This window comes from Wolffia australiana, chromosome 6, assembly GCF_029677425.1.
Source record: "Wolffia australiana isolate 7733 chromosome 6, ASM2967742v1".
NCBI classification, from domain to species: Eukaryota; Viridiplantae; Streptophyta; class Magnoliopsida; order Alismatales; family Araceae; genus Wolffia; species Wolffia australiana.
In genome coordinates this window covers 3,233,687-3,300,000 of record NC_135840.1, presented here as the reverse complement: position 1 = coordinate 3,300,000, position 66,314 = coordinate 3,233,687, and the positions used below count along the sequence as shown (strand labels likewise).

The following is a 66,314-nucleotide window of genomic DNA, read 5'->3' as shown; positions in this document are numbered from 1 at the left end:
TCATTCTCGCAATCTATCACTCAAGCATGTTCTACATGTTCCCACTATTACCCGTAATCTTCTGTCAGTTAGACAATTCACTGCGGATAACAACGTATTTTTTTGAGTTTCATCCCACACAATGTCTTGTTAAAGGGTCACATCAACGCCGGAATGTACCAACTCACTCCCATCCAGAAGCTGACAGCATTCATCGACGAATGCAGCTCCCCACATACCTGGCACCATCGTCTCGGACATCTGTCCTTCTGCATCCTGCAACAGACAATTCAACGGTTTGGATTACCCTCAACTCATCTTCCTAAACATTATGTGTGTACAACATGTGCCATTTCAAAGAGCCATAAACTCCCTTTTTGTCTTCTCAATCTCGCTCCCAAAAACCCCTACAACTTATCCATTCAGACCTATAAGCCCTTCTCCCATTCGCTCTCATTTAAAATTTTCTTATTATGTAATCTTTATCGATGATACAGTCATTACACCTGGTTTTTTCCACTAAAATCCAAAAGCGATGTATTTTTCAATCCTTGGTTGAACGTCAATTCGACTCAAAGATTGTCACATTTCGATCTGACTGGGGTGGCGAGTTTCAAGATCTCCACGCTCATCTCAAAAACTGTGGCATCCATCACCACAGTTCTGTCCACACACGCCTCAACAGAACGGTACGGCCGAGCGGAAACATCGCCACATCATTGAGACCGCTCTCACACTGCTCAACCATGCCTCCGTGCCCCACCAATACTGGGCAAAGCCACAGCAACTGCCACTTCTCTGATCAATCGTGTGCCCTCGCTGCTTCTCGCCAACAAATCTCCATTCGAGCTTCTTCATAAAGATAAGCTTAATCTCAATTTTCTTAAAACATTTGGGTTTATGCTTCCCTCACTTACAATCCTATGCAGCTCACAAACTCTCTCCCCGCTCCGAGTGTTGCATCGTTCTGGGTTACAGCGCACATCACCATGGCTATAGATGTCTCTCCCTCAGCTCAGGTAAACTCTTCATTTATCGCGATGTTTGGTTTGATGAGACCACTTATCCCATCATGGACACTACTACCCCACTGCCTGCACCCTGTCCATCCTCAGGCATCCTCGGCCCTACGCCACACACTATACCCCTTCCCATCCTCACTGACCCTACTCCGACACTATCTGACCAGGCCACCTCTTCCAACTCCCTCTCGGGCCCACCCACAACCACACATCTCCCTTGTCCCGAGGACCATCCTACATCTCCTACCCCCAACCCTCTCTCCCCACCCTCGGTCTCACCTACCTCGAGGCCCTCTATTGTCGCCTGACCTCTACATTCTCTCAGCGATATTTATGCTCGCACCCAACCTATTGTCAACCCTCCTTCCCTGTAGTGTTATCACCTTGCCCTCACTACCTTCGAACCTACCTCTTACGCCAAAGCTTCCGCTCATCCTCACTGGCGCCAAGCTATGCTCTCCGAATATCAGGCACTACTCCGCAACAATACATGGGTTCTTCTCCTCCCACCGTCATCCGCTCGGGTCCTCGGCTGAAAATGTATCTATCGACTTAGGCTCAACCCCAACGGCTCCATTCATCATCATAAGGCCCGCCTTGTAGCACAAGGATATCACCAGACTCTCAGGGTGGACTTCTCTGAGACCTTCAGCCCGTGGCCAAAGTCAACTCAAACCGTCTCGTCCTCGCCACAGCTGTAACCCAGGGATGGTGCATTCATCAGTTGGACGTGTCCAACGCATTTCTTCATGGCTATCTCCAAGAGACGGTATACATGCACCGACCTCCCGAATTTTCTCACCCCACATTTTCCTCTCATGTTTGTCTTCTTTGCAAATCTCTCTATGGTTTGAAACAAGCCCCATCGGGCTTGGTTTTTAAAACTTTCCACTTATCTTCTTTGTATCGGGTTTTCAAGTTCTCGAACCGACCCCTCTCTTTTCTTCAAAATTACTCCCTCGTCTCGTCTCTATCTTCTCATTAATGTCGACAATTTCTTGGTCCTCGGTTCAGATCGTGAGGGGGAAACCTCTCTTTTTGCTTCTCTCCTCAAAACTTTTGCCATCCATGACCTCAAACCGGCACACCACTTTCTGGTTGTTCAACTCATTCCTCATTCGCATGGTCTTGTGCTATCTCAGTCTCACTATCTTTCCACTATCCTTCACTGTGACAACATAAATAACTGCAACCCCACCGTTACTCTCGCCCCGGTGTCTCTGAGCAAGGCAAGCGATGGCAACTGCAACTCCACTCTCTATCGTCAAATAGTGGGTGTTCTTCAATATATAATTCTCACTCGTCTGGACATCTGCTACGCTGTCAGCAAAACTTGCCAGTATATGCACCAACCCCTTCCTGAACACAAGAAGGCCGTTCAAACACTTACTGCGATATCGCCAAGGAACCACTCATCTCGGTCTCATTTACTATAAACGTTCAAACCAATGTTTAAGTGTGTTTAGTGACGCAGACTGGGCAGGTGACTCCGAAGATTGGCGCTCCACTAGTGGATACTTGATTTGCCTTGGAGCAAATCTAGTATCTTGGAACTCCATGAAGCAAACCACCGTCTCGCACTCAAGCACCGAAGCAGAATACAAGTCGATGGCCAATGCCACCTCGGAGCTCATCTGGATTCAATCTCTTATGCAGGAATTGAAACTGCCCACAATCGGTACTCCCGTGTTGTGGTGCGATAACCTTGGAGCAACTTATCTCACCCAAAATCCAGTGTTTCATGCCCGCATGATGCATGTGGAAATCGATTTCCATTTCTTCTGTGAACGTGTCGCTGCCAAACAGCTCAGAATCATGTTCACTTCAAGTCACAACCAGCAGACTGACATCCTCACGAAAAGTCTGCCCAACTAGCCCTTTCTCCGAATGAGTTCCAAGCTCAACCCTGTACCTCTACTGAGCTTGTAGGGGCGTGTCAAGGAGCCCGACATATGGGTCATGTATAAAGACGGCAAACCTGCTGACTCATCAGAAGGTTCGCAAAGGATCTCACTAACGTCAGCATTAACTTCATCGAAGACCAACAGCTCTCTTCGGACTCTGTAAGTAGGAACCTTATGTGACCCTGAATCACTACTCCGGTAATCCACATTCTATCTATTCTAGTTATCCCTTTCTTTCTTTCCGCAATATCGTCTTCCTTCTCTCCCTCGCCAAGAGTTTGGAATATGGTCTTCTATCAGGAAGAACTATCGCGAGAAAGAGGGGCAGAGATAAAGTGAGAAAGAGCTAGCGCGAGAGAGATCGATAGAGCTAGAGCGAGAAAGAACTGGAGAGAAAGAGAGCGGAAGAGAGAAATAGAGAGAGGAAGAGAGACGTGAGCGGAAGAGATAGAGAACGAGAGAGAGTGGAAGAGCTAGACAAAGAAAGAGCTGGAGTGAGAGAGAGCAGAAGAGATAGAGAGAAAGCGGTGGAGCTAGACCGAGAGAGAGAGGAAGTGATAGAGAGAGAGAGAGAGCGGTAGAGCTAGACCGAGAAAGAACTAGATCAAGAAAGACCTAGAGCGAGAGAGAGTGGTAGAGCTAGATCGAGAAAGAACTAGACCAAGAAACAGCTAGAGCGAAAGATAGAGGAAGAGCTAGACTGAGAAAGAACTAGAGCGAGAGAGAGCGGAAGAGATAGAGAGAGGAAGAGCTAGACCGAGAAAGAACTAGAGCGAGAGAGAGCGGAAGAGATAGAGAGAGGGAGAAAGGTAGAGCTTGACCGAGAAAGAACTAGAGAGAGAGAGACGAGATGAGACGAGATAAAGAGAGAGAGGGAGAGAGAAAGAGCCTCAAAGAGAGAGAGAGACAGAGAGACAAAGAGAGAGGGGTAGAGAGAAAGAGAGAGAGAAAGAGCCTCAAAGAGAGAGAGAGACAGAGAGACAAACAGAGAGAAAGAGTTTCAAGAGAGAGAGACAGATAGAGAGGGGGGGAGAGAGAAAGAGTCCCAAAGAGAGAGAAACAGAGAGACAAAGAGAGGAGCCACAAATAAGGATCGGGGATTCGGACAGATCGTTCCAATGTTCGATTGGATCAGGTATTCGAATGATCAAATCCGAACACAGATTTGTCCAGTTCAGATCCGATGCGAACACGATCTGCTCGTCTGTTCAGATCGGATTGTTCAAAAAAGATGGCTGTTCAGATCGAATGTTCGAACACGATCCGATTTGAACACGTCGTTCGATTCAAATGTTTGAATCCAGTGGCGCCAGCGGCCCCCAGCTGTGCCCAACAGTCGCCTAGCGCCGGCCAGCATCCGCCCAGGGTCGCCAGCTGCGCCCAGTGTCGGCCAGCGGCCCAGAGCCGGCCAGTGGCGCCCAGCAGCCGCCCACTGCCGGCCAGCAGCCGCCCACCGCCAGCCAGTGCTGCCTAGTGCTGGCCAAGGGCCCCCAGCCCCTACCAACGGCCGCCAGCGCCGGCCAGCGACCGCCAGCAGCTGCCAAAGAGGAAGTCACTGGCGGCCGCTGGCGCCGCAGGCCATTTGTTCAAACTTGTTCGCACAAATGGACACAGAGAGAGACATAGAGAGAGGCGGGAGAGAAAGAGCCTCAAAGAGAGAGAGACAGAGAGCCAAAGAGAGAGAGACAGAGAGAGACAAAGAGAGGAGCCACAAAGAGGTAGACAGAGAGGGAGAGCAAAAGAGCCTCAAAGAGAGAGAGACAGAGAGAGATGGACAGAGAGAGAGAGAGACATAGACAGAGAGGAAGAGGCAGAGAGAGAGAGATGGACACGGAGAGACAGACATAGACTGGGAGGAAGAGGCAGAGGCGGAGAGAGACACATAGACAGAGAGGAAGAGGCAGAGAGAGAGAGATGGACACGGAGAGAGACAGACATAGACTGGGAGGAAGAGGCAGAGGCGGAGAGAGAGAGCAGAGGGCCCACGTGACGAAAACAGTCCCGTCCGGTGGTCCCAGGACGAATTTTCGTCCATAACTTCGTCCATATCCTTGGACAGGACATTTTTTCGTCCCACGACGAAAAAATCGTCCCCTCCACGTCCCTGAGCTAGAGCGAGAGAGAGGAAAAGAGCTAGAGCGAGAGAGAGCGGTAGAGATAGAGCGAGAGAGTGGTAGAGAAAGAGCGAGAGGAAAAGAGCTAGAGCGAGAGAGTGGTAGAGATAGAGCGAGATAGAGGAAGAGCTAGAGCGAGAGAGAGGAAAAGAGCTAGAGCGAGAGAGTGGTAGAGATAGAGCGAGATAGAGGAAGAGCTAGAGCGAGAGAGAGGAAAAGAGCTAGAGCGAGAGAGAGGAAAAGAGCTAGAGCGAGAGAGTGGTAGAGCTAGAGCGAAAGAGTGGTAGAGATAGAGCGAGATAGAGGAAGAGCTAGAGCGAGAGAGAGGAAAAGAGCTAGAGCGAGAGAGAGGAAAAGAGCTAGAGCCAGAGAGTGGTAGAGCTAGAGCGAGAGAGTGGTAGAGATAGAGCGAGATAGAGGAAGAGCTAGAGCGAGAGAGAGGAAAAGAGCTAGAGCGAGAGAGAGGAAAAGAGCTAGAGCCAGAGAGTGGTAGAGCTAGAGCGAGAGAGTGGTAGAGATAGAGCGAGATAGAGGAAGAGCTAGAGCGAGAGAGTGGTAGAGATAGAGCGAGAGAGAATAAGAGGTAGCGCGAGAGAGAGGAAAAGAGCTAGAGCGAGAGAGAATAAGAGCTAGAGCGAGAGAGAATAAGAGCTAGAGCGAGAGAGAGCGGCAGTGATAGAGCGAGATAGAGTGGAAGAGCTAGAGCGAGAAAGAACTAGAGCGAGAGAGAGCAGAAGGGGTAGAGAGAGAGAGAGAGAGGAAGCGCGACGTGCGTTGGCGAGGGCGGATCGGGCTATAAATTCTCCCCGCCGTTCAAAATTCGAATCAAAATTCAAAGCTCGGCTCGCCATCGCCGATCCCAGCCATGGCAGACGAAGAAGAAGAAGAAGAAGAAGAAGAGGAGGAAGAAGAAGATGAGGAAGAAGAAGCTCGCCATCGCCATAGCCGATCCCTCCTCCCCCGCCTCCTCCTCCTCCGCCGCTCGCCTCCTCCCGTTCCGCTGGCCTCCGATCGCCCCCCCCGCCCCGCCCTTCCTTCGCCGGAAGCCATGGCAGCCCCGCCGGATCCTCGATCCCGGCAGCGACCTCGTCCTCAAGTGGAATCGCGTCTTCCTCTTGGCCTGCCTCGCCGCCCTCTTCCTCGATCCGCTCTACTTCTACTTGCAGTCCGTCGCCGGCCCTGCCTGCGTTCGCCTCGATCTTAACCTCGCCATCGTCGTCACCTTCTTCCGCACCATCGCCGATCTGTTCTACCTCGCGCACATGCTCTTGAAGTTCCGGACCGCGTTTGTGGCCCCCAGTTCTCGGGTTTTCGGCAAGGGCGAGCTCGTCCGGGACACCAACCAGATCGCTCTTCGGTACCTCAAGTCGGATTTTGCGATTGATCTGGTTGCGCTGCTGCCCATCCCTCAGGCAAGTTTTTTTTTTTTTTTTTTTGGTGGGATCTTGGGAGATGGTGTGTTTTTGATCGATCCCCTGTAGAGAAGAGGTCATCTGTGGCCTTGATTTATCTAGAGATTCTCGAATTTTGAAGTAGGAGAGGATGATTTTGATCTTTGGGTGAACCATTTTGATCGGAAAATGTTGATATAACCCTGAAAAATGGCATCATTTTATGATCGCTATTGGTGGCTTCTTGAGAAACTTGAAATTTTGAAGTGAATCGATAAAAAAAAAATTTGTAGAAATGGAACTCATCTGGGTCCTATCGGTTTCTGCAGATCATTGTCTGGTTCATCATACCTGCCGTGAGCAGCTCCAAGACTCACACGAACAACACACTTGCTCTGATTGTGCTCATCCAATATATACCTAGATTGTTCCTAATTTTTCCTCTGAATGCAAGAATCGTAAAAGCAACCGGCGTTGTTGCAAACACGGCTTGGGCAGGAGCTGCCTATAACCTTCTTCTGTACATGTTAGCCAGCCATGTATTCTACCAACTAAATGCTTAGTACGATTTTGGAACTATTTTTTTGAAGGTTATTCAAATTTATCGTTCTTCAGGTTCTTGGGGCCTTGTGGTATCTCTTGTCCATGGAGAGGCAAACTTCCTGCTGGATAGCCCAGTGCAGGAAAGAAGATGGAATCTTGGGCAGGGCTTTTTGCAACCCTATTTTCCTCGATTGTAGTACTCTGGGACAATCAGATAGAAACAAGTGGCTAAACATCACCCAGGTGATTTCTAAATGTGATGCATCCGCTCAGACTACGGAGTTCAAGTTTGGAATGTTCGTCGATGCGTTTACTAATGATGTCGTCTCGTCTCCGTTCCTGGGAAAGTACCTTTACTGCCTCTGGTGGGGTTTGAAAAATTTGAGGTAAGACTATGCAAATTTTCCGATGATATGGTAATATGGCAAGGTTTCAGCTACGATGATTGCAGAATTGTTCTAATCTCGTCACTTCCTCCTTGGCAGTTCATACGGGCAGGGTATTGTGACCAGCACATATGCTGGAGAAACATCGTTTTGCATCCTTATATGTATTGTGGGTTTGGTTCTCTTCGCCCAGTTGATTGGGAATATGCAGGTATTTTATCTAATCTTTTTATATTGGAAGGTCCTTGGCAGTAATAGTCTTTGATTCTCATAAAGAAATACCATGCCAGAATTGAAAATTAAAAGACCTTTTGAATAAGCTGAAAAATACAAACATCTTAGTGCTTGCAAATTTGAAGTTTATGCCTCAGTTTCACGAAGAAATGAAAAAATTACTCTTAGCGTTAGAAGCTTAGCTGAGTGTAATATTTGATTCTAAAAAAAGATAAGCATGGCGGAAATAAAAAGTGCAAAACTCATTGAGTGAGATGTAAAATATGAACAGCTTAATGCTTTCAAATTTGAAGTATATTCTCCATTTTCTAATTGTAATCATTGAGGTAATGGGCAAAAACTCTTGGCGACAGTGGCTAAGCTGAGAGATATATTTGATTCTTAAACAAAACCATACCAGAATTCAAAATAGAAAATTCTTAGAGTAAGCTGAAAATTATAAACAGCTTAATTATTGACTCTTGTGGCGAGTTGATTGTATCTGGGAAGCATAAAATCTGATTACTTTTTGTGGTTTTGTGAAGACATACCTGCAATCTGTCACCATAAGGCTTGAAGAATGGCGGGTGAGAAGGAGGGACACGGAAGAGTGGATGAGGCACCGACAGCTCCCTCCCAATCTCCAGGAACGTGTGCGCCGGTTCGTACAGTACAAGTGGCTTGCAACCCGAGGTGTGGATGAGGAATCCATTCTCAAATCTCTCCCATTGGATCTCCGCCGGGACATTCAACGGCATCTTTGCTTGGACCTTGTTCGGCGGGTAAGAATCTTGAGCCACCAACTCTTTGGAAGTATCAAACCAAATCTGATGCTAGTAGGATCCTTAAAAAATGGGGAATCGGAAAAAAAATTGATAACAAGTATCTGATCATAACTTCTCCCAAGTGTGGTTCGGCACATCCCAACTCCATTGATGTGGATGGCAGTGGTTGATGACTAACTGTGTCAATTCGGGTCATTCCATTGGCTGGGAAAAAATGTTGACGTGACATCAGCAATGCTGTCAACCATCAACGTCAACTGTTCAGGACATCTCATCAAGGTCAATGGCATCGTCAACCCTCTGAACCATTAACATCATCGTCAGTGTCAATCATCAACAAAGATGGCATTGATATTAACGATGATTTTGACAGGTGCATTAGAAGTCAAGTGTTTGATCATGAGAACTCTCCAGTTAAAAAGCATGCATGCTCGGCCTGGAGTATTCAGTACCAAAATTCCCTCTCCATCAAAACAGATGATTGTCTATGAAACATTTGATATGCCTTGTGAAATGATCTTTGACAAGATTCTTTATATGATATAACATTAGAATTTTCATCTACTAACTGGATGTTTGACCTGATCATCATGATCTTGGGCAGGTACCATTCTTCTCACAGATGGACACGCAGCTGCTCGACGCAATCTGCGAGCGCCTGGTGTCGTCTCTGAGCACGGAGGGCACATACATTGTGCGGGAAGATGATCCAGTGGTGGAGATGCTCTTCGTGATCCGGGGCCGGCTCGAGAGCTCCACCACGAATGGCGGCCGGAGCGGGTTCTTCAACTCCATCATGCTCCGGCCCGGCGACTTCTGCGGTGAGGAGCTGCTGACCTGGGCCCTGATGCCAAACCCAGGGCTGAACCTCCCCTCCTCGACCCGCACGGTGCGAGCGGTCGAGGAGGTGGAGGCCTTCGCGCTCCACGCCGAGGACCTCAAGTTTGTGGCCAACCAGTTCAAGCGTCTCCACAGCAAGAAGCTCCAACATGCCTTCCGCTTCTACTCACATAATTGGAGGACTTGGGGGGCATGCCTGATCCAGGCCGCCTGGCGGAGGTTCAAGAAGAGGAGGATGGCCATGGAGTTGAGCAGGAGAGAGAAATACCTCTCTCATCATCTTCCTGCTCGGAAACAGGTTCGATCTTCCTTCTCGGACGAAAACCAAGTTTTTACGCAGGATCACGAGGAGGTTGCTCGTCTTCTGGGATCCATCGGGGCGGAGAGTCAGAAGATGGGCAGGGAAGATCTTGCTGCTTCAAGTTTGAAGATGCCCAAGCTCTTGAAGCCTGATGAACCCAACTTTTTGACCAGTCTCGGCCAGGACGACGGTACTGACAATGACGACGACCATTAACTTATTCTTTTTAGTTTATTCATCTAAGCTGATTCTTTTTTTTTTCTATCTGACAATTTAGTTCCAACTCTTTGCATTTGAGTATGTTGATTTTTGACGTAGAACAGAACCCCATCGAAAAGCTTGAAGGTAATCTATTTGGCTTGTGGAAAGGTGGAAACCTGGTGAGAATGAATTAGTGTTGAAATTTGATCAACTGTTTGCACCTGTTTGTGCAAACTTGGTTGTATTTTGTTGGGTGGGATACCCGGTCGGCTCGATCAAAAGTCAACCTCATCGTCTCAACCTACCCTCCTGGACGGGTCGGCTTAGTTGAACCATGAGATTGTTGGGCTGACCGAACAACTGCTTTCTAGACATGGTTGTTCTGTCCTGTTCGTTTTGAACGAACAAAAAATTCACACAAAAGAACCGTACAGGGCCTTGTTCTTTGTTATATTCTTTTGTTTTCCAAAAACAAACAAAATTCGCACATTCGCACAAAACTGGAACAAAATTCACACAAAGGGAACAAAAGAACCGCACACGGGTCTGTGCGATGTTCTGTTCGAATTTGTTTTTGTTCTGTTCGGAAAACCAAACAGAACGAGCAATGTGCACTAATTCGCACAAAAAGAACAGAACGAACATGTCTACTGCTTTCCTACCGTATACTAGGGCACGTGGTCGACTTAACCCTGGTCAGCGTCTAGGATGTTGACTAGAGATGACGGGTCTGCCAAACACCCCTCCCTTTTCACGCAACCGTGTCCAAGTGGGTTAGTTGACCAATTAGTCAATAGGGTTGACCACAACGGCGAGTTACCCTATTGGAAGGAGCAGTAGGTCAAGGCTAACCCTAGTCAGGATTGAGAAGCTAGCTGGGGTTGTAGGGTAGACCAGAACCCTCCCCCCTGACCTGCCCTTTTGAGCATAGTGTTTATGTATGACCAGAGTAGAGATCTGGCAGTTGGGCTGGGTCTGCTTGAAAAGTTGACCCAATGAATGACCCTGCCTTTTGGCTAGTATGGGTCAAGTTAATATCATTGGCTCAATGCCTTATACAATATTTTAAAGAACAAATGTCAGAAAGTGATCAACCAAAAAAGGGAAAATTTTTCAGAAAAAGACAACGTTAATATTGTAATTAGAGAGAAATATAATTGGATAAAAAAACACAACTTTCATATTATAGACATTATACATTTATACAATTCTAGAATAACTACATTAAATAGTTATCACTTATGACAACAAATCTTACAACTCAAGTAAATTTCCATGAAGTAATGTCATTTTTAATTTAAATTGTAGCCATTAAAATAAAGTTCTAATAACATTGCTCTCATATCAAATAAAGTTGTAATAAGTCTTCTCTTTTCTTATCCTTATTGATTTGTCAGACAAACTGATACTCGATATTTAGGAAAATTGAGATGGTGCCAAATGTTGGTATTGGATTTTTTTTGGATATTGGCATTATAGGGGATATCACAACTCTGTGATCTGTGATGCTGGAAATGAATCTATCAAATATCAGATTTTTTAAGCTGGATATCGAATATCTGATATCTGGATATCAAAATCTACGCTATTCGAAAGGAGTTTGTAATCAAATGCCCTTTCACAAAGGCTTAATCGTGATAGTGATGGCAATCTGGGAATGTGATCACAAGCACTTATTTAATTATTTCAAAATTTCTATTTCAAGAAAGGTAATTATCATTTGGTCCAAAAATATCAAGACAAAAACGGTACATCAGGGTCACTGAGATCAGAAACATGCAATCCAGATTGGTTTTTTGGAAGTAATTTAGGTGGCTAATCTTTTAAGGCCAAGTATGGAATTTGTTTCAAACCTTGTGGGCAACTATTTTTTCCTATTTTGGCAACATCATAAATCAAATTTCCTATTTATTATTCTAAGGTTATTCTTCAAGGTAAAAATACAAATATGTGGTGTTTAATACTCATCTACAACATCAATCATTCAATTGTTGATATGAATTCAGATACACTAGTCTCAGTCATCGGTACTCAATAGGCCCCCATTTTCTCTATCAAGAAAGAATTCCTGATCAGGGCATAGGTAAAAAACACGCTTTAGTGCCGCAAAAAATCCAAAAAGATCAGGAAAACTAGACAAAAAATGTAAAGTTTATTACTAAGTTTCATCTCAATTTCAGAAACAATATCTCCTTAATTTTATCATGTAGATTTTATTGTCGAAGCATATTTTGACCATGCAAAAATTTATTACTGATTTTAAAATTCCAAAAGAAAGAAAATTATAAAAAAATTTGTGTAAAGCTTCCCTCTCTTTTTACAATTCATATAAACTTTTGTAAAATTATCTGCCTTCTTTAATCTTTTCCTGGAATAGAGCATGGTAAACACATGTTGACCATACAAAAGCTATGCATTAGGGCATACATTCCAAAAAATACCTCTCCTTTTTTACTTTTCTGGGAATATATGATGGTCAACACATGTTGACCGTACACATGCAAATCCAAGAAGACACACAAATGATGTTTCTTAGAGTATGATACAGAAAATAAAACCTATTGATGGATGGGCCAATCATTTAAAGTCTTGGAATTTTATCTCATGCACTATTAATTACAAGTTTTTAATAATTGTCTTCATTGATTAACTCCTTGGACAGTATTTCTTACGACATACTCTCACATTCAAATTATTGACCAAGAAGAGTGATCGAAGAGGGATGGTGGTCTGATTATAATTTTACTCTAATAAGAAAAGAGTTCTAGTCACAATCAAATGGTAGTCAGATGAAATCGGGTAAGCATAAAATTCTAATCATAATTTCACTTTGATCAAAGCAGTATTTTGATCAGAGTCATTCTGATGAGGAAATCTGATCAGATTTACATCTAAATATGTTTAGAGAAATTGATAATAATTTTAGGCTTATTATAATCTAACTGGACTAGAATCTAATTTTGAGTCTAATCACATCTTGATCAGGTTTTGAGTATGATTAGAAACCCCACTCTGATAAAAAAATATCATAAATCAAAATTTGAACTTAATCACATTCAAACTCTTGTCAAAGTCAAATTCAATCAGGATATCTGATTAGATCAGCATCTCAATCTTTTGAGAGATCCTTATTGATATTTACTTTGATTAGAATTTTCATCTGATCAGAATTCATGTTTTCACTGAGTCAAATTCTGACAAGAGTTAGATTCAGATTAAAATAATATCAAAATTGGAAACTCTTTATATTAAAAATATTTTCAGACTTATCTTCTGATCCGAGTCATAGTTCAAATCACAAAAATTGATCATTCATTTATTTCAATCAGATATTTACCTCAGGCCAGCGTGATGACTGTGTTAAGAGCCTGCTTTGTCATCGATGAGGTTGTAACTCTGCTTATTGTCTTCCTCTAGCCAGCACTTCATGTCAATGAACACATATATGTTTTTAGACTATAGGTAGGATGTCTTGTATGCCACACAATGTTACTAGCATTATCTGAGCTCTCCTAGTGCAATTCGTATATTTCTCTTGCAATTTTTGTAAGTGAGAAGAACCATTTCGTGCTCGCGCCAGAAAGTTAAGACACTATGTTAATTTTTTCTTCATTATTGATGACCTCAACCAAATATGCATTGAACTTTTGGCTCAATGACATATCAGCAGTAGCAAGAAGAACAAACTTCCACACAGTGTTGTAAAGCCATTTACTAATAACTTCCTCACACTAATTCATTTACGAATAGCTCTTTATCACAAGTGTGTTGCCCTATAATGGTCATTAATGGTATGGAAGTATGAAAGAACCATTTAGCATTTGCTATTATTTCCTCATGTTTTTCCCAAATTACTGGAAGGGATACATTCGTGTCAAAGTTATGATAGCATCATTTGCCCACTAGAGCTTTGCATACTACTCCAGCCTCATTTGCATGGCGATGGAAGATTGGCCTCAAATCAGTTCTTTAAATTTGAAAAGAATTACCTTGCATACAGTCAAGTCTAATTGCATTTGGTTTCGCAACAGAGTCATCTCAAGATACACAAGTGTTCATCTAGACATATATGTGCAGTCCTTGGCATGTCAAATAACCTTGTCTTCTTCTTATTCAAGTTTTCTAGATATCCAAGAAAATGTTATCACCATTTGGGTCACATCCAGAGGGGAAGGAACTCAAGGAGAAGGAAGAATAAAAGGGAGGAGCCTGAGGAGAGACGCATATGGTTTTCTCTCACTTAATTTTTTTTCCTATTATACTTAATGGAATATTTCACAAAAACCATTACACTTTAAGTTTATCTTTAAACATTGAATAAGCCTTATGTGTGACCATCTAGGCCCATGAACATGTATTTAAAATCACAATAAGCGTTTATTAGATAAAATTTGTAATTAATTATATCAAACATATTTATTAACCTATCATGGATCAATTTAACCCAATTGATGGGTTGAGTCATGATAAACTGAATTTTGAGTGATTAAGATGCCTTAATTCAGATTATGTAATTCAATTTATAAATTTACCCCAATACTTATATGTATTAGTGTGAATATCAGGGATCGTCCAAGAGAGGCTTAGTAGGTAATGAGATGTTCAAACTGATTAGTGGATTTTGAGCTGAAGTTGGGAGAGGAATATATAGGAGATAATAGGAGATAATAGGATTTCTTGATCTTGTCAGGAAGATCAAGAACCTCAGGATGGGTAAAAAGAAATTAGGATTTTATTTATGAGAAATCTATTTAGGCTTCTTGATGTTGAAATCAAGATCAAGAAATCAGAAATAGAGTAGGGAATAAGATAATGTACGTGGGAATGATAATCTATATAGGAGCTGATTCAATTTTCTCAAGAGTTTTTAGGAGTTGTCTAATTTTTAAACTAGAAGGGAATGAAATCTATCTAATTTTTAGTTCATTTTTTTTAGGGCTCAATAGTCATCTCAAGCAAAATCAGATTCAATTCCTAGAAAGGGCCAGAACATTTTGCCCAAGCCAAGGCGATTTAGAAGAATACAATCTAGAAATCAAGACCAGAAAATGCAATGAAATAAACTCAGAACCTTGTTTGATCCAAGAACTTCCTCCTCTGTCTGCTCAGCTGTGGATGGAAGACTCCAGAATGGGCGGAGAGAAAAGGGTCTAAGTACCTTGGGTGAAAGGGTAAAGTCCTTTCCCGTTTGCCCTCGGTTGTCCCTTCATTACAAGAGTTCTAGAGATTTTCTGGAGATTTCCACCGTTGGATTGAAAGCATACAAAGTGAGAAACCCACAATCAAAATTTGAGCATGATCCAACGGTGGAGTTGCGAGATATGAGGGTTCAAATTGGGCTGTCCCCCCACTTTACCATTTTCTCTCTCCTCCGCCTCCTCGTGTTCTGTGCTCGTTTTGGCTCTTCTTCTCCAAATTTTTCCCTCCAAAATCGTCCAATCTCTGCTGAAATATATCATCTAAAATATTTGACTCAAATAAGCCTTTTGTCAAATGTATATATATATATTCTGATATCAAAATGTATTGGAAGAATACCCAAAGAAAATCAGAAAAATCATATACTCGCCAAATTAACTTCATTTTGATTTAGTGCTCAATAAGTGGTTCTAATGCAGATAAATGATAATTCCATATGAGAATATGCATTTAGACCACTTTAATACCCCCAGATAACATATATTTATATCATTTTACAACTGAATTTGTGTGTTATCAAGTCACCAACTCATGAAATGCCTAGCTACACCATGTTTTACAGAAAATTTAAGGCACTTAATAAAGCCTTTCATGGAACTCATTTGTCATCAATTACTTGCGTGTATATGAAATACTCTTATCATCAATGACTTAGGTCATGATAAGTTGTCAAACTCTAATCAGTCATCCTATCAGAATATCCATCAGAAAATTTTCAATTAAACTCATTTTCTAAAATTTCTACTACATAGTCCAAGGACTTATCCCATTGTCTTTCTTGAGTCTATCTCATCTTATTTCAAGGACTTGTTGGTGCATCTGATCTAGGATTTTTTGGAATCCTGTAACAATGGATTCATTATTCATAGTCAAAACACAACCATCTATCACAAGATGCCCATGTTGTGTCAGGGTTAGGGACTACTTAAAAAGTGTGATATAAATGAAGTTCATTTTTAGATAAGTATAAAACTATGTATGGATAATATGGGTCATGTTAATGAACTTTTTCCCTAAATAACACCCATTATCTTGTTTAAGTGTCTCCACAAATGGTTACGCGATAACCATCCACATCGTATGAGAAATAGTAGATTATGATTTTCAACATGGATTTATTGATGTCCTTATTTAATATCTGATAAGTGGGAACTTTTAGCACAATTGGTAAAAGATAAGTGATCATCATAATATTATCTCATTGTAATTCACTACACATATTGTTGGACTTCATTTTAAATATCGCACATTAATAGTAATGATCTGATTTTTATTAATGAGTTCATACAAGACATGTATGTGAGCTTTTTCTTGGAGGCTAGGAATACATCATTACTATCCTTGGAGGCTAGGTATTGTTGTTGTTAGGTGGAGATCTATATGGTGGGATCTTGTGTTTCCACCATCATAACATGGCCTATGCATAAAAAGTGATTTAAATTTTCATCATCATTGATTAAAAACTCTTCAATGATGCCTCTTCATTAATATCATAACACTCAACCATCCTAGTCATGTCTCTTTCATCGAGCTAGGTGCCACGGAAAAAGGAATGAAATAGGTATTGATTGCCACAAGGAAAATGTGGTTCAGGTTAGGAATGACACAAGACACATCCCTTGGCTCTAAATAGTAGGTCACACTCTGTAATTTGCTTGTGATGACTACTAACATCCTCTTTTACTAGAGATATAAGAAGTTGTCACATCATATACCCATATAAAAGAATCATTACACTAAATTCCTACATGAAAGAACATTTTCCAAGTGTGGGATGGCCTTCAAGCATAGAGAAAATTTAACTAAAATATGGAGTATGAGCATCATATGTTGTCACCATCATGCTTGCTGAAAAGCTACCGGATAGCAAAAGCTTGATTATTATAGTCCCGCTACGTGTCCACCCATTGAACAATGACTCCCAATATGGCAATACCCTTCTCCTGTCTATGTATGTGTGGTGAGTTACACTCATTGAACTTCAATCCTAATAAGCTCAGTTTAGGGAAGTTTAGATCATCATTGATAATTTATTTTTATAATATTTATAAGGACCTTAACTATGTAAAATAAATTTGAATAGTGATCAGCAAGGGTCGTCTCTGCAGGGAACAGAGATAATGAATTTAATTTCTCTTTAAATGCTGATTGGTGGATGAGAAGGATATTTTTAAAACAGAGATATCGAGAGAAGTAGAAAAATTGATGATAAAAGTGGTAACTAGAGAATATGAATACTTGAATGAAAGTGTGGAAGGATTGAGGGACGTGCATTTAGAGATAGATTGTGAGATAGAGATGGAGAATAGAGTGTATATACAGTGATGAGAAGGTAAAAAGGCACATATGGATAGACATATGTGTTTTAAGTATATAAACTGGACCTATTGATAAGGTCAGAGTGGGTGAAATATGATGGTGTTATGGGTAGACATGGATCAAGTGATGGAAAGGAACTTTGATGGTGAGAATGAACTCATACTACTAAATGGTATTGAGAAGAGGATGAAAATCTCGATGCAAGAAAAACACATTAGATCATTACATTCTTCCAGGATGAAAGTGATTTTTATGCTGTAGGATGAGCTTCTACACCTCCCATATTTCCTCAGGCTTTAATCAACCAATTGTCCCATGAAACTTGATGAATCTAAAACTCACTTTATTTCACTAGTCCTACCAATGTAGGAGTAAACTATATACAGTTGTCACACTATTTGTTATTTTTTCGTGTAGATCAGAAGACATGGATGGTTATATGTATAATGAGGAAGCGAACCTCCAAATTGTATTGTGATCCACCTTCTGGACTGATACATATCAAGGTTATAAGCTCACAAAATTTGGGCCATTTATTTAATTAATCATACATTGCCAACATTGTTACCACGTAGTTATAGGGTTTTACATCCTTGATGTCTCCAAATTTCCTTCCCATAATTGGCCTTTATTTTTTGCATCATCAAAGATCCTCTTTCATGATTTGACACATGTCATAAAAAAATAATAATAATTTAGGAATTTTAAATCATGAAATGGGCTACATGGAACTGAGATGCGTACTGACATGTCAACTCGTTTCTCCTTCCAATGAATTATCACCATGTCCATACTTGAATAAAATTTTCTCGTGCTTCCACATGTCCTCACTTTATCTTGAACTGATTTATATTTAAATCACCATTTTTTATCTTGATCCCACATGTTTGTGTGCATTTTAAAAAATAGAATATCAGTTCATGTTTCCAAAAGGCATTCATGCTCCTATCTCCCTACCGCTTGATTTAATATTTAGTCTTGTGCGGGTTATTTTCATGATAGGGGAAACATGAATGGAGTGAGCTAGTGCAGGGTAACAGACTTTTTAGACCACAAGGACCCTCGCCCGCAAGGGGATCATTATTACTGGATTCCTCATCATAAGTGATCTCTGCCCAACCATCATTTGGAGTGGCACATACTCTCTTAGGTAGACATGCTTATTATCAGCATCATATTCCTATCATATTTGTGTTTCAGCATACATTTCAATATAATTATAAAAAATTTCATCTAAAACCATAATTCCACAGTAGCTAAAAATAAAAATTTCTTGCCCATCCAAAATGAAATAGAATAGATTTCCAGTAAAAGAAAGGAGAAAAATGAAAATAAACTGTGATTTGTTATCATATTTTATTTTTAAAATAATCTACGAGCAGTGATTAGAAGCCTGCAGATATATCCATTAGCCTACTTTTTATTGATGATCATACTATGATCAAAGTCTAACCACATAAAACTCTCAATATAGTCAGAACTGAATGTTGATCAGAATCAGATTCTGATAAGAGCCAACTTCCAATAAGGATCTTTTTATTTGATCAAATAATGATGATATTCTGATCGTTATCAGAGGTTGGATTCTGACCATAATCTGAATATGACCAGAGCTAAATTTTTAGGAGTTGGACTCCAATGAGAGTCAGGTTCTGATCACATCGGATATCTAATATTTATTTGGATCTTATCAGATTTATAATGTGTTCAGCATAAACTTCTGATTTAGATGTATTATCAAAATCAAATGCTGATTAGATTTTGATCACAGCCAAAATTTAGCTATGATAAGAATCCGACTATGAACCAGAATTTGACTCTCATCCGAATTAGATACTGATCAGAATACAACATCTAATCATGATCAGTATCTGATCCCTACCTGATTCAAACAGAATCTTTCACAACTGCAAATATAGTTGTGACAAGCAGAAGAGAAACTAATTAAAGTAAAGCTCCGAAGAAATTCATTCAAGTCTGAAAATAAATCTACAAATATTCTGAGTAAGAAATTTCATTTAATGAGATTTTAATGAACATATAGCATAAAATTTTCCATAAATATCGTGAGATTGCAATAAAAATAGAATTGCTTATTTTAAGCAATGACAACCTGCATATATGATAATTTTGACAAAAATATAGAGATAAAATCCATAATATTACTGCAAAAATTACCATGTTATTATGAACCTGTTCTCGCCTTGCCCACCACCATGCCGTAGCATCGTTGCCCACCCTGTAGCCAACTGAAAATTTCCTCGCCAATCACCTCTCACTGCCTTGCCCTCACTCTCACTTCTCACTCTTACAGACTTAAATTTTAAACTAAGTTAAAAACCTGGGTGAAAAAAGATATTCTCTCTATAATTTTACGACTTCATATTATGGAACTTCACTTATTCATATATCATAATTATAAATAAGTTTAAAAAATCCAATGTCTCAGAAAACCCAGCATCCAAATCTTATATCTGAGTATCATGGAAGCAGGTATCAGTCCGGATTCTGATACCATTTATTGGTATCTGATATGTAGATATTTGTATGGGCAGATATTGTTTTCCCCCTTCCGATATTCAATATCTGATAACAATATCTGATCTGTTATCTGATACAGATAACCTTTGGTCGATATAGGCATTGGAATGGCTAAGGACTTAATTCTACCTCTTTCGCTGGTGCATCCATTTACACGTCGTAATTTCGCAACTAAAATGTAATAGAATTAGCCAACATTCTATCAATAGAAAATTGCATTAGTTATATCACGTCTTGAGAATATGTCACTTTGACTTTTGTTATTGCTCTGATAACAAGATTACACATCAATAAACAGACCATGCATGAACCATTTATGCACTATAATTGCACAATTTCTCAATTACGTGTTTATCTATATTCTCATTTGTGGACTTATTGCTTAGTATGATCCATATTGTATTACTTCAAATACAATTGACTATTTAAATTTCTGAAATAGCATTTTTATAATAACCAAATGCTATTCATTCTCTTTATTATTTTCATTATATATCAAGGCATAATGTTTCAAAGTTCAAAGATATTCGTATATTTATATAATATGTTTTATTTGATTTATACACTTGGCATTCTATTTCTGACCAATAAACATTAATTTAAACTATTTAATTTAGTTCTATAACTTCATATTTATCATTTAACAAAATAAAAGCATTTCCTCGTTATCTCTCCAAATAGAAATTAATTCCATCCTTCCCTAATTTTATTAAACTTGTAATGCAAACAGCCACAGTTTTAAAGCAACAATTCCTAAATATTTATTTTGAAAATGATATGATCTAAATTCTTAAACCCTGGAGTACTAGTATTCAAAGGAGAACACCTCAAACACTTATTTACCTTTTAAAACTCAATTTCTAGAGCTTCGCGTCTATTTTGTATCAAACAATTGTCATTACCTTAAATTATTTCACAATACTTCAATTTCCATGGTTTCCTATGTTCTCTTTCTCCCTCCATTCCTCCCCCTTTCATTCTCTCCCTTCTCTCTCTACATCTGTCTCTCCCCTCTCTCTATCTCTTTTTCTCATCACTCCATCACTCACTCACTCTCTCCCCCCTTTCCCCATCTATCCACTTTCCATCTCTTTCTTTCAAATTCACCCTCCCTTCCCTCTCATTGTTGATTGTTTAATAATTTACAAGGCTAATTTACTAGATTGTTTAAAATTATCAAATTTTCAACATACATTTCTCAATGCACATATTATAGATTCTTTAATTTACAAGGCTATCTGAGAAGGGTATCCTGACCAGACCTGTTAGCCTATATAAATAACTGGGCCTACTGGGCTAACCAGGTCCGGAAGCCTGACCTGATCTGCCAACCCAGGTGATCCAACTACAGACAGGGCTTTGTGTCAGGATGATGATCCAAAGTGTTTGCTTGGCCCTACCCTACCTGGCTTACCCAGGGAAGTGATTAGGATCTGAATTAGGATTCAATTAGATGTTACTTGGTAGTTATATGAAATGTGGAACACATGATTGAGGACCAATTGAGATGGAGAGAAAGGAAATGGAAGTCGAGACAGTAGTCGTGATAATCGTCAATTGATCGGTCGATCGAGAGAGATGTGAGGGACTTGACCGAATGGACGTTGCCTAGAGAGAAGATGTGGCACCCTAGATTTCGCCGAGGGAGAGATAGGGAACGCCTTTTGATTTCTTCTTGGCTGCCCTCCTTAGGGAAAAGCTACTGGTATTTAAAGAGAGACATAAACGAGAAGGTAAAACCACAAGTATACCTGTACAAGGAGAAAAGTTGTGGAAGTGCCTCTGTACTTGGGTGAATTGACAAAAATACCCCCAGTTGGCACACCCCACATGACCCTCAAATCCTATCTGGGCCGCTTGGCTTAGTCAACTCATCAGACAGTTGGGCCCACCCAAACCCAAACCTGGTCTCTTTAATCAGTCCGATTTCACGGTCTGGCGGTCGGTAGTCGAGAGCCAAACCACCCCCTTTCAAGGACAAGTATTCACTACTTTAGCATTAGACATGCTTAAGAGTTCAACAATCTTCTCGAGATAACCATAAGCGACCCCTCCCCTGGTCTCTATGTATTTCCATACTGAGAATCTTCCTTGCAACTCCAAGATTCTTTGTGTCAAATTCCTTTCCCAAGAGTGTGGTCAACTTTGCAGTATCACGTAATTTCTTCAAATCAACGAGCATATCATCCACATAGAGCATCAAAATAATACATAATCCATCGTCACAGCTCGTCAGATAAATATAACAGTCAAACTCGTAGCTGGCGTAGCCAATCCACATCATATAGGAGTTGAATTTCTCGTACCACTACCTCGGAGATCGCTTTAATCCATAAACTTATTTTCTCAACTGGCAAACAAGATCTTCAACTCTCTCCTCGGGCATTCCCTTCAGCAACTTCTCCTTCTCAAGACAACAGAGCGCCTCTTTGAATGAAGTTGGCTCACCATGTCCTAGAAACAAAGTATAAGTAACAAAGTCGTCTAGATGAGCAGGAGGTCTCGTCATCCGCCTGCCTTTGTCTAGATGCAATGCTCTCGGCCAAAAACTTTGAATTTTCAACATATGGAATATCACTAAGTTCAACCATTGACTTCGGAGGATTTTTCATTTCCGCCACCTCCATCCAAGTATTCTTCTCAGGGAATATAGATAACGTGGTTGGCTTGAGGTCGCAGGTAGACTTAAACCAACTACTGAAGCTTAACTGAACCAACCTGGATTGTATCTTGAAAATGTGATAGATAACATGTTTTGGAAAAATAGTTGATTCCAAGGGAAAGAGCTTTGCGGAGTGGGAGTCATCAGAAAGGAAAGAACTACAACAGGCCCAGAACAGGTTGGACATTGTCAAGAAAGAGAGAAAATCTGATAACCTTGTCATTATAACCCAACCTTATTGAATAACCTAAAGCTTTAGGTTATGCTTTTGTTTTTGTAGCAGCAAGCCAACCCAGCATGTGCTAGATCTACGCAATCTAAAGTACTAGGCCTTGTTTCAATCATCTTTTCAGTATAATTTTGTAAAGTATTCAAATTCTCAAAGTGAACCTTAGCTAAAAGCATGAATTTGAACTGACTTTTCTACCACAGTCACAAATTATCCTATTCAAGATAAGGTCAAATAATGTTGAATATACATAGGAAATGAACTATCAGATAAGAGGAACAAATATTCAGCTCCAAAATATTTTTCTCAAAAGAAAATCTTACAAACAGAAGAACACGGAGGAATATCCTTCAAAAGTTCGATGCCTACGAATTTTCAAACCATATGAAACTTTTTTTTCCAAACCAAAGCCGTTGCAATTAATGATTCAATTGGCTGATGCTAGAAGAAAAAAATGGCTGGATTCTCTTGGATATCAGAAATTCTCAAATGATAATGAAGTGAATAGTGGAAAAAAGGTTAGCCAGAAGTCCGGTCTCCCCCAAAGGAATTCTCGAGGAACTTGGTACCTTCGAGGTGGCTGACATCACCCCAGACCTTGACCACCCAATTACCTCCATCGCCATTAATATGGAACACGTTGATTGATGCGTTCAGGACTTTAGACACTGGTGACTCCCCCAATGTTGCCTTCTTATAAAGCTCCCTCATTACACCACCATGGGTTACTACGAGAATTCTCTCTCCTGCAAGAAGCAAGACCAAGCAGATTATTATTTTAATTATAGATAAGGAGATTAATATAAAAAACGGGGAACCATCCTCCAGATATGCAGCTTCCCTGGTAATTACTTGAATGCAGTACTTTTTAAATAAAAACCATGATTCACTTGTCCAACTCAAATTATTAAAATGGTGTGGCTTCTAAAATTAACCTGTATCAAATATGGCTACAGAAATTTACCTGGTTCGTACAGATTGGAATGTTATGGAAGACGAGATGGAGTTCAGAAAAAAATCTAAATTTTAGGACAAAAACCAACTCCCATGCTCGTTTGGTTGGTATGAAAAATACTGTACCAATTACGGGGAGAACAAAAGAGAAAAAAAAAGCATTCAGGATGCAAAGCAGAGAGAAAAGAAGAAAAAATGTAGAAGCAAAAAAAACCCTTGTACGGTATGAGACAGTTACATACAACCCAGGTAAAAGAAAATCCTAAAAATTTTTTAGGCTTAGTGGAGTAATTATCGTGAAAAGAAGGATGTGTTTGAGCTGAACTACCATACCTATGTGGTTTTTGGCTATTTTTTCCACAGCAGATATGCACCGTTGATGGAGCTGGTTGACACTTTCACCACCACCCTAGATAATCAATAAGGCTATGAGGGCTTTAATAAACAATACAAATTCAAATTTCCAAAGTTTTGCAGAACATTTCTGTCAGGGAACTTCATCTCTTACTCAATAATTACAGGCAAGGTAATTATAAATAAAATGGTCTTTGCTTATTCCAAATCCTGAATGTTATCCCCCACGTGCTGATAAGATCCCTAACCACTGTCATTTCAACCTACTTGGGGCTTTTTAGTCTTCTATCATTAGTATAGTTTTCCTTTTAACATCTTTGGCCATCCCTGAAGGAAAGTAGGAATAAGCAAAAACACAAGATCCAGGGAGTTCAGCACAATCACAGCGGCAGTGGATCATAGGGATTGAGACACACGGAGAGGAGAGATTTCACTTCATTGATATTGCTCGGATGCCTGATGTAAAAGAAAAACATGTAAGAGGGAAAAGAATAACATCACCCCCAAGTGAGATGAAATGACAGAAATACCCCTAAATGGTTTGGGGACAGTATCAGTAGCAGAGCTTCTTCACCGAAGAATATTCCCCCAAGGGTAGCAGACGTTGATCAAGGCCAGTAGCTAATACTGTTATACGTACCTGAAGTTGCCAAAATGGGCTCCTGTGATCTCTATCTCACCCATGTTCTTCCTCTTGACTGGTTATTTGGACTTGTCTATTACTTTTTTACTAGTTCAGTTCTTGTTTCTGGATCCTATCATACGCCAGTTTGAAATAGTAGACAATTGAAGTGCCAACTTGGGAGAAAGTATAAATATAGGGAATTGAAAGCTCCTTTCATCATTTCTGTTTCCACTAATGCTCCTCCTCTCCCTCTCCCTTGACCTTTTTTTCCTCTCTGTCTCACTCCATGTTGCTGCTGATTCTTCTGTCGAACAGTGGACGACTGGATCAGGAGGGCGACTATGGCATTTCTCTCCGTCTCTCTCACCAGCTCACCCCTTCCCTCTTCTCCTTCGAACCACATCACTCAGTCAATTGGAATTTACACATTGTTTGGAACTCGGAAGAATCATTACCAAGAATTTGTTACATTGTCAAGATCTACCGATACAATTGAAGGTCGAATCAGCCCCCCATCCCGGGTATCTTCGTCAATTCAACTTGGAGTGGTATTATGGTCATTTAATTTCTAGAGTAGTTTTCTATAAATAGTTGTATCCCTTTTCTTTCTAGCATGTGGAGAATGCATTGAAGACTAAGGCTTCAAATCAACTCCTCTCGTTTTAGATAACTCTTTGTGACCCCCTTCCTTTGGGATCATCTTTCTATCAATGTATCTCCATCACACTGATAAGGTCCTCTGCATCTCATACAAGAGAAGCCCAAGGAAGGAACAGCTAGATGACAGACTAAGGAGGCAATGGTCAACATTTTGCACAGTGGGGGTCAACCAAGGGCTGACCCAAAGTCTGCTGCATAAAAGAGCATAGAAGAGCGTCATGTAAATTGGCACATGATGACCTAGGAATAAAAGGGCTAAATGAGGCCCATTAAGTAGAGGAAGGAAATAATAGCCCATTCGAGAATAACGCCGGAAAGGAGAAGGATATAAGGAGAAGGGGGGACTTTTGAAAAGAAGGATTTTCAAGAATCTGTTGATGAGTCTCTCCCTCTTGGCTAGGGGCTGCATTCGACCAGGCTACGAGAAGGGTGACTGAGCTCCAGATCTCGGATCTCCATCAGAGACGAAGTCGTCAGGATTGCTATACAGTTTGATCCAGCTCAGTGTTGAATGTCCACCAAGCTAGTAGAGATGCGTGTTGTTTTTAATTGAAACATTTTCTAGATACTACCGTATCACACACTTTCCTCAAAAATGACCCCTCCATCTCCAATCGATCTCTACTCTACCCCATATTCCTCTCAGAAAATCCCATTCTCCGTAAGAAACCGATATCAAGGTTTTCTAGCATTCATAGGAAATCAGGGACGACCATAAAAGAAGTTAGAAGGAAGAAATAGAACATATTTTAACAGTGATCATAAAACTTACAGGGATACTCCTATCTGGATTTTTTGACAATAAGGCCTGGTAAGCCTCACGTTGAACTTTTGCAGCATCCTTTAGCGTCATTCCTTGGAGAAAACCTAAATTTCTCTCTCTCAAGCCTGGATCCTGTATTACCTGCAGATGCACATTTCCTCTTTTGGCGTTCATCTTCTCAAGCACCACAAACTATAAAACTGTAAGCATGTCTTACCAACATTTATATTATGACCATCATAAAATAATGCACTCGATATATAAAATGGGCCTGCAGATGAGATCCATAGTGAAAAGGGGGAAGTCATTAAATGTGTTTACCACAGGTGACATTGCCGTTGGGTTTTTTAGCATGATTTATATAGCTATGTAAACATTTAAGATGGGTACAGAATGGAGCTCGAAAGGAAAGCATCCGTTGCTTCTTACTTTCTTCATATCAAAATCAAATGTTCTCCACTCCATAAACATCTCACAGTTATAAGATTTTCGGGAGCATAATTACAGAACTTAGTTGAACAGCCCGCATTTGAGAACTTATATAGCGGACTTGAACAACTCCAGATGAAAATAACATCCCTCTAGTTATTCCAAGAAAACAAGAGAGAAGATTACAAATGGATTGTGTTCACATTGTGACCACAACTCTCTTGTGAACTGAGTCTATAATATCCTGCATACAGAGAATTAATTGATGAGTTTTATAACACAAGAAGACACAAACATTGCACATACAGCGGTTTTCTTGGCCAGAAATCTTATCATTAACATGCTGAGCTCTAAATATTCATTGAAATCGAATAAATATGAAATTTAAAAAAAAAACAGTATAAATTCAAATTAATAGAATAAAGGAAGAAATAGGTTTCTTGGATTCCACCGAACTTTCTTCAATAATGTAGGCCTTAGCTGAGATAACCCACACATTCCCCAAACACAACTTAGAAATTCCCCATATCTTAACAACAGGAGTTGAAACAAGAAATTGTGGGATTACCTCGAATGCCAAGTAAGCAGAAGATAAACTTATATGAGAATTAGTAATACCTCCGGCAAGTCACACAACTTTGCGATTATCTGTGCAGTCTCAGAAGCTCGTTTCAAATCAGAAGAGTATACAGCCACAAATTTCGGCTCCCGTGATAATCGACTCCCAACCTTAATGACACACAAACACCATCAGATCCAAACCTCATATGCATCCATACTGATTAGTATACCTAAATATCTATTTTTTACCATGATATAAATGTGAGTTTGCACTCCAAAAACCTTGAGAGATAACACGATGCAAGAACATTTGCAAAGGAACGACATGGGTCAGTAGATCACCAGTGATGCTTGGTTTCTTCCAATGTCGTTTAGTTCTGCGTCCATATGGCCCTGAGGAGAAATTAAAATCCAGAAAAAAAACTCAATCTCTTGTCGAGAGAAGTCAAGCTAAGTTTCTTAGATTTGGACATCACACGTTTCATGCCTTAAACATTCATAGAAAAAAGCAGACATATTAATAATGGGCGATTAGAATTTTGGGTGGCATAGCATGTACTAGTGTCTTTGTGAAAGACACACGTTGGATATTTGTAATGCTAGAGGACAGAGAGTCGGAGGAAGTGGAACACGAGGAGCCCACGACACTGGAAGTGAAGCAATTGGCGCCATAAGACACTAGAACAGCTCCAATATCACTTACCTCAATCCACCTCAAATAGGCATAAAGGAGGTTGCAATTTCACACATAATTCTCTAATAAGATGGTGACTGGCATTTTAATTCTGCCGTCCAACAATATACTGAGAGCTAGATAGAAAATTGCTTTCCGGTCAACGGTATTTCCCCAACCGACTAATACTGTCTTTCCGTGGCCGATGTTGGAGATCAAGATTCTCAATTATGTTAATAAGAGAAGCAGTTCCCATGTTATTATCTATAGTTTTTTTGTGCAGTGGTAAGAGCTCAAATTCTAAAAGAGGAAAAGCATATATGTTATAAGAAGAGAGAGTGAGGGAGAGAAGGATAAAAGGCTTTATCATCAAATAAATCTGCCGTATTTTTTAAGTAAAAGAGCAGAAATAAATATGACAGCCAAATACTTTGATGATAATCGCTTTTCAGAAGAAAGGATGACTTAAGACTAGAGTAGATACATAAGCCTTTTGAAATTTTCATGCACCTCATCGCAAAATTTCTGCTCATATTGAAGCATTACTCATGAAAATCTGCTGTGGATTTTGAAGTTTCATGATCCCCCAAACGCCCGAAGTATCTAAAATGAATATCAAATATAATAATTGAGATAGTGTCTAATTTTGATACCCAAATATCAAATAGCAGAGCAAACGGTAAGCATTCGAAACTATCTATCTATATATATATATATAAATCATATTCTTTTAAGAAACTGTGGGCGTTTGAGTGATCATAAAATCTGAATGTTCTTTTAAACCATACTTTCCGATGCAAACCATACTCGCCTAAATACAAGAGATCTCTTTAATTTAGGTTATTTTATGGATGATTTGATACGATCTGTTGCTCCGATAAATTCCAGAATGTGAACTCAAAAAACAACACCGACATCCAGGAGGTAACGCCTATAATACTTCGATAATTCCAACATGCAGGAGGTACCGCAGGTTTTTTGTTCAAACCAGATCCTAGGTACGAATTAAGCCAAAAGAATATCAACAAGAAATTTATGTGCCAACTCATTGCGCAGTATATCCGACATAAAACAGAATCAAACGGAATTTGACTTTAACGTTCGTGAAAAAATCATGTGCATTGTCATGCACGACGATCCCAATTCATCTTAGATTAGGCAGCTGTGATCTAAAAGTCGAAAAAATCATGGATGAGAATCTACAAAGACGAAAAAATCAAATGCATGCATGAACCGATTGAAATTCGAATCGATGATCCGAACCTGAATAATTCTGCTCGCATTCCAGGTAGTTTCCCCGTGCCGCACAACGACGACCTCCGCAAAGGAATTACAATCAGCGAAATTCGCTCCGCCGTCGCCATTCCCGTTGCATTCAGCCCCAATTTCCGTATACATCTCGCCACCGCAGTCTGCCTTGAAGAACAAGAACAAGAAGAAGAACAGGAAGAAATTCTGGGCTATATATATATATATATATATATTCCGGAAATTTTAAAAGCTTCCGGAATATAAATAATTAGTTAAATAGACTCAATAAGACTAACTCGTCTTAATTGAGTATGTAACCCCAGAAAATCTCACAAAAAATTGCAAAATTGAGAAAATTTAATTCATTATCTTATTTTGGATTGAGTTAATTTAGAAAAGATGGACCAATCCATAACCATTTGCTTTATTAACCAGATCGTTTGCCTGACTTAATCAATTCAAAATTATCCAGATTTTTAAGACGGATACATGAAATTTTTATCACATCATGTCAAAACTTCTAAGTTTGGCATATTCACCTTACTATCAAATGCCAAATATATTTTGATGTATCATTTCAATCCCTTGAGTATATCATAAATTTTCTCATTTTTCTTGTATCATTATCATTGACATTAAGAGACCATATTGGAATAGTTTGATTGACAATGATATATTTTTTCTTTTGATTGCAGTGAATAGGATAATAATAGTCATGATCGTGGGCATCATAGAATGTATGTACAATTTTTGGAACATGAACCTGAAAAAAAATTTATGCACATTTTATTTTTGAGGATTTTAAGTTAGCTACATATCAATGTTATAAATTAACATTACTACAAGCCAATGTCACCTCGGAAATAATTTTTTATTGAAGTGAAAAGATAGGACACTGCTAATGTCCATTGTCACATCAATCGTTTATACCTTATTATGTTTCAATATCTAGGATCTGATACCAAAATTTAAATGTATGTATCAATTTTGAGAACTATCCCAATTTTTTTAGTTTTGTGACAAATTTTCTTCAGAAAATGTCTTAAATATTGGTTGCATATAATTTGATGTTAGTAGGGTAAATATTCCCTGACTCAATGTTGTGAGGATGTGATCCCATATGAGGTTACTGTCATTAAAACTTGAATGCATGAAGAAGTGGTTGATGCGTTTATAAAACCATTCTTTTAAGGTGAACTACAAATATCATATTTGAATCTATGTTTATATATTTTTCTAGGTGTTGGATAGCACTTGATGGACCTCTCACTGGAAAACAAATAATAAAAAAGAAAATAGGTAACATAAAGATAGGGAATTTCCCAGGTATCCCTCATACTTGTGTCATATATGTGGTTACCATACATCCCTGGCTTTCATGTCCCATCCACATCACATCGCCGGACATGCCAGTTATAATGTTATAAAGCCAACATTGTGTAGCCCATATAGGTATGTGAAGATTAAGTTTTAGGGGTATTTTAAGCACAATGCTTTGGTGCATGTTTTGATGAATGTTCAAAGTGATGCATGCCTCAATATGGGTTGTGATCAAACCACAATAGGCCCTCAGGCAAGTAGTTGACTGAACGTATGTGAAGATAAAATAAGAGCCTTAGATATATTAAAAGGTTACTTAGTTTGACCATACACTGAACAAGTCAAACCGTGTATTTAGGACTTGTAATTTTATGACATGAAGATAAACATAGGTTTTACTACTTTTCAGGTATTTGTGTGAATTTATCTTCATTTTATTTGTTGAATAACTTGTTCAAAATCTTAATTACTACCTTTGAGTATTTAAAGCTGAATTTGTTGAAAATTTAATAAAAATTAATTACATCATGATACTATTATCCAATGGTGATATCTTTATTTAAATGTCGTGGTAAACATATTTAAAATTTTAATATTATTTTAAATCCCAAGTCCTTGACATAACGGCTAGTCTTTTCTCTTAACTCTTGAAAGGTATTTTGAATTGATGACAAAATTGTAAATATAAAAAATCAAAATTAAAATAATTATTATTTTATATTGCTTAATCATAATCAATGAATATGACTGTTGGACTTTTGACAGATTACCATTATGCCCTTTCAGATTTCTAAATCCATATATGCAGTTTTGAGCCCTAATTTCAAATCCCCTTCTCCTTGCCCTTTGAAAATTGCAGTCCAAAATCTAGAGAGATCTCTCAAGTCTTGGAGCAACTTTCAAGAAGTTTTTGATTATTCTTTAAAGAGATCATTTGTTTCTAACATCAATCCAAGTCCATAGAACTTAGAATCGTGGTTTTTGGTGCAGGGTATTTCAAGATTCAAAGAAAAGAAGGTTGGGATCTGAACTTCGCACACCCTCGACCTTGTGATAAGTTAGTAATTTTGAGAATATTTTTTTATATTGATTTTGAGATTTTTTTCAACATGTGAATTGTTTCTAACATCCATACAAAACCAATGAATTTTAAATCGCATCATTTGGTTGAGTTTGGAAAGAGTTACAGGGGTTTGAAGTTGGACATAGAGGAATTGAGCGGTAAACAAAGGACGTTGAAAGATTGATCTCTGGAGATTTCTCTGATTTTTTTAAATAATTTCTTTTAGATAACAGTTGTGCAAAATTATGTAAAAAAATCGTTCCAGGTGGAATCATTGCATTTGGTTCAGGATTGAAAAAGATATTGGAATTTTAAGTATCAAAGGTCAAACGCGAATCGAGAATTTATCCAAAGAAAAAATGTGGAGGAGAAAAGGACTAAAGAAAGAATGACCACAAACAATGATGTATTACTGAAGCGAAGTGATAGTTATATTTATGAATATTTATCTTTGTATTAATAAAATTTTGACATAAAAAGTTCCTTATTGGAATACTTAAAATTGATCATTGTCTTGAATACTATTTTGAGTAGCCATCAATACTAAGTGCTGTTGAGGAGAATACATTATTCAGAAATATACTGTTATTGCTAGATCTTCATGATCACTCAGGTTAAGGCTTTGGGGGCCATAAGAAGAAGGCTTTGGGGGCTAAGTTGAAGTAGACTGAGCAATGTCATTCCGTGGAAGCCTTTGAGGGTTGAGAATGACAAAGCTTCATCGACTTTTTCTTTGTTCTTAGTATCCTTGTTCAGCCCTATTTCCAGGTGATTTTCTTGGGGGGAATTTACACAAACTTGGTTAGGGCACATCATCACCTCGGGATGGATACCCCCTAACAACATTAAGGATTAGCCTAACCTGTCTAAAAAAAATAATTCTGTCTCCCATTTCTCCTACCTCATTTCTTAAGTAGAAAATTCCTAGGTTAATTAAAATAAAAATAAAATATAAATAGAGAACCTTATTCACCCCCCCTCTTAGGTTATTCCTTGGCCACCTAAACTAGTAGTATGCATGTGTTAGCTTTATGAGAAGCTAATAGACGACACCACATTATGAAATTATACGTCTTGGATGTCCAGTTGGGGATGTGACAGGACGGATGACAATGGTGACGTTCAAAATTGTGATGAATAGTGGTGTAAATATATATAGTTGGCAAGCCAGTCACACATTCCACATATTATTCATTGTTCATTAATACGTTGTATTCCTTATAGTGCATCTGTGATGTTTACATAAAGTCTATGAATATATAATCTGACTTAGTGAATAATAATGAGATTATAATACTAGATCACTAGTCTTCAAGCTAGTTTTCTAAACATTTATATTCGAAGGATACTCAACAACGACATCAAAATATCCATATAGAGTATAACTCATATGAAGAGAATGGCCTGTTCTATAGCTATTATTTTGGAGACACTAAGGATAGATAATGGGTGCTTTTTAGATGAAAGAGTTCACTAAATTAATATATACAAACCCATGAATGGTATTATACCAAATTTTCAATCATGTTGATTCACATCATTATTGTGTAAGTGGATCTTAGACATAAGACACCAAAGATGTCCAATGGAGAGATGATTGTACTTGTATTATCACTTACGAGTTCCTAATCATGGAATTTAATACACTTCTTTTATTTGGGTTTAACAAGAAGTTTATTAAGATGATTGAATGGTTAAGATGGGAATATAAGAGAGAAAAACTCATGGAAGACAATGTGGTGAAATTCTTGGCCGAGGTAATGGAATTTTATAGAAGAGTTATGTGATTATTTTCCAAAGCATTAGAGTTAACTCAGATGACCGATTATGGTTTGATAGTTGTCCATACCTTAATTCATCTTAAAAGCATCAATCAGATGAGGGACTATAATACACATTAACTGATGGTAGATAGGTCCCATGAGTGAGTCAATGTACTCATTCGTCTCTTCCAGAGTATGAGGTGTTGCTTGGTACCCACAGGCTAGAGACTCGACATATTAGTCGAGTTAAATCAATCCATCATTATTTATTCTATATGATGATATAGTTAATTAAATTAGAATGCCAATAATTGTTATGGGGTCATTAGAGTTGTTAACTAGATTGATATATGGGTATAGAAGGTCACACACAAATGGTATTTAAAACATTGAAATGATTGCTTAATTTTTTGGGGTTATATATAAAAATACCTGCTCAGTACAAACAAGAGAATGCCCTAAAAGAAACACACCCAACCTAGATTTTTTATGGCCCTTCCCATTCTAATCACTCCTCTATTTGGCTACTCTCCATTCATAATGCAATCGTGACATCATACCGACGACTATCAAGTGCGAACAGATCTCGTAAAGGTGGAGGAGATTCAATGTGCAAATGAATCATCTTAATTGAATTTTCGTTAAACAATGAAAGATATGATACACAAAATAAGGTTTGTTCGTCCTAAAATATAAAATCTGAATGTATAAAAATGTTGCTTACAAATATTTGATTGGGGATGAACAGGGTTTGAACCAATCACTTTGTATTCCCTCTAAATAGTATGGACATCAACATCTAACAAAGGTAAGCTCTATCCTATTGAGGCTGTAAGATTTTACCACCTCCACTTTCCCTGATCATTCTAATTAAACAAAGATCATTAGTATTGGGCATATGTTCCCGTAGTTTGACCTTTGATTGACAGTCTATAAAGCCAATAAATCAATCATAAACAACATACGTTACCTTTTAAATGCTTTAAAGTATAAAATATTAACAATTTTGGGTCAATTTATAGAAAGGGTATGAAATATTTGATGAAAATAAACAATAGAAAATAGATTAAAAATTGTGGAGGCCATTAATTCACGATTGGGTCTAATACTTGAAAGTAAGGACTCAGATGGTAGGTCAAAGTAGAAACATCTTTGAAATGCTTACTGAGATCCAACAAACACTTTATCTTTAGATTTCTGAGTAATTAAAATTTTTGAACTTCTTTTGCATATAATCTTACTGCTTTGAATTCATAATATTACTGGGGAAATTAAATCCTTTTTTATTTGATCATTTTTAGAAAAACTAAAAGCAATTTTTTAAATCTGAGATATAGGGGAAAGTAATTAAAATGTAGTCAGGGAAGTATTTGATGAAAAATGTATTTCAGTGAAGTATATTTTACAGAAACTTGTAGAGCTTTGTCACAATATTTCATTGCAAATATTTAACATAAATTTTGTGTAAAATAGAGGATGGTTTATACTAAATTGGGATTGAAAATGGAATCCTCTTGGTCCAAAGAGTCAATGCACACAGGGGTAAATATTCTTTCATATTTTATTTCATATTTGAAATAATTTTTCAGGATAATATGAGATAATATTGAGACAAAATAGAGAAACAAACAAAGGAAATTTCTAAAGAAATTTTATAGGTGGGTTGAAGAAAAAGAAGAAAAAGTGCAGCCTCGTAGGCCCATTACCAAGCAGGAAAGTGAATTGAAATACTTCGTAGTGAAAAAAGTGAGTTTAAAAGATTAAATAATCTAAACCACTTATAGGATCGAGGTGAAATAATAGGAAAAGAAATTAATGTGATGAGAGAAATAGAGAGAACTGCTAATAGACGTAATTGACTCCCTCAGTTCGGTATATATCATAGCATATAAATCTAAAAGGTCAGCCAGATGAGCTGAGTAAAACCTCTTATTATCTCTCCTTAATTTCCCTTTATGTTTCTTATTAATTTATTGTGCATGCATGCTTTACGCTCCCCAATCTCTTGACCAATTAATCATTTTTATATTTTTCAGGACAATGTTAGGACTGACGATTGACGATGGTGACAACGACGATGATGACGATGACAGCGATGAGGATAACAATGATGAAGATGATAAAATGATGATGATGACTACGATGATGATGATGACAAGGATGATGATGACCTTCCTATCAACCCTCACCATCTGAGCAAGGTAAAGTGACCTCTATAGGGACTATGCCTCATAATCTAGTAAAAGACTAATGATGGTTCACCGTGTTGACGATGATAATGATGATCATCATCATCCTCCTAGCGTCATCGTCATTGGTGATGGTGTAAGTTCAACATCATCCATTTATCGTCATCGTTGGATGCGACACCAATCATTGCACCATCATCATAGGAAACTACGATCACTTCATCGCCATTCCATCATCACCATCATCAATGACGACATATAACACATCACCATCCCATCATCATCATCACTGGTGACGCCAATCATTACATCATCATCATCAATCTGACGGTAAGTAAGGATGGAAATATATGTGGCCGGCAAGCCAATCGCACATTCCACAGCTCGTTCCATATTCATTATAATGTATGTGTAATGCTTATAATGAAGTCCACGAATACATGATCTGACTTATTGAATTATGATGAGATCGTAATACGGAGATCATTAGTTATTATGCATGTGTTATAAATATTCCTATCCGAAGGATACTCGAGAATGACATCGAAGTATCCGGATAGAATAACACTATCTAGCCTCATTCATATGATGAGTATAGTTGGTCCCGTAGCCATTAATGGGGAGAAGCTAAGGATATATAGTTAGGTACTCTTTACTGAAAAGAGTTCCTTGAATTGATCCATATGAATCCCTGAATGTTATTATACCAAACTTTCAATCAGGTTGATTCATGTCACAGTTATGTAAGTGGTCTTTAGACCTGAGACACCAAATAAATCTTGTGGACGGAGAGTTGTACTTTGACTATGATCCACGTGTCCCTAATCATGAGATCCTAAATAGTCTTAGTTCAAATGCATCAAAAAGTTCACAAATACAATCGAGTAGTCAAGACGGGATCATCCACCCTTGGTATAAGAGGTGACAACTCAAAGATGATGATGCGATGAAGTCCTTGGCCAAGGAAGTGAAATATCGGATAAGAGTTCTCTGATGATTTCCAAATACATCAGTACTAACTTAGAGGACTGATTAGGGTTTGACAATTAACCATACCCTAAGTCATCCTAGGAACGTCAAGTGGACAAGGGATTATACGTACACGGTAACTGATGACGAACATGTTCCATGAGCACGAGGTGTAGCTTGGCACCCCACGTGTTGAAGACTCAACCTATCGATTGGGCAAAATCGGATATGACGTTAATTAATCTATATGATGATATAGTTAATTAATTTGGAAGGCCAATAAATGTTATCGGGCAACAAGATTCATTAAGTAGACTGATACATGAGCCTAGAGGGTCACACGCAAATGGTCTTTTGGGTGTCATAAGATATACTTAAGTTTTGGGGTTTTGTGAAAAATATTAACTTATTATAAATACGATAAGGTTCTGAACAAAATTCACCCAAGCCAGAATTTTACAGAGACTTCCCCTTATTCTCCCCTCTACCCATGACTCATCTCATTGAAGATGAGAGGATGATGTGTGACGTTATTGATGACATTGAAGTTGGAAGGATGATGTGTGCTATTATTGATGACATCAGAATTTCTCCATTCGCGATATGACTAGGATGACATAAGAATGATGATGGACATTGAATGGGGCTTGTCAACGAGGAGATTCGACGTGCCAAGGACTGTGTGGATACGTCTAGAGGCTGCGCCCTTGAATAGCTCGACTCGTCTCGCTCTAGGATTCTAAAAATCACGAATGCGATTCGTGCCGATGTACTTTGTTTTAATGGTTTTATCAGTGTCGTACAATTTTTCTAAAGTCTTCTATTGCAGATCGTTCTGATTTGTTCATCCATGTCAAGGCCTACAGAACCCAATAAATACTGCGTCTTCCTCCTATCTTCATAGCCATATGAGACTTCAAACACGACGTCATCCTCCCATCTTCAATGTCATCAATAACGTCATAAATCATCCTCCCATCTTCAATGTCATCAATAATAACACACATTCTCCCATCTTTAATGCCATCAATAATGTCACACATCATCCACCCGTCTTCAATGTCATCAATAATAGCACACATCATCCTCCCATCTTCAATGTCATCAATAACATCACACATCATCCTCCATCTTCATCGTCAGCAATAATGGCAGATACCACATCATTCTCCCATCGTCATCGTCAACAATATTGTTAAATATCACACCATCCTCCCTCGTCATCGTCAACAATATCGGCAAATATCACGACATCCCTCCATCGTCATTGTCATCGCTGACGTCAAGTATCATGTCATCCCCCATCATCATTGTCATCAATGACGGCGAGTATCACATCATCCTCCCATCCTCATCGTCATCCTCCCTCGTCATCCTCAACAATATTGGCAAGTACCACATCATCCTCCCATCATCATCGTCATTGATGACGACAAGTATCAAATCATCCCCCCATCATAAGCATCATCGATGACAAGTATCAAGTCATCCTTCCATCCTCATCGTCATCCGCCCTCATCATCGTCAACAATATTGGCAAGTATCACGTCATCCTCCCATCATCATCGTCATTGATGACGACAAGTATCAAATCATCCCCCCATCATAAGCATCATCGATGACAAGTATCAAGTCATCCTTCCATCCTCATCGTCATCCGCCCTCATCATCGTCAACAATATTGGCAAGTATCACGTCATCCTCCCATCATCATCGTCATTGATGACGACAAGTATCAAATCATCCCCCCATCATAAGCATCATCGATGACAAGTATCAAGTCATCCTTCCATCCTCATCGTCATCCGCCCTCATCATCGTCAACAATATTGGCAAGTATCACGTCATCCTCCCATCATCATCGTCATTGATGACGACAAGTATCAAATCATCCCCCCATCATAAGCATCATCGATGACAAGTATCAAGTCATCCTTCCATCCTCATCGTCATCCGCCCTCATCATCGTCAACAATATTGGCAAGTATCATGTCATCCTCCCATCGTAAGTGTCATCAATGACGGCTAATACCACGTCATCCTCGATTGTCATCGTCAGCGTCATCGTTGACAAGTATCACGTCATCCTCCCATCATAAGCATCATCGATGACATGTATCACGTCATCCTCCCATCATCATAATCATTGGTGACGACACATATTACGCCATCCTTCCATCGTCATGCTCCCGTCGTAAGCGTCATCGATGACGACAACTATAACGTCATCCGCGTTCGTCATCGTCTTCGGGGATGGCGAGCACCACCTCTTAAGTATAAATACTCTCCCCCCGTTCTTGCTTCAGTTTGAAGAACAAGAGTGAAGAGGAAGTATTTATTCAGTTTGAAATTTTTTCTGGCGGGTGGAAGCTCAAAATCTCTTCCGATCCAGAGCACGGCGATGGCTCCCGGCGATCGCGCGATCTCGCAGCAAGCCTTCGAGGACATGGTTCGAGAGAACATGGAAGATCTTGGAATGGACTCCCAAGAAGCTCTCGAAGACGCCATTGAAGCGCTCACTCTCCAAGGCGTCGATCTCTCCGGTTTTCCTCTTCTTCTTCTTTCTTTCCCCCTCATCTTCCGTTTCTTACTGTTATGTGGTCCGTTGATGATCGGATCTGATTGAATTCGATGAAAAAACTCCATCTGATGCTCTTGATTTTTTAGATCTAAAGAGTAGATTGATTATTTGTGCTGGATCTTGATCCGATCCCTGCAGTCAAGGCTCGGATGACGGATCACGATTTTTTGTTGCATTGAGCAGGTATTGTCTCTCTCTCAGGGATTGCCTTGTCTCCCTCTCAGGGATCATCAAGTGTGTTCCGGGCGTATCCACTGCCAATGACGATCCTGTTATTCAGATCCTCGATGCCCTTCAAGAGATCTCCGATGCTGGTTCTGTTCATGGATCTCGCGTTGGAGAGACGATCCAGCTTCTCGGTAGGTTAATTGATCTCTGTTCTTCTGAGGGGGCTGGTAATGCGTCCATTGCGGCTAGAAATGGCGCTGTGGAGTTGCTCTGCGGTCTCTGTTCTTCGTTTATCGAGAATGGGGAGAATGCTGCGCTTGAATCCGTGCTGAGGGCGTTGAGCGTTGTGATTGGAGGTCTGTTTGCTTTCTGCAACTCCTTTGTTCTTCTATCTATTGCTGTCGACATGAGCTCTTCTCGGATCTTTCCTGAATTGATTGCGAAAAAAATGAGTGGCCTTTCTTCCTTTGGAGTGCTGTTTGTTATATATTCTCATGATGGTTTTTTATTTTCCTTTTTTGATGTATTTGGTTTTGTTGGAATTTCCTTTCGTCATCAGTAAACATTTAGTTGATTTGGTTTCCGGTCTACGGGGTTATTTATTTATTTTTCTCTTGTTAAAGGGATGACGAGAAAATTTGGGCTGTATGGACTTCCAAAAAAATTCGTTGAATTCCAAAATGTTTTATGTTTTTTCCATTGAATTATCTTCCGTGCACTATTTTTTTTATTTATCTATCTTTTCTCCACTGTCTGTGGAAGCTAGTGGAAGCTAGTTCACGTAGACTTTCTTTTTTGCATAAAGTATACTTTTATTTTTAAAATCGCGTTAATTCCATTGAGTTCTTAGAAAACTAATCGTTTCCATGCTTTAATTTGTTATTTATCATTTTCTCTAGTTTCCTGCAGAAGTCAGTTCTAATCTGCTTTAATTTCTCTTCCAAGAAAAAAACGGACTACAGAAAATTCGAGTTTATTCCATCCACTGAGATTCCTTCCGTGCTTCAGTAATTAAGTTTTTAGTTTTTCCACTTTTCAATGGATAGCTTATATAGTCTATATTTTTCCCTTCCCAAAAAAATCATTGAATTCCAATTTAGTAGCATTCTTCTATGGAAGTGCCAAAACATTTTCCTTTGCTTGCTTGAATATTATTTATCATTTTATCCACTTACCTGTGGAGGTGTTACGATCCCCATGGAGATCTAACAAAATCAAGAAATGGGACGAGGGATAGAGAGGAGAATAGGAGAAATGGAAGAGGTGAGAGAGAAGAAGAGAGAGCAATAGGTGAACAAACACTCAAGAACCTCCGAATCGAGAGTCCTTGCCCTCACGAAAGCGGGATACAGCTACTCGTGCCAAGAAACCACAGGGTGAGCATTCATCAAAAGTCCCTTGAATTACCTTACAAGGGGTATTTATAACCCCACAATTTCAAGAATCGGTTATCTCATCAGGACTCTAACAGGAAGGTAGTTCATCTGCCGATAAGTTCTAAAAATTGTGAATAACAGTTGAAAAAATTTAAACCTGATAAGGTCTAAAAATTGGGCGCTTGCCCTAATGGATGAAATAACAGTTGTATGCTCATAGTGCTTGATCTTTCTCTCCCTTGTCTGCTTTCTCAAAGTATCTCTCTCGTCCATGACTGCTGCTGTTTGGTTCAGAGCTTCCATCACTTTGAATTCCAACATTGTTTTTACTTCCATGCTTTAATTGTTAATTTATTATGTTAGCCACTTCCAGGGTGAGTTTGTTCAAAAAACCTATATTATCACTTCCCGAGAATGAAGCATTTAGATTCGAAAAATATCTTTTATTCCATTAATTCCGAATTAATCGTTTCCATATTTTTATTCGTTATTTATCATTTTTATCAAATGCATGTTGAAGCTAGTTCATATAGCTCAGATTTTTACTTTAAAAATGCATTGAAATCCCTAAAGATATGCATTTGTTCGATTCAATTCCAAATAAGTTTACTTCCAATGCTATAGTAATTAATTTATCATTTTCCCTTCTTGTCTGTAGAAGTAGTTCATGTAGTCTGTATTTTCTCTTAAAAAATCCATCGAAATATTAAGAACATCTAGTTTATTCCATTGAATTCCAAAAAAATTCCTTCCATGCTTTAAAATGATGCTTTATGCATCATTTTGAAAGAGGGTTCGCTTCCATGATTTTTTTATTTAACATTTTCTCCAGTTATCTGTGGATAGTTCATGTATTCCATATTTTGACTTCTAAAGAAAAATTCACTGAAATGCAAAAAAATCGTGTTTACTTATTTCAATTCCTTGTTTTCAAAAAAAAAATTCAATTCCAAAAAAAAGTTTCTTTCATTCTTTAATAATTTATTATTTATTGAAAAAAAGTTTCTTTCATTATTTGTTATCATTTCTCCTTGCCTGCAGTAACTTAGTTTAAATAGCCTATTCTTTCACTTCCAAAACATTTCTCATTGATTTGCAAAAACATTGTGTATTCTACTGAATCCCGAAAAAGAATTCACTTTCGTGCCTCAGTTACGTATTGTTCATTTTCCCCAATTACCCGAGGAAGCTAAATTTGGCGCATGATATTCAGACATCAGAAGCTCAGAGATATTCCAGAAGAACGATGGCCCCAAACTTATCGTGAAGATACTGAACAAATGCGATCAAACCTCAAACCTGATGGAAATTGGTTTTTCTGTTGTTGCTGCGGCTGCTGCTGGCAATGAGATTGTCAAAGAAGCATTTGTGGACCTGAAAATAGGCGATCTTTTTCTTAAAACATTGAGCAAATCCTCGAAATATTCCGGTGAAACAATGTATGATGCCATATGCGTTATTCTTACACCTGACGATGATCGTGTGGTAGCTTCTCAGGTAATTATGAACTTAATGCCGTATTTATTTCTGGGATTTATAATAATCTGACTTGATAGATGTTTTATTCTTCAGTGGAGGGAGAGGATTCCCAAATACAAGTTGATCATATTTGATACCATTTATTTCTCAGAGAGTATTCATAGAACTATGCTTTTACATTTGTTTTGCCATACATTTACAAATCTGAATCTTAATGACGGGAAGTTAGTGTCACAATCTTCTATGTTTGCTTGGGCAAGAACTCTTACATTGATTTGCCAATTTTGATTTAAAGGACAAATCAAGGTGGAATCACGGCGAATGTGTGAAAAAGAGGGATTATGGTTTTCATTCCGTCCTTCCTGGGGGATTGTATCATGCTCTATGATTATGGTTCTGGAGCAGAGTAATATCAAGATCAGTTATTTCTGGGATGTGATAATAAGATATTTTATGAAAATAAGGTCATGAATAATTGCTAGTGTCATAGTTAGAAAAACCATAATCTAGGATACATTTTTGGTTTTGTTCTATAATAGGATCCTGATGTTCCTATCGGAGGAGGGATTATCTGATATGAAGAGGGGTTGATTGAATATGGAAGAGGGGGGGGGGGGGAATCCAGGGATAGCGAGATGATCATTAGTGAAGAGAATCACTGAAAGTCTTGGGGGAAGACGATGCAGGGAGAGAGGGTAGGGCTTCAGATATTTAAAAGGAAAACTATCCCGATTCAAAAAACTAAAATTACCCCCCCCATGGAGGCTGAAATAATGGAAATACCCCTCTCTGGGGTGTAAGGTTGTATGTTGTGTTCCTCTTCCTTTATTGTCCACGATTATCCACATACTATTTGGGCATCATATTGAGCATTATTTTGTGTACTTTTAGAACGACTTCAAAATCTTGAACCTTTTTTATTCGGAAATTCAGGTTTATGGGTATGCTCGAAAGTTTGCTAAGATGGGGATTTCTGATTCTCTCGTGTCGTCTCTCAAAGAGGCGCAATGCTCTTCTTCCTTCATCTCAAAGTGCTTCTTTGCCCTGAAGGCGGTTGCTGTAAACGTAAGTTTTCCATCACTTTCAGTCGACAAATAACCCTCCATTTTCTGCGATTAATTAGAATAAAACGGCCATTTCCATGTCTTCCTATTCATCTTTTGGCAAATATACCTCAACGGAAAAAAAATCTTTGAAGAAAAAAGGGAAGATCACCCGGAATTGGTGTTTGGAGAAATTAATCTTATATATTCTGTTTAATTTCTTCTCCGTAGGATGAAATTTGCATGTCAATCTCAGAAAGCGGTGGGATCGATGTCATTCTCCAATGCATCGTTGAGAGTATCGAACAGAACAACAAGACAATAGCCAAAAGTTCCTGTTCCCTGCTGGCCAAGGTCTGATGAAGAATTATTTTCCCTTTTTATTAGATCGACCGAATTTTTATTTCAAAATTTCTAATGCATTTCATGGTTTGTAAAGCTTGCTGGAAGCGACTCAAACAAGAACATTATAGTCCAAAACGGAGGCCTTGATTCCTTAATTAGGCTTTCATCTAGATTTTCAAATCACCCATCTGTGCTACAAGAGGTATGGCATTATCAAAGTTAGCTGTGCTTAATTATTTTACTAATTATTCTTATAAGTTAATCGAATATCCAGGTTATGGGAGTAATCACTGTTCTGTCATTGCGGTCCCCGGAGAACGCCGCAAGGGCGATAGAAGCAGGTGCCGGAGACATGGCAATTAGGGCGATGAACAAGTTTCCTACTGCATATCAGATGCAGAAGCAATCTTGCCAAATGATTCGCAATCTTGTGGTGAGGAATCCTGAAAACAGGTGCGTCCCTCTTACTCCATTGATTAATTTTGTTTTTAAATAGATTTTGAATGCAATGTCTTTATGAATCATATCATTTTTTGATTCAATTTGCCAAGGGCACGTATTAATTATTTTATGTAAATAATAAACATAATTTCAACGTATAAATTCCATTGAAATGAAGTTAATATATTTTCCTGTATTTACTGATTTCTCGTCGAAATTTTTTATTAGCTTTTGAATTAACGGCATTAAGTTTTAGATTTAAGTGTTTCAGAGGCGATGCATATAATTTTATTGTAAAACGTAAATAATTTTATTATATGTAAATAACGAACATAATCTCAACGTATCAATTCCATTTAAATGAAGTTAATATATTTTCCTGTATATACTGATTTCTCATCGAAAATTTTTATCAGCTTTTGAATTAACGGCATTAGGTTTTAGATTTAAGTGTTTCAGAGGCGATGCATATAATTTTCTTGTAAAATGCAGCTATATTTAGTCCAAGGGAATAATAAAATTTCAGTAATTGGTTTGTCATTGAGTTTTGTTTATCTTTTTCCGAACGAGTCGTATAAGGTTTTTGATTCAATTTCAAAGGAGGGCCTAAATCTTATCAGTTAATGATCGAATTATATTACTTCGAAAGAAATGAATATATTTTCAGGATTTACTGATTTCTCGTTGATTTTTTTATTAAATATGTAATAGAGCTGTATTGTTTTTTAGATTCAGTTTTTTAAGGGAATGTATTATCTAGTAGTAAAGAATATGATGGTATCTTCGTTCGAAGGAGATTAATATTTTCAATATGATAGACATCTCGTCCCCAAGGAAATACGTTTTAAACAGAACATAATAAAAATCTACGCATTCAGAGGAATTGGATTTACTCCAGTATTCATTAATTAAAAAATGAATACTGAGAATGTCACCAATAAAAAATTCGACTGAGATGCAAAACTTTATAAACTATGATGAAAATGTCACAATCATGACCATAATTATTCTGTTTAGGACGTTTCTGCTCAGTAAGGGGATTGAAAGGCTGATCAGGAAGGTCAAATACAGCAGCGAGACCTGCAAGGACGCCGCTTCCGCTGCTCTAAGAGATCTGGGTCTTGATGATTATAATTAAAATCACTTGCCTAATAAATCCATGACGACAATTATTGAGCCAAAACAGCAATTTTCTGTGATGATTATGAACGTGGTTCTTAATTGATCTTCTCTAGAGGACGAAGATCATATTTTTCTTCTTTGTAGGGGATTTGCACGTCGAGATTCAACTCGAGTCGCCTGTTTTCGAAATCGGGTAATTTACAAACTCTTATCTAGCTCTGGTCTATGTGAAGTCCTAAGACACGCCACACGGAGTCTTAGGACGGATGATGTGACGGAATTAGGGGCCCATGACTGTGACGGGGACGTGACGGTGATGGGGTGCCTAGGACGCGTGACCTGACAGAATGGCCGTGACAGATTTTTAAAAAAGTTGAAAACAGACAGAAAATATGTTTTTAAGCTTTCCGACGGTCTAGATTTCGCCACATGGCACTATTTTAATTTCTTTGCATTTTGCACAGAAGTCCTTTTTTTTGCAAACTGACATTGCCTATAAATAATTGGAGATGTACCCCTTCGATTCTCTGTCCTCCAAATTTCCCTAGTCATAGAATATAAAATTTTTTTAGGGTTTTTTTTCACATCACCGGTGACGGGGACATAACGGGACGCCACACGGAGGGATGCGTGACAGTAATGTGATGGTTTTTTCTCCGTATACACTGACACGTGACCGGACGGTGACGTGACGAAAGTTTCGTCTCATCACCGTCCGTTCATGTTTCGTCATCCATTTCGTCATGTCCGGGGCGTCAAGTCCCTGACGTTCCCTAATACAAGGAAAGTCGCCGCCAGGCTGCATCATCTCGGCGCCATGCCCCCCTGACGTCACAGATTAGTCCATGCAGGGAATAATAAACAGTTTGATGAAGCATGGACCACCCCATCTACTAGTTTCAGCCAAAAGATAGTCTCTATTTCACTGAAGAGGTTTATAGCTAATAAAACAAACTGTTACACAAAAAAACCTCCCAAAAAGGAGTATTCATTCCTCCTTGTATATTTTAATAACATTTTTTATCAGAATAGTACTATTTTTTTATTCAAAGGGAATGCCTAAATATTAATCAGAAAATAAAATAAATGAGCATCTTTCCACCACAAAAAAGTCTCCAGTAGTTCCAATGTAATGTTTTACAGCCAAGGAAATAAAGACTGAGATGATATAATTGCAAAAAACTGTTTTTGGTCATGTAATTCCCATTTCATTGTCCTGCAGTGGACTACAAATGAAGTCAACGAAACCTGGGGCCCCAAATCTCTATATTTTTTCTTTCCAGTACTACCAAAAAAATACAGTCTCTAGTTTATGGAAGTGGTTTCTGGCCAAGAAAAAAAAAGTACTACCCAGAAAATTAGAAGGATCAATTACCAGTTAGGTATTCATCCATGCCAAAAAAATTAGCTTCTTCAGGGCCTCCACCTGAGGAGTAAAAAAACATTTTTAGGAATAAAACTGGTTTTCAAAGAATATCACAAAAAAGAAAGAGAGAAATATATCTGTCACACCACTATATGGTTATCCATTTTGTATGAATGATTCACTGGAACATTCTAGAATAGGCCTTTCGCTCCAGACTCCGCCTCTCCGCAATCTGGCACCCAACAAAACAAAAAAAGACCACCAAAATTATAAATAATTCCTTTCCACTAAAAGAAATTATCGTTAATAAGAGAGCTCTCTCTCTATCTCTATACTGACTGACCTTCCTTTTCGCTGCAGCATACTCTCTCTTGATGCCTCCTGTTATATCATAAAACCACATGACAGGAATTAGCAATAAACTAGAGAGAGAGAGAGAAAGAGAGAGTGAAAGTCCGAGGTCAGACCGTCGTCCGGCTCAAGCTCCAGCGCCTTCTTGAAGCTCTCCACGGCTGAATCGATGTCGTTGAGGGCGATGTGCGCCTGAGTTGAGAGTTGGAACAAGGCCAAGATATTTAAGAAGTTGAAGTACATGTTTCCAAGGAACAGGCCAAAAATTGGATTTTATACATACATATATATATATACTGACAAGTTTTTTCATAACAGTATTTTACAGGTATGAGCAGAGAAACTCTCGTATCAGCTGAAAATTAAAGGGCCCATTTTTTCATATCAAGTTTTTTACTATTTCTGCAAGAAATGGATCCAAGGAACTGCGCCACCAGCCGGAACTATACACAGTCGTTTACAAGTTTTCTCATTACAAACTGAAGTTCCCATCTTCTGATGACAAGTTTTTTTTACTATTTCTTCAATAAAAGTATTTTTAGACTCGTCACTGCGGAATTGGGAGATAATGCTAATTCTTAGAAAAACTTTAAATTTAAGTACCCATTTTTCCGGTACATGGTTTTTTCATCAAGAAAGAGATTTTTAGACTCGTTACTGTAGAACCCGGTGATGATGTCAATTAAAAAATTTAGGGACCATTAAATCCTCGCAATTTAATTTTGAGTTTTATTTCAAGAAAAAGATCTACAAACTCGCCATTGAAACACAGGTGATGAAGTTTGACGACAATAAGGAATAAAAAAAATCACCTAGAAATTGAAGTGCCCATTTCCACATTAAGCGCTCTAAAATATACCAGAAACAGTAAATCGGCTTCCTAAATGAGCTCACAAACGGGGAGGCTCTAATTTCTTTCTTAGAGAAAAACATTTTAAAATTTCGTAAAGTGGCACAGAGTGATGATATTTGAAATAAATAAAAATAAGCTCTTCACATGATGACGACATATTTAGGATTTTTGGAATGTTTGCAGGTCATAGTTTTTTTTTTTTGAAAAAGTTTGCAGGTCATAGTTACCAATAACTTTTGTCTTTTGATGAAATAATTATCAAAAAGGTATCCAGCACAGCATATAATTCCCAGTGCGATACCGACCTGTCCTTGGCGGAAATACGCCTTGGCGTTTCCTTCTTTTTCACGCAATGCAAAATCAGCGTCCAATAAGGCGCCCTTCAAGTCACCGAGTTTCAGTTTGCAGGCCTGGCATCATTTTAAAAATAGCAAAATCAAAATTAATTGATAATAAAGTCAGTAATCTCACTCAACCCTATAGTGACTTAGACAGATTGAAATTTTAGTAAAACGTTAAAAGTATAATGGAAAACGTCTTCACGATACTGCAATAAAGTTTATAATTCTGGTAAAACAGCAACAAAAATCACGATACATATTCCAACCAGAGCATCTAAAAATCTGAAGACGGGAGAGGAATGGACGATTCAGAATTGGGTAAAAATTAGTGATATTTTACAGGAACATGTCAATGCTTTAGAGACAAGAAGGAAGAAAGCTGAGAGCTCACCGAGCTATTTGTCAGTATCTGTGACTTGGTCTTGCGAAGACTAGAACTTTTTTCTGCAAGGAAGAGAGAACAGAAGAAGCTCAATTATCTATGAGAAGACAAAACCCATAAAATTTTAAAAAGATGAGTTCACCTTCATCAATGTCTTCTTTCTCCCAGCATATATCCAAATAGCGCAAGGCTTTTCGGTACTTTCTAAGTGCCATTTTAAAATTTTGTTTCTGTACTCAAAACAAAATATGCAAAATGAAGAAAAATCCCAAAAATAAGAAAGAGATTAACATAATTCACTATGTTTTTCAACCTTAAACCATTCATTTCCATGGGATTTCGCAACTTCAACAACACTTATCCACCAAGTCACTTCAGCAGATTTCTCGTCAAGATCAACAGGCCAGTCAGGATACATATCGCCGTCTTTGAAAAAATTTCTAGTTCCATCATCTTCTCCTTCAGCAATTTCTCCGCAATCCACAATAATAACATCCTCGATTGGAACATCACCCTCTGATGTAGGAGAGTGTTCAACTGATCTCACAACACCCATGCCCTTGATTACCTTTCCAAAGACGACGTGTTTTCCATCTAGATGGGTTGTTCTAGTTGTGGTTATAAAGAACTGAGATCCATTAGTGTCTGGGCCGGAGTTAGCCATGGATAAGATGCCTTTGCGCTCGTGCTTCAAGTCAAAATTTTCATCTGAAAACTTTAAGCCATAGATAGATTCCCCTCCTGTTCCATCCCCAGCGGATATATCGCCCCCTTGAATCATGAAACCTTTGATTACTCGATGGAAGCGGGATCCCTGCAATGAGATTTTATACAAGCAAATTAAAATAAAAAATGGACCTAAAAGAATGTTAAAAAGCAGTAGAAATCTGTAAAATTTGACGGGTAGAATGAGTTAGTTGTAGAACAAGTCATATAACGGCAATGCATCCACACCTCCATGGGTTATTTTCATCATTTGTTTTTTGGACAGTTTCCCTTTAACATTGATGTATTTTTTTCATAAAGAGGGCAGAGAAGAGGTTGTCGAACTGGGTCAGCAATGCACTGCTCTCTCTCTGTCCCTCTCTCCCTTTCTCTCTCTCTCTGTCTCTTCCCTTCCAAGATCCTTTATTGATAGAGACCTACACAAGGTCTCTGTCAGCAATTTAAAAGAGGGTATTAAACAGTGGATTTGAGCACTAACTTGGACATATAAAAAGTCTTCAATGTTTAAACATTTTTTAATGAAAATTTTACAACTTAAATTTAAACATTATTCAATGTTTGAAGAAGAATGTGTTTCCCCAGAACCAGGAATGCTATTACGTGCCCAGCATAATGGTATAATGGTCAAAAGGAAGCAGCTGAAAAGCATCAGGTGACGACAAGAGGGAGGGAGAAAGACTTTCTTTGCTGAGAACAAGTTCTCCAACACTTTAACTGAGCAAACGTCTCCACTAAGCCTTCAAAAGGCGATTAACCGTACGCAAAACAGTAAAACCCATACTACATTATGTACAGAAAAACAAGAAAAAACAAAGATCGTCGAAGAAGCCAAAAAACCGCATAAAAACTAGAACAAAAACCCACCTCCCAATCACAATAAACGCAATCAAATCGGCAAAAAAAAAGGAAAAAAACGAAACCTGACCCCAAAAGAGGCGAATCCGGTACAGATTAAAACAAGGAAACAGACCTTAAAGTGGAGATTGACGCCGGTGTTAGGTCCCAAACCCTTCTCCCCGTTGCAGAGGGCCCTGAAGTTCTCGGCAGTGCGAGGTACCACATTGGCAAACAGCTCAACGACGACGCGTCCCTCGACCTCGCCTCCAATGGCGATGTCCAAGAAGCATCGTGGATTGACCACGTTGACCTCACTCCCATGGCTGACCTCGGTCATCTTCACAAACCCTAGCTAGAGAGAGAGAGAGAGAGGAAGCTCGACGACGACGACTGCACCAACCAGAGAGCTCGCTTCTTCTTCTCTGTCCGACTTGACTCAGAAGCTTGTAGAAGATCCACTATTTATACTTGCCAGTTGCCACTGCTGTGGGGCCTTCTCTTTTTTTTTCCCCCCCCAATATTTGCAGTTTTAATCTTAAGATTATACTGCTTATTCTATGTTGAAATGAGTGAGGGCTAGTAGGAATAATCCATATATTTGTAAATCAGGCATTGTTATGGCACTTTTGCATTTTTAAGTATGAACAGAATTTGCATTTTCTTAGCTTGATATTAGAATGCTGCTTATTCTATGTTGAAATAAGTGAGGGCTAGTTGGAAGAATCCATATATTTGTAAATTAGGCATTGTTATCGCAATTCTGCATTTTTAAGTATTAACAGAAATTGCATTTTCTTAGCTTGATATTAGAATGCTGTTTATTTTATGTTGAAATGAGTGAGGGCTAGTTGGAATAATCTTTTTATTTGTAAATTAGACATTGTTATGGCACTTTTGCATTTTTAATTAAGAACAGAATTTGTATTTTTTTTTTGCTTAATATTAGAATGCTGTTTATTTTATGTTGAAATTAGTGAGGGCTAGTTGGAAGAATCCATATATTTGGAAATTAGGCATTGGTATTGCACTTTTGCAATTTTTAAGTATGTACGTAATATGCTTTTTTTTTGCTCAATAGTGATTCCTAATCTACTAGTATATAGATTAGGAATCATTATTGACATTTTACATTCGAATATTAAGCTAAAAAATTGTAATTTACAATAATAGGGAATTTTCCAGCAAGCCCCTTACTCATTTTCATATTTCACTTTTTGATTGATTTTTCACAGATATGTATGATTCGGTTACCACAAATTTAGAAACCCATTACTTCCAAGAGACAATCCTGTTATCAGAAATTCCATGCAAGGATTGCAGAATAGACACGTACCTGAAATAAATTGATATAGGACATAATCAAAAAAAGTAAAAAATTAAAGGTGGATCTGTAAATTTATGAATTTTGAGTTACTTATAAATTAATTTGGAGTTAATTCATTATATCTTATTATTGTAATCCTTGATTCAAGTGTGAAAGTAATGGGTTTCTGGATTATATGTTATGATGTAAATATTCAAATATCATTTTTGTATTATATGGTGTGATGAAATATATGGTTCAGCTTGCTGAATTCACTATAATTTAAAATCAAGCTCCATCATCATCTCACTATCACTCTTTCTAAGACTATAAGTATATTTTAAATTTTATTATATTTTTTCTAATATCCCTATTTCCTTTAATTAGATATCATTGGATTATCAATGATATTTTTGTATAAACTTTGATTTTATTTTCTTGGGTATCCTTTGGTGAATGCATACTAGTTTTATGATGACTAAAATTTGTGTGGGTATGTTCCTGTAATAGATCATCACACATAGGTGAATAAAAAAAAACAAACCACGAAGTAGGAGATTCATTTGCAAGTTGACTAGTGGTAGAGATGCCTTACTAAGTTGGGTGACAGCAGAGGCATGGGTGGTGACTAGTGGTGGTGGTGGGGGTGCCAGTGGTGGAGGCAGGCATAGGTGGCTGTCATGTGGTAGAGAACCAAACTATGAGTTCGTGAGATTGTGGGACAAAGAGGTATCACAGGGGAAAAGTGAGAGGGAAGAGTGAGAGATTGAGAGAGTTGCGGAGGGGTGAAGAGGTATATATCTCTAATAAAATACAATATTAGTGTTAATATATTTTTTTGGTCTTTGGTCCATTTTGATATGCAAACCAAAACCAGAAAGGATGTTCATTCAACCCTAAAAATTCAGATTGCCAGTCTGGTTCAGTCTGATCTGATTAAACTTGGATCATGCCATTATCTTCACTGCCCGCAACCAACAAAAGATGAACTTGATAGCTGAGTAGTCCCAGTTAATACTTTAATCAACTAAACTAGTACATATAGTTTTGTTTAGAAATGAGTTCCTGATTTTCTGCAGCAACTCCACTACAACGCCTAATGATCAACGTGAAGAAGGCTATTTTGATGTGAATAATTGATATAAAATATTAGGGGTGTTATTGTATTTAATTTTACTTGGATCAGACAATATCTATGATAATTTGATCTCACTCAGGATACATAGTAGAGAGTGAGATCATCGCCACAAGGATTGGCAATTTTGAGATAAATGTGATGTGGAGTTGTCGAATAAGTTGAAATGATATATTAAATATGTATATTTAGAAAGATTTTCATAGAGAAAGTATCAGAGAGGAATTAATTTAAGAAAGAAAATTTAATTTAAGGCATTTGATAAAGTGTTGTAAAGAGAACCCATTGTAAACTATTTGTAGAGACTTTTTATTCTAAATTTATTTTTATTTACATATACATGATTTATATGTATTCAATCATTAACTTACCAAATTATACTGGGATGTGAGTGTCGGCATGGGCACCTTCCATGTCAGGTCACATCCTTCTCCAGGCAATCATTCAAGTAATAATTCAATGATTCTCCTCTATCCTCCTTAGGGGGTACCCCCTGGAGCATTTTTTTCCTTCAATTTCATCATGGGGGAAGATTTGTGGTGCCGCGGTGCAACGGATCACAGATGAATTCATCGTGCGATCGCACACGGGAGTCCGGCTCTGGGATCCGTAGGTGAACCCAGGTGGTCGCGCGATCGCGATGGAAGCTGACACCAGCGATAGTTTTCTTTGACTCGTTGGCGGTGATTGGTGGAGCACGGCGCATGCCCGGTCGACTGGGGTAGTGGCGCCACTTTTCCGGTCAACCGCAATCGCCGGTGATTGGGGTAGTGGCGCATTCGGGGGCGGTTTTGCTCGACGGCAGGATCAGCGGGAGTTCGGTGGCGTCAGTGGAAACTGGCAGTGGCACTACCCCGGGTTCTTTCCTCAGCCCTTATCCCTATTTTTTTCATCTTCTTCCTCCTCTCCTTCTTCTTCTGGTGAGACCAGATTCTGAAGGAAAATACTTCAAAGATAATACCTGGTCTGAGTTCTAGGGCACCATCGTGCCCCCTTATATAGGGGCACAATGGCCCTTACTAAGGGCAGAGGAGTCCTTAGTAAGGGCTCAAGCCACCTACGCCTGCCTCCACCTACGCCTGCCCCTGCCACCACTAACAGTTACCACCCATGCCTCTGCCGTAGCCCGACTTATAAGGCATCTCTACCACTAGTCAACTTGCAAATACATCTCCTATTTCAGCGGTTTGTTTTTATTTGTTCTCATATATGTGATGATCTATTACAGGAACATACCCACAAAAAGTTTAGTCATCATAAAACTAATATGCAGTCACCAAAAATTATGGAAATAAAATCAAAGTTGATACAAAAAATATTATGGAAATTAAAAATTATGGAAATAGGGATATTTGAATATATCATAATTTAAAAACTATGCTTATAATATTAGAAAGAGTGATATTGAGATGAAAATGGAGCTTAATTTTAAATTATTGTGAATTTAGTAATCTGAGCCATATATTTCATCACAACATATAATACACAAATGATATTTGAATTTTTACATCATCTTGATGCATTGCATGGATAGCTAAATAGGTACGCACCTGAAATAAAATTGATATAGGATATAATCAAAAAAATTAAAAATTAATGGTGGATCAGTAAATGACTGAATTTTGAGTTACTTATCAATTAGTTTGGAATTAATTCATTATATTTTATTATTGTAAATATTGATGCTATTTTGAAAGTAAAAGGATTGTTTCTTCATAGTAATGGGTTTATGGAATTGTGGTAACAGAATTATAGATATCTTGTGAAAATGATAGAATTGGTTGAAAATGAGAAAATTCTTCAACCTATTCTATCATTCTATCAAAATGTGAGAATGAGAAAGCACTGCAGTATACTCTACGGATCTATCAAGCCCTGAAACCTGAAAATAAAAAAGCTCTAAGATCTATTCTATCAACCTATCAAACTGTGAAATGTGAAAAAGAGAAAACTCTGTAATCTATTCTCTTGATGTATCAATATCTCGAGTCAGGAGGATGTAAAAACACGAGACTGAAAATGGAGGAGTCTTCTTGAGGTCAAGGCTGGGACCAAGCAAAGGGGTGCAGTGGATGGACGTCGGATCATGTGGTATGACTGGCCGGAGCATGCGCCGTGGAGCATGACCCATGGGGGCACATCACCCGACTCGAGGCACACTTGTAGCGGCGATGCCACAAGCACAAGCGGGGTTGCGGGCCTCAAGGCGTAGGAGCGCCACTTCCCAACGACGTGTGTCGTGCCCCATCTCGTTACTTCGGTATCATTCCTGGTCTTCCCCTTTGTAATGGCTACGAGCTCTCATGTAATTCTGCTTAGTGTAATACAATGTCCCAATTTGATGCGAAGGGCCTTGTCCTACCTTATCTCCTTATCCTCCAAGCAATTTAAGCTATCCAAAGAGACTTCTGCTGCTCAAGTGAAGGCTTCTCAGCGTTCCTGACCAAGCATTGAGGCTAGCGCGTGTTAGATCCAAGCATTGTTCTTAGCTCCAGATTTGATCATGTGACACATAGATATACATATTATTTTCATCTTTGTGGGTTCAATGTACAGACCAAACCCTATCCAAATCATATTTTACCAATGGTGGTGGTATTCTTTAAGAATTCATAATGCAATTCAGAAATTTAACTATCGAATGAATTTCCTGATTAATTCCAATAGGTAAATAACATAAATAACCCTCGTTTAGATCATCTGTTGATATGCTGGTGAAAACCAGATCCCATCAATCTATCTACATGAAGTTATACATATCTTGTTTGGGGCTATTCTATTTATACTTCGTCGTTTCTTTTTTTGTTTCTTAATTATTTTAAGCTTTTAATGTGAGACTAACATTTTAGTTTATTTTAAGGTCAGAGATGATTAAAAAAATGTAAATATTTTAATCATCAGACACGATCTATTGTGTGACAGTTTACTCAAAAACGCAATATCACAGTTTAAATTCCTTCGCGCTAACTTTCGCTTAGATTTTGTTTGCAGTAATGATTTTGAATCTCTAAGAATCAATAAAATATTATGTGATAATATGTTTCATCTAATTGAAATATTACAGTTAAATTTGGCCTGAAATAAGTGTTTGTATGCTTTTAGGTATATGACATATTTGAATTAAAATTCGCCTGAAATTTATTAATCAATAAAAATACTGATTAATGCCAGCATGCCATGGATTCCACGGAATTGTTGCTCTTAAATAACAAAACCAATAAATTGAAAGAGTTTAATATTTCAATGAATAAAAATACAAGTAAACTGTTAATTTTTCAAAAATTCAAATATGTCAGTCTTATAATTAGTATTTTTATGTTCATGTGGAATGCTATATTGTAGTTATTTTTTTGGGTTAAGAAATTCTTGAGAATCATATATGAGAGGCTCTTATGATAAAGCCGGACAAAAAATTTGTTACATATGAATGTAGTATCAGTAATACTATAACATGTTCACAACTGAAATGTCTTTCTTGTGCAAAGATGGAGGCCCAATTAAGCAAATTGGTCAAATAAATTTTATAATATATTTTAACTGTTCATTTAAAGACAAATCACTAAATGCATAGAGGAAAAGTATAATATATATATCAGGTGGATCGATAAATAATAAGGAGGGTGACCATGATGTATCAATACCATGTCACATGTAAAAGTTCTGGGAAAAAATGAAAATCTTTAAGAACCCAGATTTCTTTAAAGGTAATGCACTGCTACAGTCACTAGAGACAGAAAAAATACACTCAAATGCCATGGATTAGCTACTATTTGTGAAATTAGGTATGGTACATTTTTCTAATCATGCTATTTCACATGACTCTATGTGGGTACTCTTAATTAATTTCAATTATTGATGAAGTGGCGTCAACAATCACCAATATCGTATTTTTGTCACATCATTATGATTATTGATTAAAAAACCCACCATTAACTTTTGTTTAACGGTGAGCATATAATGTCCTAAGATAAAAAGAATGCACGTTGATTCCTAACATGCTATGTCCTCAAATTACTATGAACAAGTCTTTCTCTGATAATTCACCCATCAGGAAAATAACTTATATGTTAACTCTTAAAATATTTGACCCAATTCTGAACTCAAGTTCAATCTCTCGCTCCCATAGCGGTCATTTGGGGGACAAATTCGCGCTACAAACTCCCACCCACCATTTCCAAGCTCCTGGGGAGGCCCGAAGAACCCTCATTTTCATTGGAAAGATCGCATCTTTCATTCGAGCGACAAATCGGTATCTTTTGAACGATCAAGGGTTCTCCCGAATTCTCAGGAACGATGCTGAGAAGGTGTTCATCTTATCTTTGAAGTTCATTTTATCGACTTTCCCGACTTGAGCTTTAATTTTTTGCTTTTGCATGGTCAGGTTGGTCTCCGGATTGTCGACTTCCAGATCATTTTCTAAATCATCTACGACTCGGGTTGCTGCGCAAGTAATTTCTGATAATTTTCTCTAAACCTTTATTGATGTCTGGTCGTAATTTAATTTTTATGCGTCAATCTTTGGAAACATCTCTCTGCACTTTTCATCCCCAACTTACAAGAACGATGCGGAAGAATTTAAGGCAGCAAGATTAAGAATTTTCACTTTAGAACAACTGGAGTCCGCAGAAACATGTTTCATAACTTGTTCCTCGCTTGCTAGAAAAGTTAGCTTGAATAAACCTCTGAATGCCTACCTGCTGATTAACCGATTTAAAGTTCTCTGCGTTCATTAGGAAACAAACCAGTCGCATACTTCATTTTATCCACCTTTTTTGTATTTTTTTCTTCGAAACATATTCTTCTCAGTTTCTGGTGAATTATACCCGAGTTTTATTCACTTTTGTGTTCATTGATGCGGAGTTGTGGTAATTTTCCTGGTTAAGTACCAAGGAGACGAGGTGTGTCATTTTTTTCTTCTGATCAGACTCTTATTTCTTTTGCCTATGGACAGACTCCCTATTTTCTATCCTCAAGATGTTCATCTTCATCTCCAGCAAAACCAGATACTTCCAAAGGATCAGGGAGCTCACTCAGAAACATAGCAATCGGAACTTTTCTGGCCGGATCTGCATTGGCAGCAGCTTATCAAACTGGATATATCGAAAACTTACAGTTTAAACATGAAAAACCGTCCAAGAAACAGAACACCGAGATTTCTCAAAACTCAGCAGAAGAGGTGGATTCCCAATATCAGGTTAAAGTCCCCGTAGATGAAGTTGTATATGAAAGCCCGAAGCCTGAGCCCGACACCGAAAGTCCAAATCCTGAGCCCAAATCTCTAGCTAATGGTGGAGAGGCGGCTTCGAATGAGGAGTCAAGGGATGTTTTCTCTGCCAGAGAGGAGGTTCCCTTGCAGAATCAAGAAAATATATCCGAGCCTCAATCAAACTATGAAGAACTGTCCCATACTGAAAAGGATGAGAGTCAGTCACTTGATTCTCTTGATGGGGTGTCACAGAATGCGGACGAGACGGTTTCAGAAGTTTCGTCTATTGAGATTCCTGATATTTCTTCCGAGGAACCTCATGATGTCCCACATTTAATGGATGGGGATTCGGGTGCAGAACTACTGGATGGAAATTTACCAAACAATGTCCCAGGCCATGGCCAGATTCCTGATGATGTTTCAGAGGTAAGTTTGGATATGCTGAAGACTCTCTAATCATTCTTCGTGTATACAAGCTTTTGTTCTTTATTTAGAATTTTTGAAGATTTTTTAATTGGAGTTATATTTAAAGTGCCTAAAGTGGAATGCTGAATATTCGATGGTTTGTAAACTCATTTTTTATCATCCAGCGGGATTTCCGGAGTATATATTTAAGTCACTTCGTTTGTTGATCACATTACATGTCAATCATATTATCATCGCATGGGAAGTAGATATTTATTGAGATAATGTCTGAAATATTTCGATATTTTTCTTAGATTTCTTGTTGTCTAATTCTTTACGGTTAGGTGCCCCTTCCCTCCTCTTATAATAGAGACCTTAATTAGGTCTCCAATGATTAATGGGTTTTTGGGGGAAAAAGAGTATGATAGAACGATAGAATGATAAAATAGGAAGATAACTGAGAACCCGTGCCAGCTACAGGCCCAAATCAACACTTATACCTACCAGGGAACGTCTCAAGTACAAAATCAGCCCCTCTTTTGGGAGCATCTCCCATAGGGAGTCGACCTTTCCATTGCTTCTCCAGCTTCCCTTCCTTAGTCCTTTCTACTGTGTCTCCAAGATAAGCGCCTGGACCTCCTAGGGAGTGTCTTCCACACCAAATTAGCTGTCTCTAGGGTGCATTTCATTCATCAATTTGATTTTGCCACTACATTTTCTTTTCTGCCCTCTTTTTTTTCAGAATACCGATGACTTAATCCTTGGATTCTCCACTGAAGGATACACGGGATTTCTGTACCTCTCACCTATCAATCCCAAATAAGTCGTGAGAGAGAAAAGGCTATATTTTCCTTTTTAGCAGCGCTGGGTCCTGCGAGTAGTTTTGTATGGTACCTTTCAAAACTAATCTTCTCGGAAAGTGTCTTTTTTCACTTAGGTAATGATCATGTGGATTATCTGTTGTATTGTATGGCGTCTTCGTCAAATGAATCCCTAAAACGTAATGCTTGGGGAAAAACATTATGGGGTTCGTGATGTTCGAAGTCTGGAATGAAAAACACTGCAGTCATTAAATGAAAGCAATGCACTTTATGGTCTCACCGGGTTGTTCTCCTTTATTTATGGTTCTCAAGCAAACATTCTGAGGGGGCCACGGGAAGTCTAATCCATTTAAGAACAAGAAGACAGATGGGAGACAAGTAGAGTTTACTATATTAGGAAGCAACTGTTTAAGGGTAAGGCTAATGATGAATCTGCATAGCTTTTGGATTATAATCAGTTTACTAGTGTATTTCCCTAATGATAAGTATGAAACGCATTTGTCTCCCTCTGATTTGGCCTGTCATAACCATCTTTGTAATCTCTTATAGAGCCTCTTTGGGGCTTTCCTTTCTCTCTGCAAGCTTAGTAATCTTCTTTGTGTAAATAAGATTCTGACCCCACTTCACGTAACTCCTTACAGTTTTCTCTAGTTGATCTCACACTCCTTAGGAAGATAGGCTCTTCCTGTCGCCCTACCACTCTCTACATTCTATAATTTCATTCTTCAAGTACTCCATTGCGTTGTTCTTCTGGAGCCCTACGCTCAATTACGACTTCCTACATTTGGTTCAAGATTAGCTTATCGACTTATATTTTATTCAGATTTCTATTGATATCTCGTGGTCGATATCATAATCTCACAACCATTTATTTTCTGTCCATATTTTTATTCATTTTAATCTGCACCACCGGCTTTTATAACTTGTGATCACTCTTAATTGTATCTCATATTTTGATTCGTGTGAAGTATTTGTATCAGATCATGCAACAGCTTTTGTGTTCAATCTACGTGGTTCATTTTATATTTGGTATATTTTTTCAAAAACAGTATTTGGTATATTTTGATTATTTATGTTTAATTAATGATCATGGTACTGCCTTTGGAACTCATCCTCATCTCCTCTTGCACGGACCATCTTTATTCTCACATTTGCTTTTTCCTTTTCCCATAATTCATCTATTTTCAGCTTTTTATTTTTTTAATTTTCTTACCAACACATGGTGTGAATGCATCGGTTGGCAGGAATATGCCTCACCCAAAGCAGAGATAAGTCCGCCTTCAAGCGTGGATTCAGATGACGAAGAAATATTTGCAGTGCCAGTTCATTTGGAAAGTCCTGAAAGCTCTGTTTCGTCAAATGAAAACGAAGAGGTGTGCATGGCATTGCCTTTAAAAGAATTTCACTCAATGACGAACCTCTGATATTCTTTCTTGAATTTATGAAATTGTGAGTAGGTTTCGCGTGAAGAGCCAGTGGAATTAGATATTCCCAAGGATCATAAAATCATTCTTGATCTGATAGATGCTATTCATGCTGCTGAGGAAAGGCAAGCCAATTCAGACCACCGATTGTTTTCTCTGGAGAAACAGAAAATGAAGGTTTGGTCGTTTTGGAAAAAAAATAGATTTTCAGTGTTTTATTGATCTGTTTTGATTCTTGCCAGTAATGCTCTGAAATCCTAGACATTGTAAATTCATTCAGGAGAAATACGAGAAAGAGCTGCGTGATGCCAGAGCAATGGAGCTGATGTACGCAGAAGAGGCAGCTATTCTTGACAAGGTATTTCCTCTTGATATTTCCTTGGATTCGGGTTCACAGACATTGACAGGTGACAATGATGGGAACAACTCGTCATCATTCTCATCTGCATCCCGAATGAAGAGGAAAAAATCATCATAGTTATCGTCATTCTTGCAGAAGAATGAGGAGGGCAGTGATGACTCGTCATCATCCCTTGTCATTTGGAAGAGTGAAAAAAGGGAAAGTGATGAGAGAACGATGATGAGTTGTCATCTCCGGTCAACAATTCAAGGATATAGAACAGTGATTGTGATGAACTCATCATCTCGGTGAAAATCAATCATGAGGATCATGATGAGTCATCATCATCCTCTTGGCAAACCTTATTTCGGATTTTTGATATCTTACTTTGAAAATCTCTGTAACATTTAATTTCCCAGCACAGAAATAAATGTCTCGTTATATCTATCTTGATATCCTTTCCGTTTATTCATCTAAGATATATTTTCAATGAAAAGAAGGAAGATAACCTGAAATCGGTGGTCATATTTATCTAGGATATTGAACTTTTGGTTTCCAGGAATTGAATAGAGAGAGGTTGAAGGCAGAAGCTGCGTTAAAACTGCTCGAAGAGAAAGCGGAAGAGAATCTGAGACTAGAGCTGAAACGGAAGGTATATCTCTAAACCCTAAACAAAGAATACCAGATATTCCTGGGAGAGACTGATTAACCTGTTTATAGGAGGAAGAAATCGAGTCAAGGATAACAAAAATTCAGGACCTTGGCAAAGCGGAGCTTACTGCAGCTATTGTAAAAGAGAAAGCATGTCACATGGAAAAGATGAGCGAGGCTAATCTTAATGTAAAAATCTCCCGTGCCTTTGTATTTTCAGCTTTCCAGATGAGCGAGGCTCTACCTCCTATTAATTTGTGTAGTTCAATCCCTCTACATGATTAAGATGTTTGTGTTCAATGTTTCATGACAGATACAAGCTTTGTGTATGGCGTTTTATGCTAGATCCGAAGAGGCTCGTTTAAATTCCTCCATTCACAAACTTGCTTTGGTGAATTCTAGACTCTTATTTTCCTTTTGGTTTCTTATTTTTAACTTAATAGTCATGCGTTATTATATTTCCTGTCTTTTTTCCACGAATTTTTTTTTCCTTCGACACATTTGTGACTGGCCTTGGAAAATGCATGAATATTCTTTGGTAGGGGACACTTGCCTTGGAAAATGCGTTGTCCAAAGGGTTGCCAATTAGGGCAGAAATCGACTCCCTCCAGTCATCACTTGTGGGCGTTGACCGAGACTCACTTTTGGATTTAGTTCTTGCTTCTCTTCCAGAGGATACGATGACAAATGGTTCGCAGACCTTGTTACAATTGCGTCAGAAGGTAACAGATTTATGACATCCTTTCTCTCAAATTTTCTTTATACATTACTGGGGTCAGTGCAGCATACATTACCCTATTCAGCTAATCACTCATCAGAAACCTTAACATGGCTTCTTTGTTTCTATGTCCTAAGGAAGTGCATGATAATTTTTCATAACTGCGCAAAAGCAAATATAAGCCTCCTTTTTTATTCGTTACATAAATTTCGTTTTTAATTTTAATTCCTATTTTCCTTCGGTTATACATTGACAAACACTTACTGAAAACCGGAACATATGTCCAGCGTTTGTGGAAAGTTGAGTGATACTTTGTAGTACGTGTTCAGGACATACAATAAAACATGTTATCATGAAAAAACTAAATTGGAATGTGACTACTTTGTTATTTGAAAAACAGCTAAAAGGGTAGTTTATGTAATATTTTAGATTTGAATGAACACTTCCCAATTTTGCCCCAAATATGATTACTTGGGGAGGAGTTTCTCCCTACCTTGCTGTTCTTCTATCCCTGCCTCTGAAGTCACAATTGTTATCTTTAAAATGTTGGATTGTGCTTTGGATCTTTATTCTCTGGTGATTTAGTCATCGATATCAGTATTGAAAAGAAGAAAAATATACAATTTTAATCTCTGGCTCTACGATACCTTGCCCTTGCACCTCAATGCCTCTGATGAGATCCTGCTCTATTAATGCCACCCAGACGAATTTTCCTATCTTTGATAATTATATAGTCGCCTTACATGATTTACTTGTTACTCATGGGTGCTTGACCTCTCTTTGTTTTTATCCGAGTATCCTTTCAGAGGTTTACATGGAGGTAACGTAGGAGCTTTCGTTCCTTCTTCTTGGCATTGTCCTTATTTTCATTTTCATCTTCCTCATTATTTTCCCATGTTTTTTTGGACAACGTGTTGTGAATCTGTTAAGAGCCTGGCCCTTACACAATAACGGCTGTGTGTGGAAAGTGTAACTGCATGAAATGTTGATATCAAGATGTGTCAACCAGTACTCAAAGCAAGAACAATCCAATACTGCAAAAATTGAGATGGATCCGCGAAAGTTTCTAAAAATAGGAACCATTCCAAGAACAGCAGAAAAGAAAATTCAAGGAGACTATAATCTACTCAAGAGCATGATATAGGTAAGAGAATCCTGAGCGTAATCAGTATTCCCTCATTGACAATATGGAGCATCTCCAACTCTTGCCAACTGCTGCTTTCTTAAAAAGTGATGACGTCCAATGAAGAAAGCTCCTCTCCTTTTATTAAAAGCTTGCGACTCCCACCAACTTTATTCAAAGGTCATACGTGCTGCACATGTGAAATGACAGCGTCTCCTCTTTGTCTCATGATAGGTCTTTAGAGGGACCTTATCAGAATGTTGTTGCCGATGTATAATCATGTGAGAGAGGCCATGCTTTAGGTCTCGATCTAGTATGGTCTTTTGAGGGGAAGATGGCGAATAGTAGTGACAGAGGTCAAAAGATGCAGAGATGGTTGAGGTCGCATAGATTGAGTAAAAGAATCACACTTCATTACTTGCTAAACGGAGACAATATATCCACACGGAGTTACAGCGGTCGATTATAATGGCTAGGTGTGTCCTAGAAGCGTCTGCGGTGACATATAACCGATAATAAGTAGAATGCTAGAACGAGAAAATTGGAAGATAGTGTAATGATTCTGTTTCAAGAACATAGATAAGTAATAAAACCGAAAGAGATTCCTCTCCATAAACATACCAAAAATAGGATATCCTTAAATTGACTATATTTCACCGTAGAGTTACTTGCAGGAAGTAAATATTACTGAAATCAAATAGAAAGAGAGTTAGCTGAATCGATCCCCTCTCGTAGAATGCTTTGATTGAGCTGGATCGGCATCTTCCTATCTCAGGAACTGGAGAGTCTCCAAGCTTCCTCCTGCAGTGACTGTTCCAATCTTGAAAGAATGCCTGATCCTCCACAACCTTCCTCCTGTCAATCTTCATGCAAAGGACACATGCCAGATACATAATGCCTGCATGTGTATGATGATGACGCCATCCCTTGTTATTATGATGAGTCCTTTAAAGGAACTTATCAATATATCAGAAGAACAATGGCAGTCATAGGCCCAGATTGGCGACTGTAACCCTCAAGAGACAATGTCTCTTTCCAAATCAGCCCCTGTCCAGTTTCTTTCCTGCTTAGCAGCCTACTTCTTGTTGTCTGCCTTTCTGAAGGAAGGATGACATCTGTCTAACTGGAAGTTATCCGACTTGTAATATGACAACGATATCCCTGATATGCGTAGGGGATCGTGACATCATGTCAACCCTCTGAGACCTCAGGGTGACCCGATGTCCTGGATATTCTCTTCTTTGAGCATATCTATTTTTTGTCACTACCATGGACCTCATTGTAAGAATGGAAGAAAGACTATCTATTTTTTGAGCATATATATTTTTCCCAATTTCGAAGTGAAATACTTAGTTAATTTTTTTGTGATTCAATATTTGTTGGTGTAAACAAGAAAATGATTCTCTTAATGTGAGAATAGTGATTACAAGGGTTTATATAGGGGGCCCTAATGGGCCAAAGATAGAAGGGGCCAAATATAGAGAGGGCCAAACATAGAGAGGGCCAAATAATGCTCAACACTCCCCCTCAAGCTGGAGCGTGGATGTTTTCCACACCCAGCTTGGAACAGAGCTCTTCAAACCGAGGAGCATGAAGCCCTTTGGTGAAGATATCTGCTAGCTGTTCAGCGGACGGAACATATGGCGTGCAAAAATTTCCCGATTCAAGCTTCTCTTTGATGAAATGACGATCAATCTCGATGTGCTTTGTACGGTCATGCTGAACGGGATCATGAGCAATGCTAATCGCCGATTTGTTGTCATAGAACAGCTGGACAGGAGAGCTAACTGGACACCGTAGTTCCCGGAGGAGCTTGGTAATCCAAAGTGCTTCGCAAAGACCATGCGCCAGAGCACGGAACTCCGCTTCAGCACTCGAGCGGGAGACCACCTTCTGCTTCTTACTCCACGTAATCAAGTTGCCGCCCAAGAAGGTGCAATAGCCCGATGTGGACCGTCGGTCGACGACAGAGCCTGCATAATCAGCATCAGTGTGGACTTCTAGACGCATGCCTGTATGACGATGAAATAGTAATCCACGACCAATGGTGCCCTTCAGAAACCGGAGGAGACGATGAGCAGCATGAAGATGACTCTTGCGAGGAGTCTGCATAAACTGACTCAGAACACCCACTGAGTAAGCAATGTCTGGACGAGTGTGGGTGAGATAAATCAGTTTGCCCACAAGTCTTCTGTATTGTCCGGGCTCAGCAAGCTCCTCATTCTCGTCGGCACCGAGTCGATGGTTCGCATCAATCGGTGTCGAAATAGGCTTGGAATCCTCCTTTCCAAGCTCGCAGAGAAGATCCACCGTATACTTTCTCTGACAAATAAAAATCCCGCTCGAAGAATATGCCACCTCTATGCCAAGAAAATACCTCAACGGGCCAAGATGGCGAATAGCAAACTCCGACGAGAGATACATGGCCAGCTCAGTAATGGTCGCCGTATCATCACCCGTAATAATGATGTCATCCACGTACACAAGCAGAATAGCGACTCCCCCTGACGTGGAATGGCGGTAGAAGAGGGTGTGATCTCCATTACACTGACGATAGCCACGGCGCTTCATGGCCGTCGTGAAACGACCAAACCACGCTCGAGGAGATTGCTTCAAGCCATATAGTGCTTTCTTCAGGCGACAGACAACAGAATTCGGAGACGACGGCACTAAATAAGTATAGCCTGGAGGTAATGCCATGTAGATCTCCTCAGTCAAATCGCCATGCAGAAAAGCATTCTTCACATCATATTGCTGCAAAGTCCAGCCACGATCCGCAGCAAGAGCCAAGAGGATCCGCACCGTATTCAGCTTGGCAACGGGGGCAAATGTCGCCTGATAATCAATGCCATGCTTCTGAGTAAACCCCTGCGCCACAACCCGAGCTTTGTGCCTCTCAATAGAACCGTCGGAATTATGCTTCACAGCATAAACCCAACGGCTACCCACTAGATGCTTCCCGGCCGGTAGAGGAACCAAATCCCACGTCTCATTTTGAGCAAGAGCACGAAGCTCCTCCTCCATAGCCTGACGCCAATGCGAAAATGAAAGTGCAATGTCCACCGTCTTCGGAAGGGAAGTGGCATCAAGTGAGGTAAGAAGTGCATGATAGGATGGTGAGAGACGGTGAGACGAAATGGATGCCTCTAAGGGATAGAGAGGAGAAGAACGTGAAGAGGGCAGCACGGCTAATGAGGATTCTAGAGGTGGGGAGGACGACTGAGGCGGGGCATTGGAAGAGGACGTAACAACCCGAGGTCTTCGACGAGCGAGAGTAATACCATAGCGTTTTTCAGGCGGGCATCGGCGGATAGGAAGTGGTGGAGGCAAAGAAGGTGCTGCCGAAGAGGAGAATTCAGCAGCCGGGACAGGAGGAGGCTCCACATGAGGGACGGAGATGGGGGCCGGAGAGATGTCGGGAGGCACAATTTCTGGAGGCGAGTCGGGAGGCACAACTTCTGGAGGAGACACGACTGGCGGGGCCGGAGAGGATGGACGAGAGACGGATAACGGAGGAGATGGTTGAGGGAGAATTAGGAATTCAAGTGGATCGGATGAGGGTGTTGATGAAGGT

The 66,314-nt window shown here is 38.8% G+C and overlaps 5 protein-coding genes across 10 annotated transcripts in view; 3 read left to right on the top strand and 2 right to left on the bottom strand.

Moving 5' to 3' along the window:
- The first annotated feature begins 5,720 nt into the window (after positions 1 to 5,720).
- On the top strand, positions 5,721 to 9,775 carry LOC144704588 (cyclic nucleotide-gated ion channel 18-like). The gene is made up of 6 exons (XM_078577054.1): positions 5,721 to 6,431; positions 6,740 to 6,949; positions 7,026 to 7,339; positions 7,439 to 7,550; positions 8,098 to 8,334; positions 8,942 to 9,775. Exons 1-6 carry the CDS (start codon positions 5,934 to 5,936, stop codon positions 9,692 to 9,694), a joined length of 2,124 nt encoding a protein of 707 aa, XP_078433180.1. The 5' UTR covers positions 5,721 to 5,933; the 3' UTR covers positions 9,695 to 9,775.
- Positions 9,776 to 22,894: 13,119 nt separating this feature from the next.
- On the bottom strand, positions 22,895 to 29,075 carry LOC144704770 (Phosphoglycerate mutase family protein). 4 transcript variants are annotated; one of them, XM_078577296.1, is made up of 7 exons: positions 28,912 to 29,051; positions 28,159 to 28,251; positions 27,318 to 27,368; positions 27,033 to 27,143; positions 25,995 to 26,126; positions 23,917 to 23,992; positions 22,895 to 23,375 (listed from the first exon to the last, which is right to left on the bottom strand). In XM_078577296.1, the coding sequence occupies exons 2-7, from the start codon at positions 28,189 to 28,191 to the stop codon at positions 23,149 to 23,151; spliced, it is 630 nt and encodes a 209-aa protein (XP_078433422.1). In that variant the 5' UTR covers positions 28,192 to 28,251; positions 28,912 to 29,051; the 3' UTR covers positions 22,895 to 23,148. The 4 variants fall into 4 exon arrangements, with proteins under 4 accessions (XP_078433422.1, XP_078433421.1, XP_078433423.1 ...); XM_078577295.1 differs by lacking the exon at positions 28,159 to 28,251 and having other exon boundaries at positions 28,912 to 29,075; XM_078577297.1 differs by lacking the exon at positions 28,159 to 28,251 and having other exon boundaries at positions 27,225 to 27,368; positions 28,912 to 29,010.
- A 9,443-nt stretch (positions 29,076 to 38,518) lies between these two features.
- On the top strand, positions 38,519 to 45,272 carry LOC144704273 (ARM repeat superfamily protein). Of its 3 annotated transcripts, XM_078576631.1 has the most exons (9): positions 38,519 to 38,746; positions 39,009 to 39,308; positions 41,542 to 41,825; positions 42,741 to 42,872; positions 43,082 to 43,204; positions 43,290 to 43,397; positions 43,470 to 43,648; positions 44,903 to 44,951; positions 45,043 to 45,270. In XM_078576631.1, the coding sequence occupies exons 1-9, from the start codon at positions 38,605 to 38,607 to the stop codon at positions 45,067 to 45,069; spliced, it is 1,344 nt and encodes a 447-aa protein (XP_078432757.1). In that variant the 5' UTR covers positions 38,519 to 38,604; the 3' UTR covers positions 45,070 to 45,270. The 3 variants fall into 3 exon arrangements, with proteins under 3 accessions (XP_078432757.1, XP_078432755.1, XP_078432756.1); XM_078576629.1 differs by having other exon boundaries at positions 44,903 to 45,272; XM_078576630.1 differs by lacking the exons at positions 44,903 to 44,951; positions 45,043 to 45,270 and adding an exon at positions 44,654 to 44,895.
- Positions 45,273 to 45,930: 658 nt separating this feature from the next.
- On the bottom strand, positions 45,931 to 50,061 carry SQN (peptidyl-prolyl cis-trans isomerase / cyclophilin-40 (CYP40) / rotamase). Its single transcript, XM_078576632.1, has 9 exons — positions 49,748 to 50,061; positions 48,365 to 48,865; positions 48,194 to 48,281; positions 48,061 to 48,113; positions 47,634 to 47,738; positions 46,592 to 46,667; positions 46,468 to 46,505; positions 46,271 to 46,356; positions 45,931 to 46,184 (listed from the first exon to the last, which is right to left on the bottom strand). The coding sequence occupies exons 1-8, from the start codon at positions 49,949 to 49,951 to the stop codon at positions 46,303 to 46,305; spliced, it is 1,119 nt and encodes a 372-aa protein (XP_078432758.1). The 5' UTR covers positions 49,952 to 50,061; the 3' UTR covers positions 45,931 to 46,184; positions 46,271 to 46,302.
- Positions 50,062 to 56,152: 6,091 nt separating this feature from the next.
- Positions 56,153 to 66,314, top strand: part of LOC144704165 (MICOS complex subunit) — a 27,429-nt gene continuing 17,267 nt past the window's right edge. The window contains exons 1-10 of the mRNA XM_078576451.1: positions 56,153 to 56,356; positions 56,434 to 56,500; positions 57,004 to 57,684; positions 59,729 to 59,857; positions 59,942 to 60,085; positions 60,189 to 60,266; positions 60,808 to 60,900; positions 60,969 to 61,088; positions 61,213 to 61,290; positions 61,442 to 61,621. Of these exons, the coding sequence (XP_078432577.1) occupies positions 56,346 to 56,356; positions 56,434 to 56,500; positions 57,004 to 57,684; positions 59,729 to 59,857; positions 59,942 to 60,085; positions 60,189 to 60,266; positions 60,808 to 60,900; positions 60,969 to 61,088; positions 61,213 to 61,290; positions 61,442 to 61,621 (1,581 nt within the window). The 5' untranslated portion in view covers positions 56,153 to 56,345. The remainder of the gene's footprint in view (positions 56,357 to 56,433; positions 56,501 to 57,003; positions 57,685 to 59,728; positions 59,858 to 59,941; positions 60,086 to 60,188; positions 60,267 to 60,807; positions 60,901 to 60,968; positions 61,089 to 61,212; positions 61,291 to 61,441; positions 61,622 to 66,314) is intronic.

Bases quoted from the DNA above. Each gene is read 5' to 3' on its own strand.
- LOC144704588 (XM_078577054.1), top strand. From the start codon at position 5,934: ATGAGGAAGAAGAAGCTCGCCATCGCCATAGCCGATCCCTCCTCCCCC. The intron at 6,950-7,025 runs GTATTCTACCAA...ATCGTTCTTCAG, and splicing joins TGTACATGTTAGCCAGCCAT to GTTCTTGGGGCCTTGTGGTA. The intron at 8,335-8,941 runs GTAAGAATCTTG...GATCTTGGGCAG, and splicing joins GCTTGGACCTTGTTCGGCGG to GTACCATTCTTCTCACAGAT.
- LOC144704770 (XM_078577295.1), bottom strand. From the start codon at position 29,046: ATGTATACGGAAATTGGGGCTGAATGCAACGGGAATGGCGACGGCGGA. The intron at 26,127-27,032 runs GTATTACTAATT...GTGCATCTGCAG, and splicing joins AGTTGTGTGACTTGCCGGAG to GTAATACAGGATCCAGGCTT. The intron at 23,993-25,994 runs GTAAGTTTTATG...TTGATTATCTAG, and splicing joins ATCCAGATAGGAGTATCCCT to GGTGGTGGTGAAAGTGTCAA.
- LOC144704273 (XM_078576629.1), top strand. From the start codon at position 38,605: ATGGCTCCCGGCGATCGCGCGATCTCGCAGCAAGCCTTCGAGGACATG. The intron at 39,309-41,541 runs GTCTGTTTGCTT...CATGATATTCAG, and splicing joins GTTGAGCGTTGTGATTGGAG to ACATCAGAAGCTCAGAGATA. The intron at 43,649-44,902 runs GTGCGTCCCTCT...TCTTCTTTGTAG, and splicing joins GTGAGGAATCCTGAAAACAG to GGGATTTGCACGTCGAGATT.
- SQN (XM_078576632.1), bottom strand. From the start codon at position 49,951: ATGACCGAGGTCAGCCATGGGAGTGAGGTCAACGTGGTCAATCCACGA. The intron at 48,114-48,193 runs GTGAACTCATCT...TCTTCCTTGCAG, and splicing joins GAAAGAAGACATTGATGAAG to AAAAAAGTTCTAGTCTTCGC. The intron at 46,506-46,591 runs GTCTGACCTCGG...ATGATATAACAG, and splicing joins GGAGCTTGAGCCGGACGACG to GAGGCATCAAGAGAGAGTAT.